The 72,089-nt window shown below is 35.9% G+C and overlaps 1 protein-coding gene and 1 pseudogene across 2 annotated transcripts; both read left to right on the forward strand.

Moving 5' to 3' along the window:
- The first annotated feature begins 26,851 nt into the window (after positions 1-26,851).
- Positions 26,852-28,985, forward strand: LOC149207004 (pathogenesis-related thaumatin-like protein 3.7). Of its 2 annotated transcripts, none has more exons than XM_089395628.1 (3): positions 26,852-27,187; positions 27,299-28,467; positions 28,847-28,985. In XM_089395628.1, the coding sequence occupies exons 1-2, from the start codon at positions 27,109-27,111 to the stop codon at positions 27,691-27,693; spliced, it is 474 nt and encodes a 157-aa protein (XP_089251754.1). In that variant the 5' UTR covers positions 26,852-27,108; the 3' UTR covers positions 27,694-28,467; positions 28,847-28,985. The 2 variants fall into 2 exon arrangements, with proteins under 2 accessions (XP_089251754.1, XP_089251755.1); XM_089395629.1 differs by having other exon boundaries at positions 26,865-27,184.
- A 28,095-nt stretch (positions 28,986-57,080) lies between these two features.
- LOC149207005 (pathogenesis-related thaumatin-like protein 3.8 pseudogene) lies at positions 57,081-58,423 on the forward strand (annotated as a pseudogene).
- The last annotated feature ends 13,666 nt before the right edge of the window (positions 58,424-72,089 follow it).

Below are 72,089 nucleotides of genomic sequence, written 5' to 3' on the forward strand. Positions count from 1 at the left end.
CATCGCCTTCCAGAACTTCCTAAACGACATGAGGCTAGTGGATATGGAGACAATGAATGGCACCTTCACCTGGAACAATAAGAGGGGAGGGGCTTCTCAAGTTGCCTCTAAACTAGACATATTCATAATCTCGAAGGACCCCCGTCTCACTGGCCTTGACTTGACTGCTTTAACCCTTCCTTTCGGAGGCTCGGATCATTGGCCTATCCAGCTTGAATCTTCTTTTATAGGCACTCCGAGGAACAGACCTTTCAGGTTTGAAAATGTTTGGCTCACTCACCCTGACTTCATCACTAATATTGGAAAATGGTGGGTGGAAGACATGCCTGTTCAAGGCACGAAGATGTTCCTACTGCAACAGAGACTGAAATACATCAAACTCAGGCTTAAAGAATGGAACCAAAATGAGTTTGACAATATTTTCAAAGCCAAAAGAGAAGTTGAACAGAAACTACAGGGAATTAACCAAATCCTCATCATAGATGGCTTTACCAAGGAAAGGAAAATGCAAGCTGACTCTCTTCAACAAGAATGGGAAATCAAATGCCAACAAGAGGAGATCTTCTGGAGACAGAAATCGAGAATGCAATGGATTAAAGAAGGGGAAAGAAATACAAAGTTTTTCACAAGTCAACCATGGATCACTGGGCACATAATAGGATTTCAAAACTCAGAGATACTCGAGGGAAAGAGCTAAGTATCCACAAATAAATGCAATCTGCTTTGGTACAACATTTCCAAAGCATAGCAGAGGAGCCTCTCTTAGACAGATCACAATTTATCAAGAGCTTCAAGGCACGAAGATGTTCTTATTACAAGAAATTGATTTTCTTGAATTCAATAAGTTTATCCTTTTTTCCTTCTTTCGTGTGTCTATTAGTAATGTCTGAGCGTATCAATTATCATAGACCAAGGATTTGATAGCTATGAGGAAATCCAATGCAATGCACTATAGCTCTTCATTTCATTTTGGGTTATTCAAATTTTATGGTTCACAGGTTGGGGAATGAGATCCAAACTAATTCTGCCATAGCTCTTCATTGCATTTAAGGTTATTCAAATTCTATGTTGCATAGGTTGGGGAATGGGATCCAAACTAATTCTACCAAGGTATTAACCAGATCTCACTTTGATGTTTTGAGTGCAAACAAAACGAAATAAGGTTAGACATTTATTGGAATGTTATTCTTCAATTTCTCCTTTGTTTCAATTGGTTTGTTAAAGTTGTTTTACCTTCCTTCCTTGAACCAGACACGCAAGGTTGGTCTCAGTTACCATGCAAAAAGGTAATGTGTGAATTTTGTTAAAGGTTATTTATTCTACTCCAACTTTATTCCTAGTTAAAATTTATCTCAGTTACTATGGAAAAAGTTAATGTGTGAATTTTGTTAAAGGTTATTTATTCTACTCCAACTTTATTCCTAGTTTTATTCAAAGTGAATGTGCCGAATTCAACCAATTTAATATTAAGTTAAAAATCATAGAAAAACGTTTAGTATTTGGAAAATATTTAAAAAGGGTTAATGATAAATTTTATTTATTTAAATATTTAATTTTACTAATGATTTATAACTATGATAATTATAATCTAGTTGTTAAATTAATAGTAAAACATCTCTCTCTTTTTTTTATCTATTATAACTTTAAGATAAATGAAGGGAACCATGGGAGGCGAGCGGAACAAGGGTTTTGAACAGGGAGCGACAGGTGCGAGCTGGTAACCATGGAGGGGCAAGGAGGGGGGAGCTCCACTCCCTCCTACAGTCATGTAGTTGTGAACAGAAGTAAGGAGGCTGGTTCAAATTGATTCAAGAAACTAATGGAGGCAGAAACGGAGAAGACAAGCACAAAATAGCCGGAAAGCATCAAACCTCATGAACAGGAAGAGAATCATGAGGAAGTCAAAAGAGAGAAGAGAATAGGAGACAACATTCAGAGAACTAAGCACAAGACTGTGACAAGACTCTGTAAACCCAGGTCAACTAGTAAACCCTGGGTTGTTTTAAATGATCTAGCACTACAAGTGCACAGAGATCACATGGCGGCATACGTGGTTATATGCAAATTTATGGGAATATGGATAGCAAAGAAGGCTTTGCACACATGGATAAGAAACCACTGGAAACCAAAGGGAGATATAAACCTTCATCTTGGGTCCAAGGGATTCTTCATAGTGGTGTTCACAAACCTAGAGGATAAATACAGAGTGTTCGAAGGAGGACCATATTTCTATGCTACTGCAGGCCTCTACATGCGACCATGGGTGATGAATTTTGTCCCAGAATGAGAAACATTCACAATGGTACCGGTATGGATAAGACTCTACTCTCTACCTTTAGATTATTGGCTGCCAGAATCCTTAAAAACCATAGGCAATAAATTAGGTCATTTTTTGAAAAATATCAGATGCGACTCTGCGAGGTAAATATAACTCCTTCGCTCGCATATGTGTAGAAATTGACCTATCGGGAGCACTTCCGGACGAAATTATTCTAGAAGTATATGATGAAGAATGGGTGCAGGCGGTGGACTATGAATATGTCCCGTTTAGATGCCGTAAATGTCATGAACATAGGCACCTCTTCAGAGACTGCCCACTAGACAAACTAGAGAACAATATGAAAACCAACACAGGAAAAGATCCTGAAGGCCTTACCAAGTTGGGAGGCAAAGGGAAAGGAGAAAAAAAGTACCAAAAGAAAACTAACGAGGATAAGCAACCAAGTCATAACAGTTTCAAGATTTTAGAAGAATAAGGTGGGAACAATGGAATGAACCAGGCACCAGAGGATAATCCTGTAGAGAAGGAAAAAGATGCTACCATGGAGGACATAAATGAGAACAACAAACTAAAGGAGGATCTTGCAAGCACTATGGAACTTGGGAAGGACCATGAGATGACACAAGTGAAGTTGGTACAGAGGACCACGAACTACAGGAGATTCTTGAGAGGGAGAATCTCGATCTAGAAAAGTTCCTGGAGCAGGGAACCACCAAAGGTGTTGATTCTCTACCACGAGAGGAGTTTGATAGATTGCAACAACTCTTCCTTTGGAGATCTCAAGCAAAGGGTTCTGGATTCAAAAGGAACCATGATAAAGTGGAAAATAGAGGGGTAAAACCGATGGAGGTAACATCAGGACACTCTTCCAAGAACCCAGGCCAGAAAAGAGAAAGGGAGAGACAGAATGAGCTGCTGATGGAGTGTGGGAAACACATGATTAACTCAGGCAAGATGAAAGATCTTACTAGTTACTCATTTACAAACCTTTCATAATGAAGCTCACAACCTGGAACATTAGGGGTCTAGTAAGTAAAAGAAAACAAAGAAATTGCAGCAATAGAATGAAAGAAGAAAAACTAGATATGGTGTTTATACAGGGAACAAAATGTTCAATAGACAAAATCAGAGAGATACATAGCAAATGGCTCATGAAGTACGAGTATCTATAAGTTAAAGCAAACAACACAGCAGGAGGGATTCTCACTCTCGCAAAAGTGAAAAGACAAAGCTAAATGACCGAATAATCAACTCATATGCCCCCAAAATGTAGGGACAAATCAAAACCTTCAATTCATTTGATCCCTTGACCAAAGATTTGATTTGCTCTTTCTGCTACAATACTATGAACAAGACTCCCCACTTAAAGGAAGAAAGACGAGTAGCAAGAACTATAGAATGGCTAAATTCTACCTGGCTCTATATGCTCAAAATAATGGAAAGCATTGGTTTGTGGATAGTGGGTGCTCCAGACACATGACGGGAGACAAAAGAAAGTTTGTCTCATTGAGAAAAAAGGAATGGAATGTGTCCTTTGGAAGTGGATCTGGCAGAATTGCAAGAAAAGGAACAATTACTCTAATCAATGGAAAAGGAAAAGCTCAAGATGCTGTGCTAGTTGACGGACTCAAACACAACCTCCTGAGTGTCAGCCAAATCTGTGATCAGGGACATAAGGCTGTTTTTAGCACCAAAGGCTGTGAAATAAGGAACTCTGCCTCAGGGGAACTTGTGGGAAAAGGGGTGAGAACATCAGACAACATTTACATTCTGAACAAGATTCAAGAAAATAAATGCTACTTGAGTCAGACAGATGAGAGTTGGATGTGGCACAAGCGACTTGGACATACTTGCTTCGAAAATCTGATCAATATCAGCAAGATCAAAGTTGTACGAGACATCCCAAGGCTGTTCAAACCAAATCAAGGAGTATGTGGTCCATGTCAACATGGAAAGCAGACCAGAACTAGCCAGAAGACAAAGGAGCTCTCTATATTGAAGCCCTTGGAGATCATCCATGCTGATGTGTGTGGGACAACTAGAAATCAGGGACTCCAAGGAGAAAGGTACTTTGAGTTATTTGTTGATGATTAAACTAGAATGACGTGGATATATTTTATAAAGTTTAAATCTGAAAATTTTGAGTGTTTTAAGAATCTAAAAGCCCTTGTAGAAAATGAAAAAGATTAAAAAATTAAGTGCCTCAGAATAGACCGAGGGGGAGAATTCACATCAAATGAATTTAGTGAGTTCCGTAATATTCATGGAATTAAAATGGAATTCTCTGTTGCCAGAACACCTCAACAAAATCAGGTAGTTGAAAGAAGAAATTGAACAGTCCAAGAAATGGCAAGAACAATGATATTAACAGCAGAATTATAGCCTAGATTCTGGAGAGAAGCAGTAGGGACAACTGTCTATACATTGAATCAAACTCAACTAAGACCAAATTGTGAAAACACTCCTTATGAGCTATGGGAAGGAAGACCTGCTTCGGTGATGTACTTCAAGATCTTTGGAAGCAAGTGCTTCATAAAAATAAATGATGGCTCACCCAGAAAGTTTGATTCTTGGGTTGATGAAGGGATATTTCTTGGATACTCTACATAGAGCAAGGCTTACAAGTGCTACAATTATCAACTGAAGAAAATAGTGGAAAGCATTGATGTAAAGGTTGATGAAGATCTTCCAGAAAGGGAAATTGAAGAACATGAAGATGACTTTCTCAATGAAGAAGAAGAACCTAAAGAAGAAGAAATAGATGAGGAAGAAGAAGAAGAAGAAGAGGAAAGAGAACCACCTAATACCCCTTCAAAGATGAAGTATGTCCAAAGACATCATCCAGAAGAGCAGATCATTGGTGATAGAGATGAAGGTGTGCAGACCTGAAGAAGGATAACAATCACACCCAAGAGAAAATTCATTGCCCTCCTATCTATGATAGAACCAGAAACTTTTGCAGAAGCAAGTAAGGATCCTCATTGGGTAAAAGCCATGGAAGAAGAAATGTCCCAAATTGAGAAGAACAAGACATGGGAGCTGGTACCTCCTCCAAAGGACAAAAACATAATAGGAACCAAATGGGTGACAAAAATAAAATGAATTAGGAAGGACAGGTTATCAGAAACAAGGCAAGACTTGTCTGCAAAGGCTATTCACAAATTGAAGGAATTGATTTTGAAGAGACATTTGCACCAGTGGCCATATGGAAGCTATCAGGATGTTCTTGGCATTTTCTTGTTCAAAAGGATTCAAAATCTATCAAATGGATGTGAAATCAACATTTCTAAATGGGGAACTCAAGGAGTAAGTCTACATGGAGCAGCTAGAAGGTTTTGATCTAACAGCAGGAAAGGACTTAGTTTGTAAGTTGAAAAAGGCTTTATATGGGTTGAAACAAGCTCCTAGAGCTTGGTATGAAAGATTGGATCACTACCTACAACAATAAGGCTTCAAAAAGGAAGTGGCTGGAAGTAATCTATACATAAAGACAAATGAAAGTAAGTTACTAGTTGCTCTTGTTTATGTCGATGATCTGATTTTTGCTAGTAATAATGATGAAATGAGCCATAAATTTTCTCAAATCATGTCAAAAGAGTTTGAGATGTCAATGATCGGATAGTTTCCCCACTTCTTTGGACTTCAAGTATCTCAAACCAGAGCAGGATTGTGTATATCTCAAACCAAATATCTAAAAGACATGCTCAAAAAATATGGAATGGAGGAATGTGCACCCGTGAGCACACCTATGACCACAAACTGCAAACTAAGCAAAGATGATGACTCTCCTCTAATAGATGCAACTCATTACAGGTCAATGATTAGAGCCCTTCTATACTTAACAGCTACAAGACCAGACATAATGCAGGAAGTAGGAATGGTGGGAAGATTTCAATCTACTCCCAAACAATCCCACTTATTAGTTGTAAAAAGAATTCTCATATACCTGAAAGGAACTTTTTGTTTCAGTCTTTGTTACCCAAAGAGCTCAACACTCACTGTCACTACATACACTGATGCTGATTGGGCTGGAAGTATAGATGATCGAAAAAGTACTAGTGGAAATACGTTCTTCCTAGGAGATTATTTAGTATCCTGGCTCAGCAAAAAACAATCATCCATATCATTATCCATTGCTGAAGCCGAGTATATTGTTGTAGCAGACTGTTGTACTCAGATACTATGGATGAAGGAAGCTCTAAAAGATGTTGACATATGTACAGATCAACCGATTACCGTCTATTGTGACAACACAAGTGCTATCAGTCTCAAAAAAACTCCAGTGATGCACTCAAGAACCAAACACATACCAATCAAGTATCATTTCCTATGTGAGCAAGTAGCTGAACAAGACATCGTCCTGGAATATATTAGTACTAAGGAGCAGATAGCTGATATTTTCACAAAACCTCTTCCTCGAGAAGCATTCGAACATCTGCGTCAAAAGATGGGGGTTATTTCTTTATCATCACTCAAGTTCATTCATAAAGATGTAGCAGGACAGGGGGAGTAGTTTGACAGGGGCAATCCATATGCATTCCTTTGCCATTGATGTCAAAGGGGGAGAGTAGAAGAATATTGCCATCAATAACAAAGGGGGAGATTGTTGGACAGAGATTGTCATTGATGTCAATATGGCAATATTCGAGGAGCAAAAGGAGCCAAGAGGAGCAAAAAAGAGGACGCAGACAGCCATCGCAACAACAGAGGAACAAGAAGAGCTATAAGGAAGCAAATAGAGCCATCAGAGGAGCAATGGGTGCATTTATATTATCAGGAGCTATTGGGCCACAAAAGAATTATATGCATGAAGATACAGGCGGAGGAGCATATATCATACATATGTGTTTTACACTATCGGAGGCATAGAATCTTATATATATATATATATATATATATATATATATATATATATATATATATATATATATAGACTATCGGGCCCATAAAACCCATGTATGCATGATTTAACACTATCGGCGGACAGAAAGCCCATATACATAGGCTTAACACTATCAGAGGCAAAAGACTTGGCTCTAGGGCAAATACTCTATCGGAGGCAAATTGCGGACTTGAAACTCTATACATGGGAGTGTTGAGTTGTATCGAGTCCGACACATCGCATCGCTATGAGGGGTCTATGTTAACGTCGAGCCTTGAACCTATGTGACTTTTGATCACCGATAGCGAGTATCACATCGGCACTTCGGAAGTGGGAGCTACAATATGTCAAGTGTCCATTGCGATCGCCGATAGTGAGATCGCATCAGACCTCCACCAGGGGCAACTCCCGACTGCGATGCATATCCACGTGGACCTGCCTCACATTACAAAGATGACTTAATCTATGATTGCATCCGTCACATATCGCAAGCCGTAAAGCCTTGCCACATTGGAAGCACCCACTGCAATAGGCTGTGGACCCAACGGGCATATTAACTATGGTCTAATACTATATCGCATCCAGTCCATTGGAGCAGTGGAGGATCGGTTGTCGGCCATTGGCGGAGTCATGGGTCTGATATATAAAGGAGCCCCGGGAGTCTCAAATCACTGATTGTGATTTAAGTGTGGACCCGATACAGGAATAGGTGCGATTGTAATATTTCCTGAAGTCTGCCTTTTAGTCTGTTTGACTATTTTTTTCTCATATTCTCTGTGTAATGGAATGTCTGGCTTGCACAGGGTGTTTTAAGCCGAAAGGCTTATGATGGCTGTTCCGATATTTCAAAAGGCTAAACGTTAGTGAAAAAGGGGTGAATCATGGCAATTATGATTGCGATCGAGACAAAACATCTCCGTTTAATTGAAAGAACTCTGTGTATGCCACAATCATTGCCAAAAGGAGCACTGTTACGGTAAACCGGGAGGATGTGTTCTTCGTGGATCGTTCGGACTAGTCTAAAGAATCAACGTATCCCCCGAAAGTCAGTGAACCTGCACAGTACAGAGGAAGCTGCAGCGACTGAGGAGGAAGCCTAAGATGTGGTGTAAGCGGAAACGAATGGATAGAGGCATGGGAATGTATAAAACAATAAAAATAGAGAACTGTTGGTGCAGTTGTTGTGGTGAAGAACCAGAGTGTGAGATAGCAGAAGCAGTAGAGGTAGAAGAGGTAGCAGAAGCAGCGAAGGCTGTAGAGGCAGCAGAGGCAGGAGAGTAGGAGTGAGAGAACCTCAGCTGAATAGAGTGTAGCAACATACCAGTTTATACTAAGGTTGGGTTGGAGCCCAAGAGGTTGGAGCCTCAGAACTGAACAGGATTGAAGTCATTGGGGATAGGCGCTCCTAAGTGTAGAACCACTGCAGAACAAAGTTGGTGCTTCGGAGGTTGGAGCCTCACTGAAGTCCAAGTTGGAGCTTAGCAACTATTCACAATCAGATATATACTTATATTGTATTTATTTCATTGCACTGTCTTGAGTTTTAATAAAAGCATTAATTCCAGCTATTGATTTCTATGTTTTGTGTATACATATACATATCTATATACGCTTTTGGAAATCACTAGAACAATTAAAAAAAATAATAATAAGAAATAATGATTCATCCCCCCCAGTATTTCCAACATTGGTGAGGGGGTTCTCAAAGGATTTAATGGTTGTTCCTCCAAAACATAAGTGGTTGATTTGAATTAAAAAACTTTGACAACTGGATCTAAACGCCCTCACCCTGGTACCAGTTAGGGATGGTGTAGGTATTCTTGCATGTGCATAATAGATAAGACAATAGTAGCTTGATTATGCCTGAAGTAAGATGCATACCCATGTTATCAGAATTAGATGTAAGGAAATGTTTTATTTATGTTGCATGGAATATTGAATGAAGACATTAAAGTAGTTGTAAGGGTTGCATATCAGGAGGGCATGTGATATTACGCCCAAGGTGTACGATTTGCTACGTTGATATTTCACAGTGGTTATGATCCTCCGTTCATTAAACTTGCAATGACTGTGAAATCTTAACTGTAATCAAGAATTTTTTTTTAAATTTATGGGGCATAGAGGCTATTTTCTTGGGTAGGATAAGGAGTTTCGTTACAAAAAGTGTGTCTTTTAAAGATAGCATGCTAGAGTTAAGTACAAAAACTTGGTTATGTTTAATATTTATTGAGGGTGATTGAAGGTCTACTTTTGAAATGGTAACACATTCCCTAAAGAGAACATGTCAAATGCAGAAACATTGAAGATCATATGAGAGTGATTAAAGGTTTAATGCCTCTAAATTGATTTATTTTTAGATGGAAAAGGGGGGCGTTAGATCTCTAATAGAATTCATTTGTTTTTATAACATGAATGATTAATATAGGCTTTGGCTATGTGATAATACATAGTTGGTAAGTGCATTTTTCTTTTTGAATCCAAGACAATTTTCTTGGACTCCTGTGCTTCTTGATATCGTGCAAGATTAACTTCTAATGCTAATGTAGTTCTAGATTTGAAGTTCAAATGAAACGAAGGTAAAAACTGCTAGTTATAATTTGCATCCAATGATTTCTATGGTTATAAATTTTATCCATCAAACATGTAGCCAAAATATAATGTGCACATCACAAGCCCTGAATCCTCATGAATGTTTCTAATGGAGTTATTCATCATGTTTTTGTTGTTTCACATTTGTGGCAAGGGTCTTGGCTCTTAATATTTGAACTAGATATTCCCACATTTATTTTATGCATATGTAAATAGTTGCTTGATGCTTTGTAGGTGGTCCTGAGACTTAAGAGAAAGCACATTGGTGGTACTCTTATAAAGAAGAAAAAGTGTGGCAAACATCTAAGTTCTTATGCAATTTTGTTGTATTTGTTTTTGGAACTTCTCTTTAAAAGTATTAAGCTTGGTGATATGGCATCCTATGTGTAAGATTCTTACTGAGATTTTCCTTCTTGGCCGGGTAGAGAGCCATTGGATCTATCAAGAATAGAACAAAGATGCTATTTGGGGCTTGAGACTATACGTGGAATAATACAATTAAAATGCATGAACAAGATTGTTCATAGAATCTGCAAATAATGGGTTGCACATTTGCTTTTTTTAGCACAAAGACAAGATATCGAGACTCATGATCCCCTCATATTGACATTAGCTTCTTTCTAAATTGGTTTAATGCATGATTTTTCCTCAGATTTACCTATTTGGCCGGATAGAGAGTGATTGGCTCTATAAGAATAGAACAAAGATGCTATTTGGGGCTTGAGACTCTAGGTGGAGTAATACAATTAAAATGCATGAAGAAGATTGTTCATAGAATATGCACATAATGGGTTGCACATTTGATTTTTTTTAGCACAAAGGCGAGATATCCAAACTCATGATCTCCTCATCTTGACTGTAGCTTCTTTCTAAATTTGTCTAAGGCTAGATGACCCCTAATTAACGCATTATTTTATAGATAAATTTAATGTTCCTGTTCATTTCCTATTCATAACCATGTACATAGTCCAATAAGATTCAAATGCACCACCACATATTAAACTTCATCAAAATTGAGAAAATTTTGTTTGAAGATAATTATTTGACACCAAAAATAGCATAATTTGAATGCATGAACAAGATTGTTCATGATGATGATGATGATGATGATTAACATCCACTGAGACCAAACTTTGCTTTATCAGACCTAAAGAAGCAAATTATTTAGTTTGATTTAATATTTTATTCCTATGCTCAAAAAGCTTGGAGAGAAGCCGCCCGAGCTCGCTATAATTTTGGCAGCATAAAAGGCTAGGAAGGTCAGTATTGCAACAAAGATTATGAAACTGAGATCTAATGTGGTTGTACGCGGGGCACTGTAAGAGGAAGTGATTTTCATCCTCGATGTTCATATTCTCACAGAGATGGCATATCATTTCCATCCATGGTGTTTTAGGAACTGCCCAACGACTCGTTTTACTATGGAGCTCATGAGAGTTTGTTCTAATCTTGGCTATCTTAATTTTCTTCTTTGAGATAGTTAAAACAAAGAGATACTTTTGATCTTCTAGGGTGGGGTTGATGACCTCCTTATAATATCTTAATTTTATTTTAGCTGCTAAATATTTCTCACACCACATTTTTCTTTGAAATTAGAAGTAACAATAGTTTTTATGATAATAATTTTTTGCAATGCAACATTCTCGTCTATATCCCAATGGTTTAACTAGGCTCTGGTGTCTTTATACCAACCTTTTTTGTGTTGAAAATGGCAACAAGAAATGCTAAAAATAGAATTGATAAAAATAGCACTGCTATAAATAGTAGTTCAGGTACCAGTGCTGGACTGAGCAATAAGGAATGAAAAATGGAAGTGCTAAAAATAACATTGCTATTTTTAGCAGTTCAAGATAGATTCCTATTTTAGTTAGTCCCTGAACTAAAATAGTGAAGTAAAATTCGAATTTGATCTTAGCACTTGTTTGTAAAATAATTAATTAATTCATCTTGAGTTAATTAGTTAAGGAAAATCAAACATGAAGTCTATGTGGGGACATGCAACAATTTCTCCATTAATTGAGCAATTTATCCATCAGTTAAAGAGATAAGTATGAGTTGTAATATTGAGTTGTAATTAGTTGGCTCACTTAACTGAGTCAAGTCTAGTTAGATTAATTCAAACAGTTTGTTGAATTAATTGTGAGTTCAGTTAGTTAATGCTTGCATGCATGTAACTGCTGCACTTCAGATAACTGAATATTCTCTCATAAATAACTCATGCATGTTAGTTTAGACAGAGACCCAGTTGAGATCAGAGGAGGGATAATGTACTATCAATTGGATGGATTTTTCCTATAAAGGAAACTTATCTGTGCAGAAGGATTTATCTCCATTAGGATTGCGCAGTTACTACTCGGCCAAGTGAGAAGTGTGAGGTGGGAATTCACATGTGTGGAAGCACTGGACCCCAAGAAAAATTGCGGAAGGAAATAGGAGGCTTGGAGGGCAGACGAGACGGTATGTGAGAAGCCTTTGACTATCTATGAGTAGCAGAGGGATTATACTGAGAGCTGGCTGGCTTCCAAGCTAAGTCTTTGTGTAATTCTGTGACTATTTTCCACTTGTATGATAATATAGAGATTGGCGTTTTAGGCTGAGGCTTTCCTCAGATTATATTTTTGTGTTGTGTGATTGGTTCTCATTCTTAGTTATATGTGTTCTCAGATCTTGCTCAATTCGATTAAGCTTCCACAGAGTTTGTTGTAGAAGTAGGTCTTGTATTTTGCTTTAGTCTATTGCATAATCTGTTGATCTACAGTGGTAATTTCTACATGATATCAGAGCGAGGTTTTGTAGAAAAAGCTCTACATGGTATCAAAGCAAAGGTGATCAAGGAGAAGAACTGTATACAAGAAGGAGGGGTTCGAAGGTTTTGGTTCCTGAATATAGAAATTGAGTTCTTATCACATCTCAATTTCACCAATGGCGTTCAGCGGTTTAAGACTCGAGTATGCCCTTGATGGCAGCTCGAATTATATAGCCCAGAAGGATCGCATGGAGACTGTATTAGAGCATAATAGTCTAAAGGAATTCATTGATCAAGAAGTCCCCAAGCCGACTGATGCTACTCAACTGATGGAATGGAAGAAATGTGTGGCTAGAGCAAGGAGAATCCTCCTAGAGGGAGTTCGAGACCACATTTTCTCGATCCTACATGGGAAGGAGACACCATTTTTGATGTGGAAAACATTGAAAGATCTATATTAGAATAGCAACGATTAGAGGAAGCTGGCGCTGAAAGACAAGCTTCGGAAGATCAAGTGTGAAAAGGGCGACATGATCTCTACATATCTGAACAAGCTCACCACCTGCAGGGATGAGCTTGGAAGTGTAGGGATCATGACCGCTGATGATGACATGGTGAGTCTTGCACTCCTTGGTCTTCCTAAGAGCTGGCATAGCTACCAAGACTCGGTTAATGGAAGAGAAAAATTGCCAGATTGGGAATGACTTTGGTCAAATCTGATGCAGGAGGAGATAAGAAGAAGCACCAGAGATGGATCTTCTTCATCCAAGGAGGATGAAGAAAATTATGCCTTAGAAAGTAAGGCAAAGAAAGGGAAGGAGAAGGATTCTCATCCAAAATCGAGTTCTTCCCATGGTGGAAAGAAGTTTGACAAATCGAAAGTGTGATTCTTTCATTGCCATGAGGTGGGCCATTTTGCTACAAATTGTCCACTGAGGAAATCCAAGAAGGGATCCGTGGAAGGATCAGAAGGTGAGGCACTGGCCTCACAGTTCTTGGATTTCACACTTTTTGCATGTATGGTTTCATCCATGGTGGGAAGTGGTTGGTTTCTTGACAGTGGAGCTTCTTTCCACATGACCAGTGACAAGATTTTATTCAGTACCTTGGAGGAGAAGGATCTCCAGATGCAGATCGCGATGGTAATGATGAAAAGTATAGTATCTCAGGTGTAGGCACAGTTTTTTTTTAGAGGGGGCATGGAGCTTGGATTACCTTGACCGATGTCAAATATGTACCAGGACTGAAGAAAAACTTGGTGTTGATCACGATGCTAGAAGACAGTGGCTATGATGTAGTCTTCAGTAAGGAAAAGGTTTTCCTTCGACACATCACCAAAAGACAGGTGAAGCAAATCGGTTCACGAGTCAAGAACCTATATGCTCTTGAGGTTCAATATGCATGCAAAGCCTTGAGGAGCAAGGAAACTGATGGAGACTTGGTGGTTTAGAGGGAGAGTACATTACCTCTCAACATGCAGCCACAAGAGAAGTCTCAAACGATTGTGGAGGAGCCACAATTTGTGAAGCAAATTCAGGAGGTTGTGGAGCAACCAAAACTGGGGAAGCCGAGAGGAGACCGAGTGGAGGCATCCACTCATGCAAAGACCTCCAGTAGAGGGAAATTCCGAGCCAAGTGGGTAGAGGGATCACATGCATCCATACCTCTAGGTAGGAGGTGGGGCGATGTGGAGTGATCGTCTCAAGAAGGCTGGAATAGGGGCAGAATCCTTGAGGTACCCAACCTCTTTGATTCGACTTTGCTACTGGAGCCTCGACGAGGAGTAGCAGGATTGGATGAGTGGGTAGAGATAGATGCAGATGGAGCAGCAGAGAGAGCTATAGTGCAGGAGTCCCAAGACTATGTAGAGCTAGCAGGTTGCAGCAATGCGAGAGGCACATGAGTGTTGCACCAGTGTACGATGGCACAAAGAGGTGTGCAATGGTGCAAGATGCATGGAGATGTTACAACAGCTCAGAGGTCAGAGAGGGAGCACTTGTCAGCAGTAGATGGAGCTTCAACATCAGAGTATGTTTCTAGCCCAACAGAGAGGTCAGTTGGGAGTTTTTTTGTTTCTAGAGTTGCTGGAGTGTCCACACTTGGAAGAAGTGTTGCATGTAGAACATTCCAAAGGTTCAGGATCGGGTTTGAGTTGAATGCCTTTCTTGTTGAGAGGGAGTGTTGAAAATGGCAACAAGAAATGCTAAAAACAGAAGTGCTAAAAATAACACTGCTATAAATAGCAGTTCAAGTACCAGTGCTAGACTAAACAACAAGGAATGAAAAATTGAAGTGCTAAAAATATCATTGCTATTTTAGCAGTTCAGGATAGATTCCTATTTTAGTTAGTCCCTGAACTAAAATAGTGAAGTAAAATTAGAATTCGATCTTAGAAACTGTTTGTAAAATAATTAATTATTTCATCTTGAGTTAATTAGTTAAGGAAAATCAAACATGAAGTCTATGTGGGGACATGCAACAGTTTCTCCATTGATTGAGGAATTTATCCATCAGTTAAAGAGATAAGGATGAGTTGTAATTAGTTGGCTCAGTTAACTGAGTCAAGTCCAGTTATATTAATTCAAATAGTTTGTGGAATTAATTTTGAGGTCAGTTAGTTAATGCTTGCATGCATGTAACTGCTGCACTTCAGATAAATGAATATTCTCTCATAAATAACTCATGCATGTCAGTTTAGACAGTGACCTAGTTGAGATCAGAGGATGGACAACGTACTATTAGTTGGATGGATTTTTCCTATAAAGGAAACTCATCTATGCAAAAGGATTTATCTCCTTCAGGATTGCGTAGTTACTACTGGGCCAAGTGAGTAGTGTGAGGTGGGAATTCACATGTTTAGAAGCACCAAAGCCCAAGAAAAATTACACAAGGAAATATGAGGCTTGGAGGGCAGAGGAGAAGGTTTGTGAGAGGCCTTTAACTGTCTATGAGCAGCAGAGGGATTATACTGAGAGCTGGTTGGCTTCCAAGCTAAGGATTTGTGTAATTCTGTGACTATTTTCCACTTATATGATAATACAAAGATTGGGGTTTTAGCCTGAGGCTTTCCCTGGATTATATTTCTGCATTATGTGTGATTTCTTCTCATTCTCAGCTATATGTGTTCTCATTGATCTTGTTCAATTCGATTAAGCTTCCACAGAGTTTGTTGTAGAAGTAGATCTTATATTTTGCTTTAGTCTATTGCATAATCTGTTGATCTACAGTGGGAATTTCTACAGTTTGAGCCTTTGTTGGTTTTGGCTGGAATTTAAAGCTAGCTTAGGAAGTCTATGGTCTCCTATGTTATTGAGTTTGTGCTTGCACAACAGAAGCGTAGTCATAGCTAGGCTCTCGATAGGGGAAAGACCCACTTCTATAAGGAGAATAGGATAGGGTGTATTGCTTTTAATTTTGAGGTTATACGTTATAAGATGCTTCTGGATTTGCTCAATCTTTCTCCAGGATTCTCTAGAGATGTTGCAACGCCAAATCTCACATCCATATAAGATAATAGGAGTGACTAAAGTTTCAAAGAGGAACTTCTTTCTATCCCACATTACGAGGCTTGTCGTTTTACCATTATTTTCAAGACCAAAATAAGCTTTCCACCCCCCATTAATCCTTTTCTCAATGCTATAGTTCTAGTTGAGCTTGTGATGAATATCAATTCCTAGGTACTTGTAAGAAGATACTTCCTCCAAGTTACTATTGCCATACATAAAATTAGCGTAAGTGTCCTTCTTGGGTTTGATAATCATAACTTTTGTTTTGTGAGTGTTAACAGTCATACCCATGGTAGAGCTAAAATCCTTCAAAAGTCTAAGTTGCTTCAGGATCATATGGGCACCTTGCGAGACGAAAAATGTCATCAGCATATAGAAGAAGGATGATGACTATCCCAGCTAATATCGTGCCAGTACAGCCTGCTTCCTCTAAACAACCTTCTAGCTTGTTGATGTAAATGCCAAATAGGGTAGGGGAGAGGGGGAAACCTTGTTTAACTCCGATATTACATTTAATATCTTTCGACCACCCCTCATTGCTCTTTAACTTGGTAATTACATTCTCGTATAACCTTATAGTGGCAACTCTCAACTCGAAAGGAACCTTTAGCTCTTCTAATCTATTCCATAGGTTTTTTCTAGGAACCATATCGAAAGCCTTTCTAAAGTCCACAAAGCAACAAAAGAGATTGGATATATCATTACGACATTCCTCAACAATGATCCTAAGCGTAACGAGGTGGTCCGTTGTTGAGTGATGCCTTCTAAAACCCGCTTGGACTTTAGCCCACTTACCTTCACTTTCAAGCCATATGCTCAACTTCTTTTCCAAAATAATACCATATAACTTCGCTAAGAGAGGGCTGATCATAATTGTTCAATAATTAGAGGGGTTATTTGTATCCCCGCTTTCAAAAATAGGGATAATGAGGCTATGAGTCCATGGTTTAGGGAACCCTTGCTTGATCGCTCGATTGAAAAGCTTGTGGATGTGGGGATGAGAACAAGATCTCCAATTTTTAATATTTCTGCCTAGTAACCTTCAATGTCCTTAGCTTTCCCATTTGCCAGGTGTTTAACCCCAAAATCAATGTCTTCTAATGAGAAAACTTCTTTCGTTGTGAGCAGGGTTTCAAAGTTATCCTAGTTATAATCTGCCTCCAGAATCTCTTACACCTTAAAGAGGTGTAAGAGATTCTCTTGTCTTTTATGAATATACTGCCTTTTCTTCCTTTTAGTTAGGGCTTTGTATATTTTTATCTTGCCAATTTTAAGAGGTTCATCAACAACTTCCTTAATTTCTCTCCTCGCACTTTTACAATCTTTGTCATACCATGGGTTGGTTTTTCTATTTCTCTTATTACTTGAATCTTCAATTGATAACTTGTTAATAGAATATGAGAGGGTTGTAGTAAAATTATGATAGAGGTCTTCTATGTTGTCTATACTAGATAAAGGAAGCAAATTAGTTTTTAATTCATTTAGAAAGAGATCATTTTTATTTCTATCAAATATTAAGTTCTTGTGGCTATAAGGATTATCTTCTATGGGATCTCTATGCATGACAAAATTGAGAGTTATAAGTAAAGGCCTATGATCAGAGTCAGGCTCGTGGTTGTTTAAGATGTCAAAATTTATTACTTCATTATATAAAGGGAGATCGGAAATAACATAGTCTACCACGCTGCTACCAAGCCCATGGATGCCGGTCATATGACTGGAATTGGGCCACTTCTTTAGACCATTGCAAATTATGAGATCCTGAGCACTACAGAGCTTGACTAGCTCCAACCCAAATAAATTCTCCCCGAGGTCTTTAGAGCTGCTTTTGTACCGACTAGCCAGAGTAAGGTCTTCGTCTAACCAAAGAGGATTAGGGTTGGAATGATTGGTTAGAAGAATAACTTGTTTGCTTGAAGTTTGAGCATTAAAGTCACCCATTAAAGGGATATTACCTTCATTCCTTAGGCTATAAATATCATTCTCTAAACCATTGTAAGGACTATTTTTATCTAGATTCTTTTTCTTATAGAAGTTAGAATTGATGGGGGGGAATAAAAAATTGCCATGTAGGTCTTTTTATCATTAATGTTAGTAATCTCTATCCAACTATATTGGTTGTAAGGGTCGTTTTTATAAATCCTAGCATGGGGGGGAGATTTTAATATTAATGTAACAAGCTATACCCCCAACGCCTCTACAGGAGGATCGCTTGTTCCACGTAGACCATAGTGAAAATCCATCTATGTTAGGGACCTTAGATTCTTCGTGCTCCCAAGTTTCAACAAGTAATATAATATCAACATCATTCAAGATCCAACTTAGCTTGGGGCCTTTGTTCCATGGAAAGCCCTAGTAGTTGCAAGAAAGAATCCAGAGCATGTTAAATTGCAATTTATTACTATCTTTTTGGTTTCTATCTAGAATAACGGCTTTTCTATTTCTGATTATTGCCCATTTTCCTTCCTTCCTAGCTTCTTTTACCTTTTGAACCTCCTTTCTTAATTCCGCTTGATCTTCGAGAATGAGATCTTCATTTATAAATATTCTTGTTCCTTTTAGACTTGAGGTTTTAATATGTCATACTTATGGTCAGTAGAGCTCACCTTTATTCGGATCAACCTTCCTTTATTCTCAGTTAATTTCCCCAACCTTGTTGCTTCTGTGAAACACGTTGTTTCAATTAGTAATCTATTATGTAATTATGTCTGGGCTATGGCTAAAGTATCCTCGTCTACCTCCTCTTTCAAATCGAAGATTATAAGCTTCAAGGCCCTTTTGTTATGCTTATCATCTAATTCTATCAATTTTTTCATTTCATCTTTAATTGGTTTGATATCTAATTTACATGTCACAATATTTAGGGTGAGGCGACTATTAATTTTTTTTTCTAGGTCTTTAATCATGTCTTTCATTTTAAGACTCTCTAAAGTATCAACATCTCCTTGCTGAGATGTTTGGTTCATATCTTGGTTTTGTTTTTCTATAACCTGCAACCTAGTCTCCATTGCCTCCATTTTATTCTCCAATAGTTCTATTTTATTTTCTATTTGTTTTTGGATCTTGTCTTCAAGAGATGTGAATTTATTTTCCAACATGGCTTCTAACTCTGTTTGTAGCTTGACTTCTCTTTCTTCTCTATGTTTCTCTAAAGACTATATACTCATAAAGGCATAGAGTAACTGTGCTAGGTCTACCTTTGGTAATATTTGGTAGTTGTGGTGAATTATTCATACTTGAAAATATTTAAGTAAAAATGTATTAGAAAAATATAAGGAATGTGTGCACTTGATATCAACAAACCGAACCGCAGACTGCACGTGCCCCAGATTGGATCGAACCTTCACCCGTAGATCAGATTGGATCTAGAAAGATGAATGGCTGAGACCGCAAAGATTGGAAAAGTATTTGGAAAAATCGTACCACAGACCCAATTTGCAAACCTAACACAAGATTTTTATAAAACCAAATTTCGAACCACAGAGATGATTGAACCATAGACCCAAATCGATGACATCGCAGACCCGAATCCTTGTTATTCTTCACAAATATGGCACCGCAGACCGACACTACCGCTTATTCCTCCTTTTTGTATTGTTTTTTTTTCATCTTGTGAATAAACATAATCAGAAATCGTAATACTTGGACCAACGGAAAACTTCTCCTTTATTAAGTCTACAGTTCCGCAAAGGCTAGATTCAAGTACTAAAATCTGCTGCACCATGGACTGTTGATGTCTTTGGCAAGCGTACCACCTGCCAGTGTTGTATTCAGTGTCACAAAACCAATGCGAGGCTCCACCTTAGGGGTTTTGAAGATAACGACTGAGAGGGAAAACCCTAGCCGCAGAAGATGTCTGTGTCGCAAGATGAATATATAAACAAATCATAGATTGGGGTTACATTCATCAAGAACATAGTCGAGATGCCATTTTTGGCTTGACTCTGTAGGTGGAGTAAAACAATTTGAATGCGTGAATAATATTTTTCATAGAATAAATGCACAAAAGGGGTTTCACAGTTGTTTTTTTAAACATAAAGCGAGGGATTCAAACTCATGATCCCCTCATCTTGACATTAGTTACTTTCTAAATTTATTAAAACCTATGTGGCCCCTTATTAATGCAATGTGTTATGTGTTATAGATAAATTAAACGTTATTATACATTTCCTACTCAAAACCACGTACACAATCCAACAAGATTCAAATGCACCAACACATTTTAAATTTCATCAAAACTGAAAAACTTTTGTTTGAAGAAACTTGTGTTTGAAGATAATTGTTTTACAGCAAGAGTTTTACAAGAGTTTTACAATGTGAGTTTTACAATGTATAGACTGCAGTTGCATTCATCTTGAAGAATATGCATAAATCGAGTCTGCTAATAGTTTGAAAGTATAAGTGTGAATGAAAGAGAGGTGATGAACAACAAAACAAGTACAATCATAACACACTTCCTTTACTTTAATGTTTAACTTTAAATACAATATTAACAATCTCAACTAGCTTAATTCTAATAAATGAATAAGTGTATTACAATGTGTTATTTTGTATGTGTTTATAAGGGTCTATAACACTTTTATCTTACAATAAAGTAATCCTACCTTCACCTTATATTTTTTTTTATAATAAATCCTTTCGAATTCTATAATTATAACTATTAAAATTTATTTTACTTTATCAAATTGAAGTCGAAATTAAAATTTGATGCATTATTGATTTCCCTCGCTGGAAATATATGTTTTATTTTTGCTAGAAATTGAAATTTGATGTATTATTGATTTCCCTCGTCGGAAATATATGTTTTATTTTTGCCATTTATTAAAATTAACGCTAACACTCATCATTTTTTTTGCTGGGCTAATTTATTTGAGTTCATATAAATTTACTAAAAAAAATTAATCTTAATTATCAATTCATGTGATCTAATCTATATATTATATTTTTTTAACTTTCTATCCTTCTATATATTATTATAAATCTATCCATTAAATTTTATAGTATTATTATTTTGTATTTTGTATATTTATTTATTTATTTTTAATTGCGAGATCTGGTAGTAACTATTTTCATTGTAGTCCTTCGTCACTGTCTTGGCCATTACTTGTGCGAGTTTTCATTTTGTATCCGTTTACTCCTCTCCTTTTTTTACAACAATGATGTGCCGCTTCATCACCAAATAGTGGAAACAAATGTTGAGGATGTCTTATTTTATAAGCAGTTGTCTATAATGCGACTTTTTGGAAGTTTTTCCGGTCAAAATCCAGTAGCAATTTATTGGAATCGCAAGTTTGATAGCTAGTTTCTGCACAATCAAAGCGTTCCAGGGATTTTTCAAGGTGCTGAATCCAAATATGCAGTTAAAAAACCATTTTAACTGCAACAAATCAAGATTTAACCTCAATTTCTTCCGCCGTCATCGGAATCTCCAAAAAGTCGCATTATACACAACTCCATTTTATAATCCCATTTATTTTACTTTGAAAGTGGAAGCTAATACAAATACAAATGGAGTATATTTCCACAATATTGTGTGGAATTCGACTCCAACACACCTCATGATCATCCAATGTACACTCTCTAACGGACTATAATAACTCATGTCACTTCTAAAATCTTGGGAAACCAAATACTATAGTCACAACTTTTTGAAGGGACAAATCTTTTGAATATAGTCGCAATTTTTTGAGGCGATTTTTTTTTTAAGAAAATCTGTAGTTTTTAGTTGAATTGAAATAATTTTTTTCTTAGTTTCTAGTTTTGAAATAACAATTAAATTTGTAATTTTAACCAATCTCTATCAAATTATGTTAAATTAGATAATAAAATATATAAAACAATCTTTTTGTAATTTTAACCAATCTCTATCAAATTATGTTAAATTAGATAATAAAATATATCAAAAAAATCTTCAAAACATATAGCGAGTAGAGTATCACGCTATAGAACCAAATTCTGTCCAATTAAATAATAAAATGTCCAATAACCCTCCAAGAGCTAACAATAGAGTATGATGCTTTTGAATATAACCCCTTAAACTTCGAGCACGACGGTTAAACTTACAACAATCAGATGGGCACCTAAAAACGCCTAGAAAATGTAGCATCCACGTGGACTCCGTCTAGCATCCCAGTTTTATTAAGCGTTGGGTGGGCAAAATAAGACCGTCGCAGGAAAAGACGAGTAAACTCGAGTTGTAGTGCATTCAATACACACAACTAAACAAATTCTATCGTTCGACGGAAACAAATTACAGATAGGACCTTTGAAAAGCCAAAAGGAATTCAATATACAACCAAATTCCATCCTTGGACGAAAACAAATTACGAAATAACACATGGGCAGCAGCGGCTCTTACGGACAGGGTAATCACGTGGCCATACTTTTAAAGTTACTGATTTTGGTAGAAGTCGGCAATTTATATGGATGTTTGGGATCCAAAAAGGGAAATTTTGAACCCTACTAAAAATTTCTGCCTATTCATGTTACTCCGTGGCTTGGTTTACTGGAGCGCTGGAATTTTCCACACTGCGCGCCAAGAAAAGACAATAATCTTCACTATCTGAACTTCATCCGTGTTTCATACGTTACTACCAAGTTTGTGGATGGCTACTACCTTCTCTATATAAACCCAAGGGAAATAATAACTGATAGTGAGAAGTTTTCTGCGTGCTATGAGATTGACAGAGGTCAAGCTCGGTGCAGAATTGCTAGATGGTGAGACTGCGTGATGACATTCCACCATCTCTATTGAAAGTGAAAAGAAAATCTACACATGTAAAACAAGGAGACTTGAGGGAGTCATTTCAATAAAATAACAAACCACATCGATTTGTATCGCCCATATGTTCATAGGTTCATCTCATCACGAATGTTTTGATGGCATAATTGTCAAATCTCATAGTACTATTTTTATCACATTATTGTCATGTAGTCATGTGACGCGGCAGTACGAAATCGTTGAAAGATACGATGCCATTTTTTTCATCCCTTTCATGCATGGTACGCAGAATGTGAATAATGATAGCGATGGACGATATTTCCACAATCTTTGGTCAAGGTGACTCCTCGTGACACGTGAGCTTGATCAAGTGTACACTCTGCAACTCACAGGACTTCAAAAATTGGATTTTAACGGTTGCGTGTTGAGGTTTCTTTTGAATATAGCGGCACCCTTTTGAATACAGCCATTTAAATTTCTACTGTAGCACAATCAGATGGACACGTCGTAACGCCAAGAGGAGTGACGGACATGAATACAACTCTAGTGGTTAGTATTTACTTAAATTGCATTCAACACAACCAAATTAGAGCTTTGAAAAACCAAAAAGAGGGAGGAAAATCGAGTGGCAGCCGCCGCTAAGACCGTAAATCAGTGGCGTCACTGATTTTGGTATAAGGCAATTTTTTTTAAAGTGTGATAGAGATCGATAAAAAAAATCTTGCTTATACACTAAACTCGAACATCTAAAACTGCAATTATGCTTCAAATTTCTAATAATTCATGTAAAGTTTATGGCCAAAAAGAAGGTTCGCACATAATTTACTGAGAGGATTAGCTTACTCCGTGGCGTGGTTTATGGTATCTCTGAAATTTCCGCACCGCGCGCCAAGAAAAGACGATAATCTCATATATAATTGCTCCAACTGCATTCTATAACATGATTTTCCTTGCTCAATCTCCAGTTGACTGCTTCCTTTTTAAAATAAAATCTCTTTCAAATTGATAACGTGGTTATCATTTAAAAAAAAGCAAAATATTTTCTAAAAGTTTCTTTTAAAATAATAATGTGGTTCATTTAAAAAAACAAAATATTTTCTAAATAAAAATCTGCGCCAATAAAAAACAAAATTTCATTATTATATATATATATATATATATATATATATATTATATAAAATAATTAAAAAAAATTATATGCTAAAATTATTTAAATTTTTTATTATTTTATACTTTATTTTTTTGATATATGTTCTCATCTATTTTGTCTAAAAATTATCAAATATTTTTGGCAGTTACAAGGTGTAATTTATAAAATCTTTGAATTTAAAATTTTAATCTATCCATAACTTCAAAAATGTAATATATATATTATATATATATATATCTCCTTGAAAAAGATCAAATCTAATGATTTTTAAATAATTTTTCAATTTTTACATTCTAAAATAAGTTTGAATCTAGAAAGCTTTGATCTCTCTGGGGCTTTGTAGAACCGTGATTAAAATAGAATTATTTTAAACATTTACAACAATTATGAAATTTTTATATAATTCTTTTAAAATTTTGTAATAGTTATCTATAAATTAAACAAATTTATATTTTTAAATATAAACTATTTTTTCCAATGATAAATAAAAACATTAATTTTTTATTTTTTTTTTTTTTTCCTATAAAAACTCAAATATCTTCATGATTAAATTCAACATAAAATTAAAAAGTATTTTAATTACTTATCCAAGACACTCTATCAAGGGCATGGATTAACTACTGAACTCGTGGATAAATAAAATTTAATATATAAATACCATATTTCTATTTAATTGAGGAAAAATGATATTTAACATGTAACGCCATTTTTTTTTAGTCTTTACCAGACGTAGTATACCCACTTCGAGTTGGTAGAGATTTCAATCTTTTGAAATCCCTCCACCCAGATGAGGTTTCGATTGTCGACGAAGATTTCCCTGGAAGAGAAGAAGGGGTGGGCAGGGGAATCAAAAGAATCGATCCTAACGTTCAAGTGGATAATCTAAATACTATCAATAGTGTGTATACTTAGGAATAACTGGAGGGTAGGGAGACATACTTAGGAATAACTGGAGGGGAAGGAGACATCAGGTATCTAGTGGCTGGATTGATTTGTAATATCTGAAGAATTACGTAATATCAGGTATTCTGCCGAGCATTGGCTCAGACCACTAGCGAATCCGCTTGGAGTTAGCTTGAAAATGGCTTTGAAGGCTTTGGCTACAACATCTCGATTTACGGTCCAAAGCCAAAAGCTGGTGGAAAGAATTGTAGGTCTAAGGATGAAATTCATGGATACGTTCTACTTAAACTCAAAGAAATTTAAAGTCAAACTTAAAATGAAATAGAAAGGAATTTGGTCATATTTCGAAAGAAAACATGCCCTGGAGACCCGCATGCAGCAAGTGAAACAACATATCATTATGGATGACGCACTAGTGCCTTCATAATGGAAGAAGGAAAACTGATTAACAAAATAAATAAAATATGCAAATCCATTGCTCCCTTTATAGAGATTTTCTATGGAGAGGAGCTAAGAAAATTAAAATGGTCAATCGTTGTTTGGGAAAATCTTTGTCCCCAAACCAGTTTGGGGTTTGGGATTGAGAGCTGGGAGCTAAACTATAGTCGAGGTGGTTTAAGAGAGGAAATGAAATTTGCGACAGGAAATATTATCACACTATTTTTTAGTTTGAATATTTAAGAATTATAGAGTATCTCTGAAGCTTTTTAATATGGAATTTAGCTTGGAAAAACTAGATTCTTATCCAAAGCCATGCCTTATGTGAGATTAGGAATGTCTACACCACTCTTTGCTAGGAGAAAAACTTGGAAATAGATGCCATGGCTGAGACGATGGGGAACTCCGAGGGCTAAATGAACTTAACTTAGAGAAACATTTATGTTAACCATAACCTATGATTTGGAGAGGTAGAAAGTGATAGAGGATTGGCTGACGCACCCAAGCTTGACTGCCCAGCCCTCTCCTGCTCAAGGGTTACAAAGTCATAAAATTAACATTGCTCATTTCTCAAGACCGAGATATGCTCAAAGATTACAAATTCATACAATTAACATTGCTCAAGACCAAGATACACTTAAGTGGGGTTATGAAATTGTTGTAGTTTCTACAACCTCATTTAAAATTTTCCTTTATCTTTAAATTTTTGGAGCCTCTTAAGATCATGTCATCTTTCGTTTCAAGCCATTAATGTCATGCTCGATCATGTTATCTAAATGTTCAAGTCTTCTTAAAAAAAACGTAAGTGTCCATCTACTTGCTTTCACATGCCCAGTTCTTAACGTCTTCACAGGTGCACATGCAAAGATAAACTAAGTGAACTTCATAATGACCGTGCTGCACACTCTTTGTTAGCAGTCAATGTACAGTCCATGCCAATAATGATTGTGCAGTCTTGCCAATAGTTATTGCCTAATCAGTGATTGCGCAGTCCCCGCCAACAACGATTGTACAGTTCACTATCAGTGATTGCATAGTTCCCAATGATAGCAATCCTCTGCATATAGTGATTGAGCATTCCTGCTTGACAGTGAGATTATACTTCTTCAGGTAAAAACTGTCACACTGAGATTATAGGTCTTTTACGCAAGCGTTGGGTCGGCAAAAAAAGACAAGTAAACTCGAGTTGTTGGTCATCACTAAAATTGCATTCAATATACACAACCAAATTATATCCTTCGACGAAAACAAATTACAGATAACACCTTTGAAAATCCAAAAGGAATTCAATATACAACCAAATTCCATCCTTGGACGAAAACAAATTACGAATTAACAGCTTTGAAAAACCAAAAAAGAAGGCGAAAATAACACATGGGCAGCGGCGCCTATTACGGACCGGGTAATCACGTGGCCATACTTTCTAAGTTACTGATTTTGGTAGAAGTCTTAGTTATTGATTTTGGTAGAAGTCGGGAGTTTATAGGGATGTTTGGGATTTAAAAAAAAGGGATAAATTTGAACCCTACTAATGCTGCTATTATATTTCAAATCTCTGCCTATTCATGTAAATTTTATGGCCAAAAGGGGGTACGCAAGTAATTTTCTAAGAGAATTAGCTTACTCCGTGTCGTGGTTCACTGTAGCTCCGGAATTTTCGACACTGCGCGCCAAAAAAAGACAATAATCTTATCTGAACTTCATCCGTGTTTTATACGCTACCCCTCGGTTCATGTGTGTGGATCGCTACTACCTTGTCTATATATATAGCGTGTGACTGGCCTGTGGTATCCGTGCATAAAAACAAAGCAAGCTCATTTGCAATTTATTGCGCTGTGTTTGAGTAGTGTTTGTTCATTGTATTGTGTTTAACTTGCTTCCTGGTCTTAGCAATGGGGGGAAGAACAATAGATATTTCAGTTTCAGTTGCAGCAACTCTAGCTTTAGGATTACTGGTCTATCTTCAAGGTGGTACTCCCCAAATTCAAATCTACTCTATTTTATGAGAATTACATTAACGAGCGATGTGTATATCTTACTTATATGTCATCAATAAATATGTGTTTGCTTTCCCAACCGCAGGAGTTGAAGCTGCAACATTTGTGATCCAGAATAAGTGTTCGTTCACTGTGTGGGCCGCGGGAATTGCCGTAGGTGGCGGTCAAGCGCTCACACAAGGCCAGTCATGGAGTGTGGACGTGCCCGCAGGGACAAGTGCCGGGAGATTTTGGGGACGTACGGGCTGCTCTTTCGACGCATCTGGTAAAGGCAGCTGCAACACTGGTGACTGCGGCGGCTTGCTCAGCTGTCAAGCCGCTGGACGGTCTCCTGCAACGCTGGCTGAATATACTCTGAATGGGGCCAACGGTCGAGACACATATGACATCTCTCTCGTTGATGGATTTAATCTGCCTCTCTCCATAACTCAAGCCAAGCCGCTGGACGGTCTCCTGCAACGCTGGCTGAATATACTCTGAATGGGGCCAACGGTCGAGACACATATGACATCTCTCTCGTTGATGGATTTAATCTGCCTCTCTCCATAACTCCCTCGGACTCTAGCTGCCCAACCGTTGACTGCAGCAGCAACATAACTGCCAGCTGCCCTACAGAATTGAAAGTGGTCGATGGATGCGATAGTGCTTGTGCTGCTCTGAATACTCCCATCCATCGACCACCTCCGAGCTGGCACCCGCTGTGCTGGCGCATTTTCAAACCAACGCCTCATTTTCAAACCAACGCTCGCTAATTTTCAAACGATCCCTCGGGCCAAACATTCATTTGCTCCATTCGCCCTCCCAGAACACGTCCTCTGCACCCCTCTCGAGCATTCGTTTCTCCTGCTCACGGTGCTGATGAGATTAGAGCCCACATCGACCGGCTATTCCTTGTTATATAAGACACTCCTCTCCCTGGCCTGCTCTAATCTCATCTTCATTTACATATTCTGAATCACTAGAAATTTTTGTATCCATTCCACTGTGATTGAATTCCATTACTGCGTGTTTGAACGAGAAAATGTCTCATCACCACCGCCACAAACATCATGAGCAAGGGCACCACCATAGCAGACACCATCAGAACGAAGAGGAAATCAGAAGGCCGGGAATTGTTTACTATGGTGAACCGGCAGCCCAGGGGCAGATCTGTACGCTGTAGACTACGAGAGGGCTACGAAGGAGCAGAAACATCATAAACAAATGGAGCATGTAGCGGAAGTGGGAGCAGTCGCTGCAGGAGCGTTTGCAATGGTGAGATATCTTTTCGAGTCCTTAATCTCAATTTTCAACCCATATACAGACCTGAATTATTTTAATATACCATAGCTAATTCTGACAGAGATCTATTAAAAACAAAGCAATACATATAGGGGATATAACAGAGATCATGATGGTTGATAATGCCAATAAATTCGATCGATGGGATTTAAAGTTTAAACTTTGTGATTTTTTTGGTAAACCACTGTTAAATTTAACTTGATTATTGATTTCTGCATTATTTTGTAATAGGATGAACTGAAATATTTCCATAATTTGCAATTAAGGGAAGGATTAGCTTAAATTATCAATAGGATAATGATAACCGTTATAAAATGAATGTGAATATTGATATAATATTTTGTGTATGCAGTATGAGATGCACGAAGCAAAGAAGGATCCAGAGCACGCTCATAGGCACAAGATTGAGGCAGAGATTGCAGCAGCTGCTGCAGTTGGAGCAACCGGATACGCCTTGTACGAGCATCACCAGAAGAAGGAAGGTCATGGCAAAAAACACCACCACCATCATCACTGTTGAAATCTAATTTCAACGCCGATGTACCAAGCCAGAAACCGTTCACCGGAATTTTCTCGGAGCAATTTGCCGACGAAGGAATAATCCGGCAAGGAGCTCCGATATAATATGAAGCTGACACGTGGTTCACCACTGACGTAATGCAACGTAGTTTTCTCGGGCGATAAAGTTCGGTGACAAACGACCTTCCGATATTGTTGTCCACCGTCCGATTCGCCCGAATGCTTTCCGCCGTCGATCTCCTTAAGGTGCACGGGCCTGCAGCAAATCAATGCATTGCGTGGAGTAAAAGACTTATGGTTTGACCGCCGAATGAAAAATTTAATGAATTTATGTGTTGTTCGTAGTTTTTAGGTAGATTCTTTTAATACTGTTATGGGCATATGTTTTATAGTTTTTATATATGTTTTTTTTGGTGTATTGTAATATAAGCCTGCGCGCAGTTTTTTTTTTTATATAGAGCTTGCATTTTGTATGGAACGCACAGCAGTGCGGAAAAACCAAACAGAGGAGAATTGTAAAAGTCATTGGCCATCCCAAAAACAAAGAAATGTTTTGAAATCGTTTTTGTAATTTTCCACAGCAGTGGAAAAACCAGTGAGCGAGACAGAGTCGCTTTGTGAATCCCTCTCCACGCAGAGGAAGAAATTGTAACAGGTTTTGTTTTAAATCAATAGAAGTGCTTTATGGTATTGCATTAGACTGTTCTGAGTTAATTTATTCAAAAGAGGTTATCTGTGCAAAAGGTCCTGGACAGAGGAAACATAGGATTGCCTCTGTGGTATTTGATTCACTTGTTTTTGGTATTTTTTTCATTAAAAATACCCAACAGTGGTATCAGAGCAGGCTCAGGCTCTTTAAAGAAGTTAAAGAAGCTGAAGGGAGAAGGTTGTTGCTGCAGCAAAACCTCTCAGGCAGACAGAAGACTCAGACAACAAAGGATTCAGGTATTTTACAAAGTTTTTTTTGTGTTGCTGAAGAAACAGTCAGTTGTTTTAAACACACAGTCAAGGATTTAGAGGCATAGATCAGAATGCAAGGAATGGCTAGCACAAGCACTGGTATGGGTATGTTTAACACCCAGCTCCCACAGTTTAATGGGAAGAACTATGACTACTGGTCAATAACTATGAGAGCCCTGTCTGCCTCTCAAGATTTATGGGAAATAGTTGAAGATGGTTTTGAAGAACCAGCAGATGAAACTGAGTTCAATGCATTAACTCAGGGAGAGAGAGATCTCCTAAAGAGCAATAGGAAGAAGGATGCAAAGGCCATTTTATTGTTGCATCTAGCAGTAGACCAGAGTATATTTCCAAGGATAGCAGCAGCTAAAACATCAAATGAAGCATGGCAAACCCTCAAGACAGCCTATCAAGGCATGGAGAGAGTGAAGACAACAAAATTGCAAATGCTGAGAAAGGATTTTGAGAATCTGTGCATGAAGGAGTCAGATAACATTGACTCATTCTTCACTCATGTGATTGGTGTAATCACACAAATGAGAACTCATGGAGAAACAATTGAAGATAGAAGAATAGTGGAGAAAATATTGAGGGTCTTACCCTCAAGGTTTGATGCCATAGTCACCACCATTGAAGAGACAAAGGATCTCTCAAACTATTCAGTTGATGAGCTACATGCATCACTGATAACACATGAGCAGAGGTTGAGTAGGAATGAAAACTCATTTCTTGAGCAAGCCTTCAAGACCCAGATGTCCTTTGGAAGAGGAAGAGGTCAAGGAAGAGGAAACAAAAGAGGAAGAGGCAGAAGCCAGAACAGAGGTGGAAGGAACAGCCCATCAAATGCACAAGGAAGAGGCAGCAATCCAAATCAGAATCAAGGTCAAGGCAGCAGCCAACAAAGAGATCAGTATCAGGCTCAAGGACAAAGGTATGATAAATCTAATGTTCAATGCTATTATTGCAAAAAGTATGGACATTATGCTAGTGATTGTAGAAAGAAACAACATGATAAGAACAGCAGACAAAATGCAAATGTTACAAGAGAAAACAGCAGTCAAGACAATGTCCTGTTAGCTTGTAACATGGCTGAAACACATAGTGAGGACATTTGGTTTTTAGTCTCAGGTTGCAGCAACCATATGACAGGGAATATAGCCCTCTTTTCAGCCTTAAATCAGAATTTGAAATCAGAGGTCACACTAGGAACTGATTGTAAAGTGTCTGTTATGGGAAAAGGGGAGATAAAAATATTTACAAAACAAGGAGAAAGGAAAACCATAGCAAATGTCTACTATGTCCCCGGAATGAGATGTAACCTCTTGAGTGTTGGACAGCTTGTCCAAAAGGGTTACAATGTTTACTTTGTAAATGATGTGTGCACCATCATGGACATACCACCCAGCAAAAGATGCATTGCTGAAGTGAAGATGACAAGGAACAGGATGTTCCCTCTCAGGATCAGGGCAGACTTGAAGAACAAGAAGGAAATGGCAGCAATTACCCAAGAGGCCTTCCAAAGCGTGCCAAAGGATGAGAACTGGTTATGGCACTTGAGATTCGGGCATCTAAATTTTGGAGGTCTAAACTTATTGAGCAGAAAAGGAATGGTAAAGGGATTACCATTGATAGAGAAACCAGACAGCCTATGTGAAGGCTGCATTCTGGGAAAACAACATAGAGAAAGTTTTCCATCAGGGAAGAGCATAAGGGCAAAGGCACCCTTAGAGATTATCCACTCAGATTTGTGTGGACCAATGCAAGCTCCATCATTAGCTGGCAGCCTATATTTCTTGACATTCATTGATGATTTTACAAGAAAGACTTGGATATATTTCCTCAAGAACAAAAGTGAAGTCTTTGAGAAATTCCAAAATTTCAAAGCACTTGTGGAAAACCAAAGCGGGCTGCACATTAAAGTTTTGAGAACTGATAGAGGAGGTGAGTATATCTCCAAGGAATTCCTAAGATTTTGTAGAGAAAATGGAATTCATAAACAATTTACAGCAAGGTACACTCCGCAGCAAAATGGAGTTGCTGAAAGGAAAAACAGAACCATCATGGATATGGCGAGGAGCATGTTGAAGGCAAAGCATTTGCCAAATGAGTATTGGGCTGAAGCTGTACATTGTGCAGTTTATATATTGAACAGGTGTCCTACAAAAGCAGTGATGAACAAAGTGCCGGAAGAGGCATGGAGTGGGAGAAAGCAAGTAGGCACCCACATGAGAGTTTTTGGGTGTGTGGCCTATGCACACATTCCAGATCAGCTAAGGAGGAAGTTGGACAACAAAGGGGAGAAATGCATCTTCATTGGATACAGTGATGAATCCAAAGCCTACAGGCTGTACATTCCATCTACCAAGAAGTTCTTTGTCAGCAGAGATGTTCAATTCATTGAAGAGGAAGCTTGGGATGGAAGCATAGAGAAAACAGTGAATGTTAAAAACTGTTTGTCTCATGATGAAGATGAAGAGGAAGTGGCTGAAATGAATCCCCAAACAGCAGCGCCAACACAAGGACAACAAGGGACACCATTGAGGATTAATGAGAGTGCTTCTCCAAGCACACCACAAGGAGGAAATTCAAGTGCATCTTCAAGCACTTGCACACCAAGTGAAAGAGGTAAGAAATTTAGAAATCTAAGTGAAATTTATGAAGAAGGAATGAATTCCTTATTTGCCTTGTATTGTCATGTTGATAATCCCATTCATTTCGAAGATGCAATTAAAGATAGGAAATGGATAGAAGCTATGGATGAGGAGATGAATGCCATAGAGAGAAACAAAACATGGGATTTGGTTGAGCTACCGAAAGGCAAAGAAGTCATTGGTGTGAAATGGGTCTACAAGACCAAGAGCAATGCTGAAGGCAAGATTGAAAGGCACAAGGCAAGGCTGGTTGTCAAAGGCTACAAGCAGCAGTATGGGAGAGATTATGAGGAGACTTTCGCACCGGTTGCAAGAATGGAAACAGTGAGAGCAATGCTGTCCATAGCAGCACAAAACAAATGGAAAGTCTACCAAATGGATGTGAAATCAGCATTCCTAAATGGAGTATTAATGGAAGAGGTCTATGTGGAACAGCCTCTCGGATATGAGAAGAAAGGTGAAGAGCACAAAGTGTGCAAGTTGAAGAAAGCTCTTTATGGGCTGAAGCAAGCGCCAAGAGCATGGTACAGCAGGATAGATTCATATCTATTGGATAATGAATTTGACAAATGTGAAGGAGAACCCACAGTCTACATCAAGGAAAAGGATGGTAAAATTTTAATTGTTGTCTTGTATGTAGATGATGTTATTTTCACTGGAAATGATATTTATCTTATTGAGAATTTTAAATCAGTCATGAAGGATGAATTTGAAATGACTGACATGGGTTTCTTGAGATACTTCTTAGGCATAGAAGTAGAGCAAAATGAAAAAGGAATTTTTATATCACAAGCAAGATATGTAAATCAAGTATTGGACAGATTTAACATGCAAGAATGCAAGGCAGCCATCACTCCCACAGTAATGGGATTAAAACTCAGCAGAGAGGACAGCAGCAAGGATTTTGATCCTAGTTTGTACAAAAGTATTGTGGGCAGCCTTATGTATTTAACAGCAACTAGGCCTGATTTAATGTATGCTGTTAGTTTAATTTCCAGGTTCATGGAGAGGCCGAAGGAGGCACATTGGCAGGCAGCAAAAAGAATCTTGAGGTATGTGAAAGGTACCAAAATGTTTGGAATTCTATATCATGCCTCAGAACATTCAGATTTGGTTGGATACACTGACAGTGATTGGGCTGGAAGTGTAGATGATCGGAAGAGCACTTCCGGTTATGTGTTTCATATGGGTTCAGGAGCCATTTCATGGGCTTCTAAGAAGCAGTCCATTGTAGCATTGTCTACAGCAGAGGCTGAATATGTGGCAGCTACAGCAGCAGCATGTCAAGCAGTGTGGATGAGAAGAATGTTGAGAAGCTTAGGCCAAGAGCAGGCAAAAGCGACAGTGATTTTTTGTGACAATAGCTCAGCTATTGCATTGTCAAAGAATTCAGTGTTTCATAAGAGAACGAAACACATTGATACCAGGTTTCACTACATCAGAGAATTGGTGAACAATGGAGAAATTGTCCTAGAACATTGCAGGACTCAAGAACAGGTAGCAGACATCTTGACAAAGCCACTGGATCAGAAGAGCTTTGAATTTTTGAGGAAGTGTCTCGGTATGACTGAATGCCCAGCTGTTGAAATTAAAGGGGAGTGTTGAAATCTAATTTCAACGCCGATGTACCAAGCCAGAAACCGTTCACCGGAATTTTCTCGGAGCAATTTGCCGACGAAGGAATAATCCGGCAAGGAGCTCCGATATAATATGAAGCTGACACGTGGTTCACCACTGACGTAATGCAACGTAGTTTTCTTGGGCGATAAAGTTCGGTGACAAACGACCTTCCGATATTGTTGTCCACCGTCTGATTCGCCCGAATGCTTTCCGCCGTCGATCTCCTAAAGGTGCACGGGCCTGCAGCAAATCAATGCATTGCGTGGAGTAAAAGACTTATGGTTTGACCGCCGAATGAAAAATTTAATGAATTTATGTGTTGTTCGTAGTTTTTAGGTAGATGCTTTTAATAATGTTATGGGCATATGTTTTATAGTTTTTATATATGTTTTTTTTGTGTATTGTAATATAAGCCTGCGCGCAGTTTTTTTTTTTATATAGAGCTTAAATTTTGTATGGAACGCACAGCAGTGCGGAAAAACCAAACAGAGGAGAATTGTAAAAGTCATTGCCCATCCCAAAAACCAAAGAAATGTTTTGAAATCGTTTTTGTAATTTTCCACAGCAGTGGAAAAACCAGTGAGCGAGACAGAGTTGCTTTGTGAATCCCTCTCTGCGCAGAGGAAGAAATTGTAACAGGTTTTGTTTTAAATCAATAGAAGTGCTTTATGGTATTGCATTAGACTGTTCTGAGTTAATTTATTCAAAAGAGGTTATCTGTGCAAAAGGTCCTGGACAGAGGAAACATAGGATTGCCTCTGTGGTATTTGATTCACTTGTTTTTGGTATTTTTTTCATTAAAAATACCCAACAATCACCACCACTAGCTGCCCACAACAAAGCATTTAATTTAATTTCCTTCTTTAGCTAAAGAAGTTAGTCATTATTTGATCACTGGTTTCAGCTTCTTTTGTTGTTTGAACTTTATATTCAGTGTGGCGTTATGGGGTTCAGATGAAAATTGAAATTGAAGTCAACTGATTCATCTGTCCTCTTCCATATGTTCATATCAGTGTGCTTTCCTGTATGTACCTTTCAGATCCATGAGATCGAATCCGTTTGAATCGGTTTGTTTTGTGAAGCCAGTAAAGATTTTATTTTGAATAATCCATCACATTGTGAAACAGTTATCATATTATTGTTTATATGGAGTTTGTGATTCTTCAACACTGTTCCAATATTTTATTTAAGGTAGAACTTGTAGAATTTCAAAAAAAAATGGAGACTGATCAGAGTCAGGTTAAACAATTCACTTGATTTTTATTAATCAAATTACTAAATATTTCCAAATTTTACAATCATGTTAAATTCAACTCCACCATGAAGACTTTAACATGAACACAATTCACTTTCAGAAAAGCCATTGACAATGTTTGCATTGCATGAACCCAAAAGCCTTTTAAATTGTGAAAGGCCACCATGGACAATGTTTGTATTGCATGAACCCAAAAGCCCCTTAAATTTTGAAATGTTATATCATGAAGGCAATGTCTTTAATCGTAACTCTGTAAAATTTATCCCTAACAGTTTTTGCTATATAAACATCGAATCGATGATACTCACGCTTTATAAAATGGATTGAATCTTGATCAGTCGAGGACAGCTTTTGGGGTTTGAAAAAGGCATGTCGGACGAGAGAAGAAGAATTTGATACCAGGGTCGAAGGGATATTAGGGTTCGAAGAAATGGTATTGTTATGGGAATCCATTTGAATAAATAGGACCTATTTTGGTAGTACAAATTAAGATAGAATCTCAGCGCCTATGTGAGTCAGGATGTGGGCTCAAGCAACATAATATAATCAAACAACTTTATTCATCATACTGCAAACAAATTGGCAGTAGTATGGAGTAATTATGAAATGTGGCCCTTTGTTAATAATATTTCTGTCATGCTAGAGGCTTCCTCCCAGTGTTGTCTCATAATAAAAAATTATAATGTATCCCTGAATATTCTAGTCTTTTCTAATGCTAATGGCTTAATTTTCCCTTGTACTGGGGGCTTGGATGTTATTGCTACTTAATAGCATAAATTAGGAATTCATTCAAAAGATTAGAAACTACAATTTCATCATGGGTTCTTCAAGTTGTTGCTTCTCAATTAGACCATCTGATCAGTGTCTCCGGCATAAGTTCAGTATTTAGCCTATATATTTTGAAAGGTTTTTGAATTTTCTGTTCCTTCTCATATACTTTTTAAATTCACCTATTTTGAGCTTGCTCCTCAGGGATCAAATGGTGCATCACTTGAGTTCCTGAGGGCTGATACGGATTAGTACCTTTTTTATTTAGAGTTGTATTTCCTTTTTTTCCACATAAATCTTCATCTCCTCCACTAAAAACAGCTGCAAATTAGAAGATAAATGGGTCTGTAGACCGACTGCAAAGGACTGCCCGTGATAGAGAAACGAACTAGAGTTTTGCTGGCTCGTATGGTATATGAGAGGGGTTTCATATTTGAGGGTAGAATCTGTTTATGATAAGGACATATTGTTAACTAATGTAGATTCTAAAACAGAGGATGGCTTGGAACAAATAGTATTGGAGGAAAGAATTTCCTAGTTCTCATTCTCCAGGTTTAGATATGAATATGGCAGCATTTTTCTTGTCCTTGGGAGACCTAGTGTATGTTTAGGTGTTGAAGCAATCTTAGTGTATGTTCAGGGGTGGTGATTTTCAACGCCATCACAGCAGAATTTTTTCACAATCAGTGAATAAAAAACAATGAGAAAGCCACCGGCCATGGGAAAATGGGAATAAAGTCATAAATAAAAGCAAAGGGAATCAAAGGGCAGAAGAAAAAGGAAAAATGCAACAGCTTGGACTTGTGGACAAAACTGCAAATAAAATAAAAATTCCAGGCCACTTCAGCAGGAATGGATTGGATAGTTTTGAATCGAGTGGACCTCTATTTATCTCGCAATTTCCTTAGAGTCTTCACGGATTTCCATGGACTTGTTGTGCAATGGTTAGTGATCAATTTGGATAATGGTTTCCTTGCCCATCAGATAGTGCTTCCACTCCTTAACAACTTGAACCAAGGCATAGAGTTCCTTATCATATGTAAGGTAGTTCAGGACAACCACCCCCCCCCCGCCAACCCCTATGATACATATTAGAATGATAACATACCGACTTACCCCTTGCCATCAAGACCACTCCAATAGCATATCCACTTGCATCTTTCTCCAAATCAGGACATGCCACTAAAATGGGTCTTGGAAGCCAATTCCTCCATTTTTTCCACCCAGAAACTACCAAGATAGATGTCAAATTATATAATAATCCAATCCAAATGACCTTGCTTCATTGACAATTAAGATCATATTGATTTCATTTCATTGCCCCTTCTCATCAGTCACAACAGATGGCTATCAACACGTTACATTCAACAAATATTTTCTAAGTTATCCTTACTGTGAACCTTTTCAACAAATTCTTCAAGGAAAGGAACAGACTTAGGGCATGATAATTAGGGAAAATGTTGTTCAAGAGTAGGTACTCAAAGAATATTATTATAACTCCTTGCATAAGTTCTATTTATGTTAGTTTGGTTGGGGGTTCTAACATCTTCTTGGACACTAAAGCAGTTTATTTATTTTCTAGGTAAATCAACCTGTTTCTCTTTTGGAGAACATGGTAACACATGCAATTTCCCATTTCTAAAATTTTGAAAGTGGCACTTCAAAACCCACCCCATTTCAAACATCCCAATTACACTACAACAAAACCAGCGATTAGCGTCCCTTTTTACTTCTTTTTTTGCATCTAGAGCCCATTTTTGGTGCTATTTGCATCCATTTATCAAATATGGTGCAAAACTTGACACAAAATTTGCATCAAGTTTTGCACCAAATCTTACACCAAGTTTAGCACCAGGTATTGCAATAGGTTTTGCACCACGTTTTGCACCAGATTTTATGCCAAGTTTTGTGTCATCCTTTGCACCAGGTTTTGTTCCAGGTTTTGCATCAATTTTGGCATCTATTTTTGTTTGACATACTTTTGCATCCTCATTTGCATCCACTTTTTGCACCTACACTTGCATCAACTTTTGCATCCTTTTTTGCATCCTTTTTTAAATCATTTTTTGCATCCATTTTTTCATCCATTTGTGCATCACTTTTGCGCACGTTTTACATCGAGTTTTGTGTCTAGTTTTGCATATAATTTTGCATCTACTTTTGTTGCATCCACTTTTCCATCTTGTTTGTCATCCATATTTACATCCTCTTTTGCATCTATTATTGTACCCACTATTGCATCTAATATTTTTGTGCCACAATTGGCGCCTAGTTTGGCACCTCCTTTTGCACCCACTTTTGATTATAATTTTGCATCCACGTTTGCATCCTCATTTGCATCTAGGTTTTCATCAACTACTACATCTATTTTTGCATCCCTTTTTGTATCCAATTTTGGACCAGGATTTGCATCGGGTTTTGTGTCTCGTTTTGCATCGACTTCTATTGCATCCACTTTTGCATACAATTTTGCATCCACTGTTACACCCATTTTAAATTTCACTTTTTGCATCCCTTTTTACATCTTCATTTGCATCATACTTTGATTCTTTTTTTTCATCTATCATTACATCCACTTTTGTTATGCCATAATTTGCACCATGTTTTGCACTCACTATTGTATCCACGTTTGCTTCCAATTTTGCATCCATGTTCACATCCTCTTTTGCATCAAATATTGCATCTATTTTTGCATCCACTTTTGTGTCAGGTTTATGCATTGGGTTTTGCATCTCGTTTTGTATCTACTTTTGCATCTACTTCCATTGTATCCATTTTTTTCATCCAATTTTGTTTTGCCTGTTGCATCAATGTTTGCTTCCACTTTTACATCCATTTTTGCATCTTATTTTGCATATTTTTTGTCTATTGTTACATCCACTTTTGTTGCACCATATCTTGCGCCTACCATTGCAACCACATTTGCTTCCATGTTTGCATCCACATTTGCATCCTCTTTTGTGTTCAAGTTTGCATCAGATATTGTGTATGTTTTTGCATCCCCTATTGTATCCACTTTTGTTTCATCCATTTTTGCATCTACTTTTGTGTTCATTGTTGCATCCACATTTGTTTCACCACAGTTTGTGCCAAGTTTTACACCTACCATTGGACCCATGTTTGCTTCCACTTTTTCCTTCATGTTTGCATCCAAGTTTGCATTGACAACTGAATCTACTTTTGCATCCACTTTTGTGTTAGGTTTTTCATGTTGTTGTGCATCTACTTATGTTGTATCTACTTTTCATCCAATTTTACTTCTATTGTTGCCCCCATTTCTATGTTCGCTTTTGCATCCCTTTTCCAACACTCATCATATTTTCTGCATTGATGATATTCCTTATGGCATTGAAAATTATGAACAATTGATGACAATGTCAATAATATTGACAATGATGAAAATGAAGATGATGGCGATGACATGAATTGTGATTATGATGATAAAGACGATAGTGGTTACAATGACATTAATGATGATGATGGCAATGATTATGATGATGACGACGCTAATGACCTTGGCGAATCTTCCCAATTTTAGATGTTGTCATTGTCATAATCATAAGCATTATCTTTGGTGTCATCATCATCATTTTCATCTAGGTCATCATCAAAAACAATAATGGCATGAATGATGATGATGATTACAACAATGTTGATAGAAATTACATTAATGATGATGATGGGGATGATAAAAATGACAATGACGATGATAATGGTGGTGATGATGATGATCATCGATCATCTCTCAAAAATAGAGTTGTTATTTCTCTTACGTATATCAATGTGTCCTAAACAACCCTTTTCTAGCACTGATCACATTTTTTGGGTTGATGATATTTCTTACAACGTCTATAATTATAAACAATTGCAAACAATGTCCATAATGATGATGATGATGGAGCTGATGATGATGGCATGAATGGTGATTATGATGATAATGTAATGATGGCAATAACGATGACAAGGATGATGGTGATGATGATGACAATGATTATGATAATGAGAATGAACAATTACTAGTTTCACTACCATCTTCTGGATACATATTACTATCATACTTCTTAAATTTTCTGTCTCTCTTGAGGTATCTTACTATAATGGTGTTGTCAACACTAGAAAGATATCTTGTTGTAATGGTGGTTCTAATGTTAGCACTAGCAAAGTTTTTGTTAAATTTTGGTTAAAAAAAATCGATTTATGCAATTATTTTGACAATCTATGTAAAAAAGTAAATAACATCCAATTATTTTGACTGTAGTCCCATTGATTATCATGAATTCACCAGTCTGAAGACCATCTTCTACATACATATTATTATTAAACCTTTTGCATTATATCCCTCTTATATCTTGTTGTAATGGCAGTATTAGCACTAAAAAAATATCTTGTTGTAATGGCAATGTTAGTATTAGCACTAAAAAAATCACTAAATTTTGGTAAAAAAAAGTTTATCATTTATTTATTTTTAATTTGGGAAATTTTTTTTTTTATTTTTTTGTTTTTAATTCTATTTTTATGCAGTAATATTTTTTTTGGTTGAATTTTGGTAGTAACTAGTTTTTGGTCGAATCATATGTATTAACCATGTTCTTTATGCTACAAGTCTAATTGTTGGGACAAAATTGCTCTTTCAAATAAGTTGCAAAAGCTATTTTACATCCATTGTTGCACCCATGTTTACACCCACTTTTACATCCCTTTTTGCATCCTATTTTTCATCTTCATTTGCTTCTTTTTTTGCATCTATCATTACATCTACTTTTGTTGTGACAAAATTTGTTCCATGTTTTGCACATACTGTTGTACCCACGTTTGCTTCCAATTTTGCATCCATCTTCACATCCTCTTTTGCATAAAATATTTCATCTATTTTTGCATCCACTTTTGTGTTGGGTTTTGCATCTCATTTTGTATCTTCTTTTGCATGTACTTCCATTTCATCCATATTTTGCATCCAATTTTGTTTCTCATGTTGCACCCGTGTTTGCATCCACTTTTACATCCCTTATAGCATCTTGTCTTGCATCTAAGTTTGCATATTTTTTTGTGTCTATTATTACATCCACCTTTTTTGTGCTATTATTTGTGCCATATCTTATGCCTATCATTGCAACCCACATTTTCTTCCACTATTGCATCCTCTTTTGTGTCCAAGTTTGCATCAAATATTGTTTATGTTTTTTGCATCCCATTTCGAATTTACTTTTACATCCACTTTTGATTTGTCTAGTTTTGCAACTAATTTTATGTTCACTATTGCACCCATGTTTGGCCCATGTTTACATCCCTTTTTTCATCCAAGTTTTCCTCCTTTTTGCATTCAAGTTTGTGTCCCTTTTTTTTTACATTCATTGGAGTATCCACATTTGTTTCACCACAATTCATGCTAAGTTTTATGCCTACTATTGTGCCCATGTTTTCTTCCACTTTTTCATCCATGTTTGAGTCCTATTTTGTGTTCAAGTTTGTATGAACTATTGCATCTACTTTTTCATCCACTTTTGTTCAATTTTTCTGTCTTGTTCTGCATCTACTTATGTTGTGTCCACTCTTCATCCAAATTTACGTCTATTTTTACCCCCATTTTTTTGTTTACTTTTGCATCCATTTTCCAACACACATCATATCTTTTGCATTGATTATATTTCTTATGACATTGAAAATTATGAACAACTGATGAAAATGTCAATAATTATAACGATGATGATAATGAAGATGATGACGATGACATGAATTGTGATTGTTATGATAATGACAATGATGATAAAGACGATGGGAGTTACAATGACAATGATGATGATGCTAATGACCTTGGCCATTCCTCCCAATTTTTAAATGTTATCATGGTAAAAATCATAATAATTATCTTTGGCGTCATCTTCCAAGTCATCATCATCTGATCATCATTATCATTATTTTCATCTTGGTCATAATTAAGAACAATAATGGCATGAATGATGATTATGATGTTCATGATGAAGATGACAAAAATTATGATAAAACTTATACTAGTTATGATGATGGGGATGATGACAATTATAATGACGATGATAATGGTAGTGATGTTGATGATCATCAATCATTTCTAAAAAATAAAGTGGTTATTTTTCTTTCATATATCATGTGTCCTAAGGTTGGTGATATTTCTTATGATACCTATAATTATGAACAATTGACAACAATATACAAAATCATGATGATGATGATGATCATGAAGAAGACATGAATGGTGATTATGATGATAATGAAATGATGACAATAATGATCACATTGATGGTGGTGATGATGGCAATAATGAAGATGATGACCCTCCCTCTAAACTAGCGAGGTACTCATAATGAGACAAAAAAGTACTCTCAAGTTGAAATATTCATATAAGAAGGGATCTAGATTGATAAGCATCAATGATGATTTACATCATCATAGCCAAAATTTTCAAAATAGTAAGGCCTTGACTAACAAGTTTATCTCTCCATTAGATCAGAGCACAATGTTGGGAGGCATAAATTTGGACACCACTGCATTTCAAGGCACTTACCCCACCAAGATGTTTACCAGGTATGTCCTCACATGATCATTTCCTAATCCACTATCATAATATTTGACACCAGAAAATGTCAATCCTCATGACTATTCTTATCTTGGATTAATGTACTTGACTTATGGCGATTAGTCCTAGTCAATGTCCAAATTCTCAAAGAATTTTGGTCCCAGATGTTTATCCAATCCACCATTATCCCTACTAGTGCCTTTACTAGGCTTACGATTGTTAATCCTAGCCATAGTACATGACACATGGATAACATGGTGTCTACCCTCACTCCCTCTCAACCAGGGAGGAAACATCCACAAGCATAAGATTTTCTCAAGAATACCCATCATTTTCGTAGAGAATAACATCATTAATTTGTTTTCATCACATGACGACTTTATGATTAAGCATTCATAGATTTGTGGCAAACTATTTCCCCTTTTGTATTTGTGATGAAATACAATAAAAAAGTGAAAGCCAAAATCATTAAACATACACTATATTGATTTATCTAAGTCTAAACTCTAAGGTTGAAGTGAAAATTCATGTAAATCTTATATCTATGAGTTGTGCCAAACTTATGAAAACCTTATTCCCTAAGTCCTATATATAAGAAAATGAAAAAGAAAGAAAAATAAGGGCCAATAAATGGTAACTCATGTATTCACTCCCTCTTTGGAAAATATATGAATATATACACTCCTAGTCACACTTGATCACATGTATGTGATGGTTAAATCATGAATTCTTCTTTTCTCCTTGCATTTTCACTTCATCATTTAAGCACCTAATTGAGGATCTAAGGAATGTTTGTTTCCTAAGGCTTTCATGTCTACTCTTGGTTTACTTATGTCACACTATTGTCAATTTATGTGACAGAGTGAAATACATAAGTTTGTGGAGTTATTATAGAGGTGTATTGAGTTCGTAACCACACACACATGTATTACATCTCATTGATCCACATGTGTGGGTTGGAGACTCATTTCTTGACAACTTTAATGGAGACTACTTTGTGGCTTTAATGGTATAGCTTACAAAATATCTTGTTAAACATTTCGATTCATTCTTTCTTTTCCTCGAGACACTTATAATATTGAAGTCACTCCCAACAATCCATGGAGATGGGGAGTATAAATTACTTGTGCTAGAAATAGAATTGAGAAATAGAGGTTTTCCATTTGCGATATTGGAGTCATAGACATTGGATACATCGTAGTAGTCCTCAATGTCAATTAACTAAAATTGTATTGTCATAATGCGAAAAGAGGTAAACATATTGGTAACCTTGATGTCTTAATCATTTCAAATAATAACCATTCCACCCAAGTATCTCTAAGCATCAATCACTACTACTTGGAAATTCCTCCCCCATTTTCTAATTATATGAGGTTGAACCTCACTTAATATTTTTGCTTCTTATATCAACATTATTTATGGGTGCTTTGCATACCATTTTTCTTTTAGGAGTTTGTTTTCGCTTACTATTGACGCCCCTCATGTTCCAAGACTATTTTCATCAAAAATTTACATAGAAAGAAAGTATAAAGTGACTAAAAAGAAACATGTCTCAAGATTTAAGTGCTTGGAAAATTCCACTTCATGACTCCTATATTTCCTTAACCTGGGACCAAATGGTGAACTTGATGGCCTTAAGGGAAATTGATCAATGAAAATCTAAAAAAGAGGTGATTTTTGACTTTATCACATACAATTTAATATACTAAAAAAAATATCCATAACAATTTCATCAACCAATGAATCATTAAAAAAAATATCCAAAACAATTTCATCAAGCAAAGAATCATTTCATTATAAAATACAATCTATAAACATTTTGGGAAAGTTTTGCTAAAACATGCTTAAAAATCAGCATATTTAATATTAATATTTAACAATAATATGGACAATAACACATTTTAATAAATTAAATAACATATTATCAAGCCTAAAAAATGTCACTAACTGAAAACTACAAAGAATGCAACTAATGGAAGTGACCACTCAAGGCCACCACAAGACAATTAATCTATTAAGACCAATATTAATGGGGACAAAGATCTATAAAGGACAAAGGAAAACCTATTTTAACTTTATTGTTTTATTAGCCTGGTTCAAGATGAACATTTCAAGATATCATGAAGAACATAATTAGTTTTATTGCATTAAGAAAACCCAAGCACATTCTATAACTTAGCAAGAAAGAGATGTATAACACCCATCTCAGCAACACGACACATGACATTAAGCTACTTTACTATATATAATTTAAACTCCTATCATAAAATCACAAATTTAGCATGAATGGAATGTTTAAAATCCATTTTTATAAAAACAAAATATAATTTTTCTTATAGAAAAATATACCAAAAACTAAATATATTTTTCTAGAAAAAAAAATACTAAAACTAAATATATATTTAAAAAAAAAACTAAAACATAAGCAAACTAGAATTTGAATTTGACATTCTTGGTCACTTTCGGAAACATATGGTGGAATGTAATCTCTTTATCCTCATCTTTAGCTTTTTCCTAAAAAATTAAAGCATACAAAAGTGGGAAAGAGCCATAAAGCATGGGGAAGCTTTTTCCTAACCACAAAAGCATCTAAAAAGTGGAAAATTCCTTTTTTATATGAGGAAACATTATTCACCCAAAAGATTTTTCCCAAATTGAACTAATGAGGAATTTTGGAAATCTTCATAGCCTCCACTTTCCTATATATTAGAGGCTTGGCCATTGAAAAAATGATGGGAATTTTGTATTCTCATGCTCTTGAGATCTGTCTTGATAGGGAGAGTTTTGGAGCTATGAGTTGGGGGAGGTGATGTTGCAACTATATCTGATTGTTGTAACTTTCCTCCAACTCCTTTATTCATATAGATCAGTTGTTCTTCCTTCCATATGTTTCTATTCATTCTTTACTTCTTCTATTTAACTAATGTATGCATGGGTTTTTGTTTTATATTTATTTATTCAATAATATTTATATGTTTTTTATAGTTTTGATTATTAAGATATTATGTTGTGAAAGTTGCTTTATTCTCTCTCTTATGTGTAGGACCAAGCTTTGGAGCTAGCTAGGAGCGCTTCTTGGCTATACGAAAAACTCCAAGAAGACCTGCATGCGAGGACTCACAAGAATTCATTCTCTTTTTCTTAATCTATACTCTACATCTTGATCTACTAAGAATCCTAAGCCTTAGAACAACCTTTCTCTTAATTGGTTTGTCCTATGTTTCTGAGATAAACTGAGAGGGTTTTGTTTTCATCTAACCATGCATTAAATCCTACAACAAAATGATATTTAGAAAATTTAATATATTTCACTATGTAAATGAACTTAGTAAAATGAACCCATAGAGGTGGTCATAAATGGAAATAAAAGTAAAACTCTAAACAAGAAGCCAAAAGTGGATTTAACCATGGATGAAAAATTGGGAGTAGAATTGGATGTTAAACTAGCCATCAAAACAATATGCCAACAATGACACAAAAAGGTTTTTAAAGTAAAATTAAAAAAGGGTGCAACACTAGACACAAAGAAGGGAACAAAATAGGGCATATGAAAGGATACCGAATTGGGTGCAAACAAGGATGCAAAAATGGACACCAAAATGAGGATGCAAAGAATGGTGTAAAATTAGGATGCAAAAAGGATGTAAGAAAAGACACAAAACAAGATGCAAAATGGGACTAAAAAATGGTGAAACCAAGGATGTCAAAGATGATGCATAACTAGATGAAAATTCCAACTAAAATCTAGGTGCAAAATGAGATGCAAATGTGGACACAAAATGTGGCAAAAAAAATGATGCAAATTTGGAAGCCAAAAAGGATGAAAAACTAGATACCAAAAAGGATGCAAATTTGGACATAAAAAATGGTGCAAAATTGGACACAAAAGAAGAAAAAATGGGCATAAAAATGGCTCAATTTTGGATGCAAATTGAGATGCAACATTGGATGTAAAATGATGCAACAAATCATTCAAAACTTGGTGCAAAAACAAATGCAAAAGTAGACGAAAAAATGGCTCAAAAGTGAACGTAACAATAGACATAAAATGGGATGCAAAGGTGGATGCAATATATGGTTCAACATAGGATGCAAATTTAGATGCTCAAAAGGATGAAAAATTGGATGCAAGAAATGGTGTTAAAAATGATGCTAAATTGGATGCAACAAATGATGCAAAATATGGTGCAAAATAGGATGCAAAAAAGGGAGATAAATAAAATGCAAAAGTGGATGCAAAAAATGGTGCAAAAATGCATGAAAAATTTGGCACTAAATCAGATTCAACATATGGTGCAAAATTGGATGGAAAAGATGGTGTAAAAAAAGGCAGAAAAATTGGCACAAAAATAGATGTAAAAATAAGTACAAAATTAGAAGCAAAAGATGGCATAAGACCAGATGCAAAAATTGGCACAAATTGGATGTAAAAAAAGGCGCTAAATAAGATGTCAAAGATGGTGTAAAAATCGATGCAAATTATGACACAAAAATAGAAGCAAAGAATTCCACAAAAGAGGAAGCAAAAAATGATGCAAAAATAGATGCAAAAAAAGGCACAAAACTAGAAGCAAAACCTGTTGTAAAACCAAATGAAAATCTTGGTGCAAAATATGATGCAGAAAATGATGGAAAATTTGGCGTAAAAAAGATGCAAAATTTGGTGCAAAAAATGACGCTTTAAAAATTGTACAATAGAGCCAGATTTAGCGCCAGGTTGCTCATCCCAATTGAGAAAAAAATGCACTAGAATCTGGTGCTAAATCTGGCGCAAATTGCCTGTTTTGTTGTAGTGTTACCTGCCTATTTCCCCATTCTAGGTATAATAGGGATAATTCCAAAATAGATCGAAACAAGCAAAGTATTAAATCCATCATTAATCTTTGCCTAACCAATGTGATAGAAGTGACTAGTCGGTATTTAACCATAATTAGAAATAATGAAGGGCTTTGTTTGCAGAAATAATCCCAGAGTTGCTTTTGCAAACTGGCGTACAACTTGTAGGCTTGAAAACAAATGCCTACGAAATGTTGCCTGCTCCAATGTCTTATCAATTAAGTTTTGGTCCTTCTATGCTTGTTCTACATTCTTATATCTCTTTTGCCAATCCTCTATTGCACTACGGTCTGTTTCTTAGACAGTAGTTGAGTTCAAAGTCAGGAACTCATAACTTTGCAAAAACTGCAATTTTATTGCCCACTAATTTTCTCACTCTTGACTTGTTCTTGTAAGATTCGTATAAGTCCACATATCATCAGAGTCTCCATGAATTTGCATGGACGATTTCTGGGCACATTCTCTTAAATCATTTCCAATGAGAATAGTAGTACCCGCTTATGCATATGCAGCAGCAAAACTCAATGTTGCAGTAACCTGCAATAGTGAATTTTTAGATGAGTTTTTTATGAGAGAATTAGTAAATCATGCAGACATAATGGATCCACTACCTGGTTCAGTAAATTTCTCCTTACCCCATCAGCTACAACAAAAATATTGACAACAAGAGAATTTCGTACGCTGGGCTTTACAAGAAATGCATATCCATCAATTATTGCCAGTGATAAGCTCCACAAGAAGGGGCATTGGCTTGTAGGTTATATGGTTAATTTTTGTGTTGTTTACAGACATTTGCGAGGGCACACATTTGGGAGAGTGTTTGTTGTTGCAGCAACATTAAGAACTTAAACCTTAAACTATGTATAGACAAAAATATGATTGGGTATAAGTATGGTGCATCTAAATCAATGATATGGATGTTTTTGTTGTTCCTGAAGGGGCTGCCCTTAATATTGCATATTAACATATGTCCAAGATCCCTAAAAATAACATGCTAATATAGAAATGGACTTTAGACAATCTAGGTAACCTTTAGCTTAGCTCTAATATGTCTTCCATATCAAAACTTCCAGTGGACATTATTACCCCAAAAAGGTAATTGGCTTGATGCAGAAAGCTTTATTCTCATGGAAAAATCAAGCTACATACACTTCTTGTGTTAAGTGTGAATGGACTTCTTCAACAAGGCACACCAAATATTACCTCTTTGCCAACATCCAAAATGTAAAAAAAAATGATGTTGAAACCATGAACCAACTCAAGAATTCCATAGCTATAGCAGTTTCATATTTTGCACAGTGGTTCTAGGCACATTCTCTTAAATCATTTCCAATGAGAATAGTAGTACCCACTTATGCACAGGCAATAGCAAAAGTCAATGTTGCAGTAACCTGCAATAGTGAATTTTCAGATGAGTTTTTAATAAGAGAATTAGTAAATCATGCAGGCATAATGGATCCACTGCCTGGTTCAGTAAATTTCTCCTTACCCCATCAGCTACAACAAAAAGACTGACAACAAGAGAATTTCATAGACTAGGCTTTAGAAGCAATGCATATCCATCAATTATTGCCAGTGATAAGCTCCACAAGAAGGGCCATTGGATTGTAGGTTATATGGTTAATTTTTGTGTTGTTTACAGACATCTGGGGGGGCACACATTTGGGAGAGTGTTTGTTGTTGCAGCAACATTAAGAACTTAAACCTTAAACTATGTATAGACAAAAATATGATTGAGTATTTCTAATGCCTAACTCTTCTTCTCTCCACTCTATTTTTATTGAAAAGTGGAATGCCCAGCTCTTCTCCTCTTCACTCCAATCTTATGAAAGCTTAGTTATTGCAGAATCCAATAACCATATTAGATTAGTGAAAAGTGGAATGCCTAATTCTGCTCCTCTCCACTCTGCTCTTATGAAAGGTTGGCTGATGCAGATGCCTGATGGCTTTCACCAACCACGTCTTAACCTACTGTGCTAGCTCATTTACGTATTTACAATGTACTAAACTACTCTTCATCATTAGTGACATCCACCATTCCAAAGGTGGGAATGCTCAGATAAGTGATATGTTGTTTATACAGATAATCTAAAAGTTGTTATGGGATTGGCATGAAATACAAACTAGCCCAATAGTGCTAATTGACAGCCTAACTACACCATGGGAAGAAGAAATAATCTGTTAGGATAATCAATAATTGGGCCTTGTACTGAGAAGGGTTAGTCTACTGTTCTAGCATGAGAATATCTAACATTAATTTCATTGAATCATAAGCTTCAAACTTCATAAAAGCATGTAAGACTTTTTTTCATACCCATAGAAATATTTTCTATATTTTTTTAAAAGAAAACCATGGTTGATAAAAACTAACAACCTAGAGATATATGCAACAACAATCACATATATCATAAACTCATCCAAGATGTCTAGACATTTATAGTCCAGTCTAGTACATAGTTTGGTAGAACAATCTAGGCTGCTCTTTTATGCCTATTCTGAAGAGCAGTTTTCTCTTCCTCTTTTTTGATCACTGAACAATCACATCATGTTATACATTGTCTGAATTCATATGAATGGTAATAATTTGGTGTCAGGGCCTTCTCATGTTATAATACAATCTAAATTGGGCCCTCTCATCTCATGTACAAAGGCAATGGAAGTTGAATGACTATCAAAACAATGGAAGCATAATTAGAAAAAAATTGTTTTGTTTCATTGGACTTTAAACAATTGGATAGCTCTGATAAGTAAGTTCAACATCCATCATAGATATAAGTGGTGTCCAATCTCTCCTTCTTGGACTTGTCTTGCCTACATGATTTGACTTCCCTGGATATTGCCTCTTGTTGATGGAGATCTGGATAAGCATAGGAGTGTTCTCTCTATTTGGAACCCTCCACCTAATGCAATCCCTCTTTCAAGATGTGAGCAGTAGCTCTAGAAAACACTAACAAGCAATTGCAATCAAAATCGCTGGATATAGCAATGTTTTTGAAAATGTAACAGAAAAAACCATTTTCCAAGATTTCTTTAGTCAATCTTACTAAAAGATGATATTTTGAAATCCTTAGAATCCTAGATAGCATGACAAGGTTTGTCTTAAATGGTTCATCTCTTCTTGTCATGTTACATACTCATTTTCATGACCATGCATGCATTACTAACATGAGCATGCATTATTAACTCTTTATGCTAATAGAAAAATAAATATGCTCTCTTTATGCCCAAAGTCTTATCACTGATATTTGATTTTGTGTTATTTTTCAAGGATGTGCATTCAAACTTGAGGTAGAATAAAAATAATCAATTTCAATAAGGATATTTTATCATATTTCATATTCTAACATGAATCTATTTTGTTGTTGTCACTATGCATGCTTCTAAGCTCACGGAATAGTGGAAAAGTGGACATTGTGCATTGAAGTATCATGCTGCCCAAATCCGGGTCGAGCAACTTTAAAATTTGTCCTTCACAATGGGGCAAAAAATCATGTGGTTTATAGAATATGGGAAGTGCAGGGAAAGACAACCAATAACGAAGCATACTACATTACACTTGTTGCAAGATTAAAAGAGGCAAAACACAATGGGGTCAATTACATAACAGTCTTGACAAACTCAGATTTAATCTGTAATCACATGGAAGGCATCTACAATGTTTGCACAAACAATTTGAAGCCCCTCTACAGAGAGGCAAAAATATGGAGTGCTCGATTTAATTCTTTTACGATAAAGCACCTTGCGGAGATCCATAAAATGTCTGCTGATCTAATGGTTGGAGCAATCTCAAGTGTAGATGTAGGTGCTAGAGATGATTTAGCATCACCATTCATTCCATTGGCAAACATGCATCAACATCAGTATAGGTCTCGACTATGTGTATACACTATGGTTGTCATTTTTCTTGGGACTTTCATACCATGGTTCTTTCACTAAAGAACCCATTAATGTACTTTTTTTCCCTGTTTTGTAATATCATTCACCTTAAATTTCTACTCATGTTATAACATGCTTCATGTGTTCAGTTATATACATTATATTTGAGGTGAACTAATTATTCTTAACCTACTAGTGGTTCAACAAAGATTATTGGAGCTCCGCTTGAATTTCATTTTAATTTCAAGTTTCAAATGCTGCCTCTTTAATACCATCTTGAATTCCACCTGGATGGATGCCATGGGAATAATTGAAAGTAACAAAATAGGGTTATTTACATCTGGCTTGTTGGTTTTCACAAAATTTAAGAAGTATAAGTCATTTCTGATGCAAACCCTAGCTATATCCATATCTATGTTATGACAAGCCGGAAATAGTTGATGTATGATGTAATGTGAGATGAAGAAGCTCATACCACGAAACTCTCCTAGGAACATTGATGCATAATAATGACAAACTCTAACATAGTATGAAGTGAATTTTCTTAGGTACATGGTTTGCCCTAGAATGATGCAATGTACGCATATATCAATGAAGCCCTAGATGCCCATGATGCCTTTGAAGATGCTCTGATCCTAATAAATAAAGAAAACAAGTGAAGAAACACTCATCTTTGGATATTGCCAAAAAGATTAAAAATATGGAAGCCCTAAACATTGTCGAAAACATAATGATAAAATCCTAAAGTCTCCCACAAACAAAATAATGATTATAGTTCATAAAATATAATTTTACTGATGGAATACTAATATTAGTTAAGGTTGAAAATGACACCATCTTGTAGAGGACACTTTCCGCTTTCGAATGAGCTATTACTCGCTTTCTAACTCCTCTTAGATTGAGAGAAATTGAATTTATAAATTAGAAAAATTAGTATTGGTAAAATGAATTATGTAGGTTCATGTTCATTGGCCAAGTGACGTGTAATTTCATTAAAGGTAAAAAACTAGTATAAATATAAGTTGGAACTGGTCATTCCTCCCATCAACCTCAGTGAAGAACATCACAAGAAGACAAATAAGAGGGATACAAGCATGACATAAGCCGAGGAGATAAAAGCGAATACTTTTTTGGGAAAATGCCTTTTTAAGAACTAATCATAATCTTATTTATAAAGAAAAATAAAAAATATATATTGACTAAGTAATATTATTTCCATGCATAGTATTTGTATTGAGGGAATTAGAATATAAAAATCTTTTAATAAGAAAGTTTGATTTACTGTTTGAAAAAGGCATGGAGAATTTATTTTTGTGTATTTACATGGGTCTGGAATGTGCATGGCAATAACATGAGTGTGCGTTATTAACTCTTTATGCTAATAGAAAAATAAATATGCTCTTTTTATGCCCAAAGTCTTATCACTGATATTTGATTTTGTGTTATTTTTCAAGGATGTGCATTCAAACTTGAGGTAGAATAAAAATAATCAATTTCAATCAGGATATTTTATCATATTTCATATTCTAACATGAATCTATTTTGTTGTTGTCACTATGCATGCTTCTAAGCTCACGGAATAGTGGAAAAGTGGACACTGTGCATTGAAGTATCATGCTGCCCAAATCCGGGTCGAGCAACTTTAAAATTTGTCAGTCACAATGGGGCAAAAAATCATGTGGTTTATAGAATATGGGAAGTGCAGGGAAAGACAACCAATAACAAAGCATACTACATTACACTTGTTGCAGGATTAAAAGAGGCAAAACACAATGGGGTCAATTACATAACAGTATTGACAAACTCAGATTTAATCTGTAATCACATGGAAGGCATCTACAATGTTTGTGCAAGAAATTTGAAGCCCCTCTACAAAGAGGCAAAAATAGGAGTGCTCGATTTAATTCTTTTACGATAAGGCACCTTGCGAAGATCCATAAACTGTCTGCTGATCTAATGGTTCGAGCAATCTCAAGTGTAGATGTAGGTGCTAGAGATGATTTAGCATCACCACTCATTCCATTAGAAAACATGCATCAGCATCAGTATAGGTCTCGACTATGTGTATACACTATGGTTGTCATTTTTCTTGGGACTCTCATACCATGGTTCTTTCACTAAAGAACCCGTTAATGTGTTATTGGTAAAATGAATTATGTAGGCTCATATTCCTTGGACAAGTGACATGTCATTTCATTAAAGGTAAAAAAACTAGTATAAATATAAGCTGGAACTGGTCATTCCTCCCATCAACCTCAGTGAAGAACATCACAAGAAGACAAATAAGAGGGATACAAGCATGACATAAGCCGAGGAGATAAAATCGAATACTTTTTTGGGAATATACCTTTTTAGGAACTAATCATAATCTTATTTATAAAGAAAAATAAAAAAATATATATTGACTAACTAATATTATTTCCATGCATAGTATTTGTATTGAGGGAATTAGAATATAAAAATCTTTTAATAAGAAAGTTTGATTTACTGTTTGAAGAAGGCATGGAGAATTTGTTTTTATGTATTTACATGGGTCTGGAATGTGCATGGCAATAATCTTGGATATTTGATGAAGAGCTCTACTGATCTGTGGGTGTTGTAGTTCTACACATTGTAAGGGGTGTTATTTTGTGGCCTCATGGGATTCTTGAATGTTAGTTTAATGGTCATATCATGTTTTTATTTTTTTCTAGAAAATTGTTGGGCATTGGGGTCTGCCTGATAAATATAATTTGTCCATTCGCTACCCTGTAAGCAAGAATGGGAATGCTTAAATACCTTGCCACTGCCACACAAACAACAGCTTGGCCACATGTACATATTTTACCCCTGTTTGGAATTGAACATATGACCTTTGTGGAGAGAATCACATGTTCTTAACTGTTAGGACGACTCAGGTTGTATGTATCATGTTTTTATTACATGGCAGTATTAAATAATAAAGTAACTTTAGGCATAACGTAATAATGTAAAATGTTATATGAATCTGCAAGGTTAAGAGATGTTAATTAGCTGCTAGTTTTGTTTTAACATTAAGCTGCATAGTGCATAGTATGAAGCTCACAAATTGTAACAACAATCAGGGTTACAGCCCCCTTGATATGGCCATAGAATTGGACTTTTCATACTAAATTATGCTAGATTAAAAATCTGGTGTGAAAGATGAAATTTCTCAAAACTGGAAACAACAGGCTCACCCTATAGGTAGTATATCTCAAAAAACTAGTTTCTGGAATGAAAACCAAGAAAAAATAAATTTGCAGAAATAGGTTGTGGATTCCAACTCTGTACCAATCCATAATCTCTAACATCAAAACTTTGAAAGAATGGATGAGAACACAACAGGCATTGTTTAAAGAGAAAGCACAAAGATAGCAACACATCCTTGCTTATTGGGTTCAACTGATCTGGAAAATCTGAATTGCTTCCCCTGCTTGCCGAGGTTTAAGGAATGTTACAAGCCAAGTTAAATGAGAAACATCTTCATTGGTACAAGGAATTTAGCCTTAGAGTATAGGGATCAAATAATGACTAACCTCTTCAAGAGATTCTATCTTAATTTATACTACCAAAATAGGTCCTATTTATTCAAATAGATTCCCATAACAAGACCATTTCTCCAAACCCTAATATCCCTTCGACTTGGTATCAAATTATTCTTCTCTCGTCCGACATGCCTTTTTCAAACCCCAAAAGCTGTCCTCGACTGATCAAGATTCAATCCATTTTATAAAGCGTGAGTATCATCAATTCGATGTTTATATAGCTGTCCTCGACTGATCAAGATTCAATCCATTTTATAAAGCGTGAGTATCATCAATTCGATGCTTATATAGCAAAAATTGTTAGGGATAAATTTTAGAGAGTTACGATTGAAGACATTGCCTTCATGATATCAACATTTCCAAATTTAAAGGGCTTTTGGGTTCATGCAATGCAAACATTTTCCATGGTGGCCTTTCACAATTTAAAAGGCTTTTGGGTTCATGCAATGCAAATATTGTCAATGGCTTTTCTCAGAGTGAATTGTGTTCATGTTAAAGTCTTCATGGTGGAGTTGAATTTAACTGGATTGTAAAATTTGGAAATATTTCGTAATTTGATTAATAAAAATAAAGTAAATTGTTTAACCCGACTCTGATTAGTCTCCAATTTTTTTTGAAATTCTACAAGTTCTACCTTAAATAAAATATTGGAACAGTGTTGAAGAATCAGAAACTTCATATTCACAATAATATGATAACTGTTTCACATTGTGATGGATTATTCACAATAAAATTTTTACTGGCTTCACAAAACAAAATCGATTCAAACGGATTCGATCTCATGGATTTGAAAGGCACATACAGGAAAGCACACTGATATGAAAATACGGAAGAGGACAGATGAATCAGTTGATTTCAATTTCAATTTTCATCTGAACCCCATAACGCCACACTGAATATAAAGTTCAAACAACAAAAGACGCTGAAACCAGTGATCAAATAATGACTAACTTCTTTGCTAAAGAAGGAAATTATTTTAAATGCTTTGTTGTGGGCAGCTAGTGGTGGTGATGATGGTGGTGTTGTTTTTGGCCATGACCTTCCTTCGTATGGTGATGCTCGTACAAGGTGTACCCGGTTGCAGATTGCAGCAGCTGCTGCAATCTCTGCCTCAATCTTGTGCCTATGAGCGTGCCTGGATCATTTTTGCTTCGTGCATCTCGTATTGCATACACAAAATATTATATCAATATTCACATTCATTTTATAACGGTTATCATTATCCTATTGATAATTTAAGCTAATCCTTCCCTTAATTGCAAATTATGGAAATATTTCAGTTCATCCTATTATGAAATATTACAGAAATCAATAATCAAGTTAAATTTAACAGTGGTTTACCAAAAAAATCACAAGTTTAAACTTTAAATCCCATCGATCGAATTTATTGGCATTATCAACCATCATGATCTCTTTGATATCCCCTATATGTATTGCTTTGTTTTTAATAGATCTCTGTCAGAATTAGCTATGGTATATTAAAATAAATTCAGGTCTGTATATGGGTTGAAAATTGAGATTAAGGATTCGAAAAGATATCTCACCATTGCAAACGCTCCTGCAGCGACTGCTCCCACTTCCGCTACATGCTCCATCTGTTTATCATGCTTCTGCTCCTTCATAGCCCTTTCGTAGTCTACAGCGTACAGATTTGCTCCCTGGGCTGCCGGTTCACCATAGTAAACAATTCCCGGCCTTCTGATTTTCTCTTCATTCTAATGGTGTCTGCTATGGTGGTGCCCGTGCTCATAATGTTTGTGGTGGTGGTGATGAGACATTTTATCATTCAAACACACAATAATGGAATTCATTCACAGTGGAATGGATACAAAGATTTCTAGTGATTTAGAATATGTAAATGAAGATGAGAATAGAGCAGGCCAGGGAGAGGAGTGTCTTATATAACAAAGAATAGCCCGTCGATGTGGGCTCTAATCTCATCAGCATCGTAAGCAGGAGAAACGAATGCTTGAGAGGGTTGCAGAGGACTTGTTCCGGGAGGGTGAATGGAGCAAATGAATGTTTGGCACGAGGGATCGTTTTTGAAAACTAGTGAGCTTTGGTGTGAAAATGCGCCAGCAGAGCGAGTGCCAACTCGGAGGTGGTGGGTCACCCGTGAGCGTGCGAGCAGAGCGAGTGCCAACTCGGAGGTGGTGGGTCACCCGTTGCCGTCGAGCTCTCGGAGAAACGAGGAATGGCATGGGTATGTATGTATGGTGAGCCTGTTATCGGGTGCATTAGAGACCCGATAGCAGGCTGGTTAGCTCTGGCCCTTCCCAATACTTCTGACTACGCCAGCAACTGCCCGGAAACTCCTATTTCCACCACTATAGCCTCATTAATGCGCGGTTACATGCGCCGGAGATAGCCAGAGATGACTAGATAATAAAAAAAAAAACGGCGTGTTACCCCGCGCGTGTTATAAACTCTTATCTCCGGCGCATGTAGCAGCGCATTAATGAGGCTATAGTGGTGAAATAAGAGTTTCCCAACTGCCCTCCCATCAACTATTCCAAGTTCTTCAAGGGGGTGTGTCCACAGGCCTATTCTGGTGCTAATTATAACATCGCCTTTTGCGGTTAATAAGAGATGATAATATGCTTCCCACTAAAGATAGATATATTTATTTTCGGTAGTATCATAATCATAATGGGGAAGAACAATAGATATTTCGGTTTCAGTTGCAGCAACTCTAGCTTTAGGATTACTGGTTTAACTTCAAGGTGGTACTCCCCCAATTCAAATCTACTCTATTTTATGAGAATTACATTAACGAGCGATGTGTATATCTTACTTATATGTCATCAATAAATATGTGTTTGCTTTCCCAACCGCAGGAGTTGAAGCTGCAACATTTGTGATCCAGAGTAAGTGTTCGTTCACTGTGTGGGCCGTGGGAATTTCAGTAGGTGGCGGTCAAGCACTCACACAAGGCCAATCATGGAGTGTGGACATGCCCGCAGGGAAAAGTGCAGGCTGATTTTGGGGACGTACGGGCTGCTCCTTCGACGCCTCTGGTAAAGGCAGCTGCAACACTGGTGACTGCGGTGGCTTGCTCAGCTGTCAAGCCGCTGGACGGTCTCCTGCAACGCTGGTTGAATATACTCTGAATGGGGCCAACGGTCGAGACACATATGACATCTCTCTCGTTGATGGATTTAATCTGCCTCGCTCCATAACTCCCTCGGACTCTAGCTTCCCAACAGTTGACTGCAGCAGCAACATAACTGCGAGCTGTCCTACGGAATTGAAAGTGGTCGATGGATGTGATAGTGCTTGTGCTGCTCTGAATACTCCCCAATACTGCTGGACGGGAGACTACGCCAGCAACTCCCCTCCCACCCACTAGCAACTCCCCTCCCACCCACTATTCCAAGTTTCTGGTAATCACCATATAAAATGTCCTTTGAATTTATAATTTTATAAGCAATCACCATATAAAATTTGTTTATTTTTAAGTTTCTGGTAATTATAACTATCTAACCTAACTAATTTTCACTTAATTGAATTTTTAAATTATACCTTTCCACTAACTTTTTTTATTTTTATTTATGTATATATATATTTATCTATTTAATTTTAATCTGAATGTTTTAAGTTTGGGATTTTATAAATTTTCGGTTAATTTATTAATTTGTTAAAGTTATGAAATAGGTTTTTTTTTTTTTTTTTAACATGAAATTTTATATATTAAGTTTTAAATATTGTTTTGGGAAATTTAAAATTTTTTATGAATTTTTTTTTTAAAAACTATTATCCTATGAGATTGTTAATTTTTGAGATTGAACTTTTTCGTGGCTCTCCTCCCTTTTATTTTTTTAAATGAATATGTGGTATAATTTTTTTAATGATTATTAGTTTATCATTCACTGAATTGTTAAGAATAATTTTATGTATCATGTATTTTTAGTTGAATAAATGTAATTTTGTTTGTATTTATTTTAATTTGAATAGACATGATTTTTTTTTCTTTTTTGTTTAATTAAAATTATTTTACATATTTGTAATTATTATAAAAGAATAATTTTAAGATTTAATAATGTTTATATGTCAATGGAACAAGTTTATTTTTTATATAAACTAATTTTTCTTAACATTAACTAATGATAAATAAAAACAATAACAATTTTTTCTATTTAGATTGGAATTCAAATATCAAGAAAGTAAAATTCAAGAGAAAATCAAGGAATATTTCAATTTGCTATACAAGGAATAAGGGTTTCTTTTTTTCATTGGAAGTTAAATATCTTCAAAATTAGAGTCAAATCAAGAAGTATTTCTCTTTCCTATCCAATATACTATATGAGGTGCATAGATGATCTCGTGCATAATGACAACCTATCTTCATTTAGAAATTACAGTGAATAATTAATATTTAATAAGTAACTCATATTTCTATCCTATTTAAAAAATGATCTAGAAGAAATGCTATTTAACTCAATGTATAGTTTTCTAGAGATAGAATATTTGTTACCATGATGACTTAGGTTCATTTCATGGTGGCCTTGCTTCAACCTTTCTTAATGCTTTTGGACTCTATCACTTTATATTTTGGGTTTTACTTATTAAAAGAGATGATAGGTTGGTAACTTATTCTCTTGTTTGTTTATGTGAGACAACTCTAAAATCATTTGGGAAATCCTCGAAATCCAAAAGCACCCCAACAATTTTAATAGAGAAGTTGGTTATAAATTAAGTCATTCCTAGAAACCTATTATCCATTGGCATCCTCATTAGTCTTCTCTTCTCTCCTCTCTGTCCCTCTCCCCCTTTTCTTTCCTTTTCCTCCTTCCCAGCCTCCCTTTCTCATTTTTTAGTCGCTTGGTTCCAATTTTGATGGTTCTGTTTTTTACCCTCTTACCACTTTAATCCTCCACTTTTTTCTTCACTTATATATATATCTTATTCATTTATTTGATTATATTTCTCATTTCCTTCCTCCATCCTTATAAGGATTTTCACATTTCTTCATTCATATTTATATTCTAATAAATCGATTTGATTCTTTAAAATTATTTCTTTACTTATTCTAATCATCATCTTTATTTATTTATTTCCCTACTCTTTTATTTTATTTTTATTTTTAATTTTTTAATTAATTCTTTGACCTGATCCTATGCTTATTAATTTATAATTAACCATTAATGGATAATTGGTTTCTTCCCTCTATTAAAGGTCTTTAAAACCATATTTGTGACCATTCAATTTTTTGGTCCTTACTAATGGGTGGAGTGTCCACTCAGAACATTGGATAGGATTAAAAAACCCTCTACACAATTTCATCCATAAAAATATTCTCAATATGTAATACATGTTAGGCATAGTTGATACATCAATCTACTACATATTTACATCATTTTCTGTGGGTGTCTACTATGGTTGTGGGGGATTACTACTAGTAAAGTTTCCATCCTCTCCTCCTAGACCCATTTGATTTGCTACATGTTTTCCTTTCATGGAATAATATGAGCTAGCAAGATACCAATAATCTCATTTTTACTTAAGTGACTTAGGGTATGACAAGTTGTCTTCAAACATTTTCTTATTCATTGGTTTGGACTCGATGACTAAGAGGAGGAATTTTTACCCTCCTACCCATGTTCAAATATCACTTGTGACAAGCTCCTTGTACATCAACTGGGGATAACAAAGTAATAATAATTTAACTGTCACATAAATAAATGTATGAGGTTGAGGAACCAAAATTTTCCACTCTCAAGATAATACCAACTTGACAATGACCTTATAGATTTTAAGAAGTGGTGCCATACATTTTAAATACAATACAAAAGCGATATGTACAATTAGATGACATTAAAATAAGACAAATTTTACATATTTAACAAAAACTATAAACTTAAAAGTTACTTTTGAGAAAAAAATAAAAAAAAACAACAATAATTATATATTTTTTACAACTTTTGAATCAATGTTGAATTAATTCAAAAATAAGTTTCATATACAACTAATACAAGCCTTAAAAGTTTCGCATGAGGTGATAATAAAGCATCCTGAAAACAATCTTGGGTGTACACTACCGAGCACCATGTGCTCTTTTAGCAACCCCTTTAGCAATGATCTCATGTAATTGGGGTATAATGAAGGAAGTGGGTTGAGAGTTCCATGTTACATGAATCTTGGGAGAATGGGGAAATAATGTTTCAAGAAAGGAAACTCTCACCCAACATGTGGAAGCTTGTTCATTACATGTAACCCCCTATGTAGAGTAAATCAACTAATTTATTCAATGCCTTCTACATGACAAGATTTCTCTCTAGTAATTTTTTATTCTTGTTTTTATAATTTGGTCTTTGTTTTAAGGTCCTCTTATTTTGAAGTCGTCTTCATTCTAGCACATCAAGGAAGATGTTGTTGTTGATTGGGCTTATTGGGAGGATGTCGAGGTGGATCATATTATTTTTGCAATGTCCTCAGCCTCCCACTAGGCGACACTACTTGAACCACCACACTTAAAAAGCCCAAAACTACACTACTAGCACCACCACAATTAAAAAACACACAACTGCTGCATGGGAGTGAAAACCCTAAACTCTGATAAAGGCCAAATTTACACATTTAATTCATAATTTTAATTTGTATAGCGGAAATGCCACTTAATGATAAATTAATCATGACATTAACTAGTAACACAAATGTTTGCAACACAAGATATAAATAAATTACAATTATTTGCACAAAATACTTAATTTTAGGGTTTTAACCCTGAATTCATAATTACAAGAAATAGTAATAGAAACAGATGCCACAAAATAACCATGACACTTGTTCATAGATTTCAAGCATGATTCACCCTCGAGCTCGGGTTATAACTCCACAGGAAATGGTAAATCAAAAAAGATATATTTTCACGTCAAAGTGCCAACCCAACAACCATGTTGCTCCAAAAACCCTCCAAGCCACATTAACTGCCAAGATGCAAAATCAACCATTATAATTCCCTGAAACTATTTTTTTCTTAAATTGCTGTGAATTATTATTTGAATTAGGGACAGTAAAAAGAGTGCCATACATTGTAATGAATATTGCAGACAATTTGATTTCAGTTTCTGCATGCTATGAGATTAAGAAAGATCAAGGTGAGTGCAGAATTACCCAAGGAAAAAGGAAAAGAATCTCAGTCATGACATTCTAATAAAAAGGAAAAGAATCTCAGTCATGACATTCTAATATTGAAAGTGAAAAGAAAATCTAGACATATAGGACAGGAAGGCATGAGGGAGAAATTTTTATAAAATTACAAACCACATCAAATTGTATTGCCCATATGTTCATAGGATCATCTCATCGTCATGAATGTTTTGATCGGATAATTGTCCAATCTCATAGTACTAATTTTTACCATTATTGTCATGTAGTCTTGCGCATTAAGCATGCGAGAATTTTCATTCCTATCCATTGACTCCTTTTTTCGCTATTAAACACTCATATATTTTCATTGTGACACCGCAGTATGAAATCGTTGAAAGATACGATGCCATTTTTTTCATTCCTTTCATGTATAGTTCGTGGAATGTAAATAATAAAGATGACTCCTCGTGACACATGAGCTTGATGAAGTGTAGAATATAGGACTCGCAGGACTTCAAAAAAATTGGATTCTAACGGTTGCGTGTAGAGATTTCTTTTGGCACGTCGTAACGCCAAGAGGAGTGACGAACATGAATACAATTCTAGTTGTTATTCCTTACACAAATTGCATTCAACATACAACCAAATTAGAGCTTTGAAAAACCAAAAAGAGGGAGGAATATCGAGTGGGACCGACCTCTATGATCGTCAATCAGTGGCGTCACTTTCTGCATCACAAATTTTGGTAGAGGCAATTTTTTAAAGTGTGATAGGGATCAAGAAAACATCTTGCTTATACACTAAAATTGAACACCTAAAACTGCAATTATGCTTCAAATTTCTATCCATTCATGTAAATTTTATGGCCAAAAGAGGGTTCACAGGTATTTACTGAGAAGCCAATTTTTTTAAAGTGTGATAGCGATCTTATACACTAAAATTAAACATGTAAAACTGCAATTATGCTTCAAATTTTTGTCCATTCATGTAAATTTGATGGCCAAAGGAGGGTTCGCAGGTAAATTACTGAGAGGATTAGTTTACTTTGTGGTGTGGTTTATTGTATCTCTGGAATCTTCCTCATGACGCCCCAAGAAAAGATGATAATCTCATATATAATTATATAATTGCTAAGTGCATTCTATAACTCTGTATGATTCTTTCTTTTTAATATCTTTCAAATATAAAAATAAAACCTTGTGGACCCATAAAAAGAAAAATATCATTATCTATATATATTCCAAAATAAATCTATTATCTAAACCAAATATATTTGTATATTATATAAAAAAATTAACAAAAAAATTATATGCTCAAAACATTTAAATAGTATTCTTATGCTAAAAACATTTAAATGGTATTATTATTTTACATTTCTGCTTTTTTTAAATATATGTTTTAATCTATTTTATGTAAAAATTATTAGAGATTTGGTGTAATTGCAAGGTGTAATCTCTTTTCAAGGCATTGAATCATTGAATTTAATATTTTAATCTATCTATAGGTTCAGAGATGCAATATATATATATATATATAAGGAATCAAATCTCTTGAGGTGAAAACTATTTTTCAATTTTTACACTCTAAAATAAATTTGCATCTTAAAGACTTTGATCCCTCTTGCACTTTGTAAATTTGTTTTTAAAATGGAATTATTTTACACATTAACAATACTTATGAAAATTTATATATTCATTTTAATATTTTATAATGTTTATCTATAAATTAAATAAGTTTATATTTTTTTATATAAACTATTTTTTTCCTATGCATTAGTTAATGGTACAAATGATGCTTTTAATGGCACATAAAAGCAATAAGATTTTTTGTTTTTGTGTAGTTTTATTCCTCATGGGAGCTTAAATATCATCATGATTAAATTCAACATAAAATTAAACAGTATTTCAATTGTTTATCCAAGACACTCTAGCAAGTGCATAGATTAACTAATGAACTCATGGATAATGAAAATCTACTTCCAATTACATATCATATTGGATAATTAAAATCTAATAGGTAAATACCATATTTCTATTTATAATTAAAAGCAATGGAGCAGAAATGATATTTAACATGTAACTCCATTTTATAGCCTTTTCCACACATAGTATATTGACCACTTTGAGTTGTTGGTGGGGATTTAAACCTTATTAAATCCCTCCACCAAGATGAGGTTTGTGTTGTCGATGAAGATTTCAACCTTATTAAATCCTTGGAAGAGAAGAAGGGGTGGAAAGGGAATCAAAAGAATCGATCCTAAGGCACAACAATTTTCTAACCTTGTTCATCAACTTCAAGGGGACAATCTAAATACTATTAATAGTGTGTATGATTGGAATAACTGTGGGGGAGGGAGACATCAGGTATCTAGCAGACTGGATTGATTTGTACTATCTGAATACTTACGTGAACGCGATCATTTTGCTTAAGTCGTTATTCTGCCAAGGATTAGCTCAAACCACTAGCCAATTAACTTGAAGCTAGCTTGAAAATGGCTCCTCATAATCGACCCTTTAAACTTGAAGGATTTGGCTACAATATCTCGATTTATGGTCCAAATCCAAAAGTTGGTGGGAAGAATTGTAGGTCCAAGGATGAAATTCTATGCACATATTCTACTTAATCTCAATGAATTTAAAGTCAAACATAGAATGGAATAGAAAGGAATTTGGTCATATACCCAAAGAAAACATGCCTTGGAGACCTCGATGTAGCAAGTGAAACAACATATCATTATGAATGATGCATTGATGCCTTGATAATGGAAGAAGGAAAACTCATTAACAAATGAATAAAATATTCAAATCCATTGCTACCCTCTATAGATATTTTCTATGGAGAGGAGCTAAGAAAGAAAAAAATGGTCAATTGTTGTTTGGGAAAATATTTATGTTCCCAAACTGGCTTGGGGGTTTGGGGTTGAGAGACCCAAAGATCTTGAACATGTCATTGGGAGCTAAACTATGGTTGAGATGGCTTTAGGGAGGAAATGGAATTTGGAAATAATTTGGGACATGAAATATTATCACACCCCTTCTTAGTTGGAAAATTTAAGAGTTACAGAGCATCCCTTAGGCTCCTCAATATGGAATTTAGCGTGTGAAAACTATATTCTTATCCAAATCCATGCCTTATGTGAGATCAGGAATAGGTAGACCACTCTCTTCTAGAAAACACTTGGAAATAGATGTCATGGCTCGGGGACCATGGGAAACTCTGAGGGCTAGATGAATTTACTTTAGAGCAACAGTACACTAGAATAGAATATTTATGGAAAGAATAACCTAATTATATGATTTGGAGAGGGTGGAAAATGATAGAGGATTGGATGACACACCCAACCTTGAATTGTTGGCCCATTCTTGCTCAAGGGTTACAAAGTCATCAAATTAACGTTGCTCAAGACCAAGATACAATTAAGTGGGGTTAGGAAATTGTTGGAGTTTCTACAACCCCCTCCAAAATTTTCCTATCTTCAAATTATTGAGACTCCTTATGATCATGTCATCCTTCATTTCAAACCATTAATGTCGTGATCGGTCATGTTGTCTAAGTATTCAAGTATTATTAAGAAAACCTAAGTGTCGATATTCTTTCTTTCACATGCCCAACTCTTAATGTCTTCACAAGTGTGCATCCAAAGTTAGGCTAAGTTCACTTCATAATGACTTTGTTGCGCACTCTTTGTTAGCAGTCAATGTGTCATCCTTGCCAACAGTGAATGTGCAGTCCTGCCAATAGTGATTTCTCAATCCTTACCATTAGTGATTATGTAGTCCCCGCCAACAACGATTGTATAATTCTCACTGTCAATGATTGCATAGTTCCCAATGACAGCGCAATGACATCCTGTGTAGATAGTGATTGATCACTCTTTGTTGAAAGTGATATTATACTTCTTCAAGTCAATACCGTCACACCTCTTAGTTGGATTCAATTCACTCTTGACTCCTAGTTTCTCAACATGCACAAATTTCACTCACAAATCCTAATTGCATGTTTGCTCTCCCTATATAAAAAGTCTAGCTGAGAGATTATCTCACATTCATCTTTTTCTTTTGATCTCTAAACACATTTTGAGCACAAGGAGCATTCTCTCATTCGTGGATGAAGTGTGCTATCATCTGGGTTAGTTTCTCAATTGTCGCTTTTTCTTTAGCATCTTTTATCTTCACTTTATCTTCCTTTTTTCAAGTGTCACTTTTTCCTGCTTTAATTCTTGTATGTGTCACTTGTGTTTTCTTTTGTTTTTGCATGTGTTGCTTTCACTCTTGCATATGTTGGTGTTGCTTTATTTTGCATATCTTAAGAGCACCTTGGAACACCTTTTATAGGCAGCTCCAACACACTCTCTTGCACTAGTTGATGTTATCTATCATAAGAACATGTGATGGAAACTCTCATAGCATAACAAGTTTTGATTACAATTGACACTTGTGTCACAAAGGCTTAATTCCTAATTATCACACTTGGAGGAAAGTGTAATTTTATTGCCACTTTAATGTATGCATGTTGGTTTTGGTACTGTGCATATCCTTGAAATGTGTTTGATTGTAAATGTGTATGTGTGATCATGCTTGGGACCTATTTTCATTCTCTTAGCTTCTCCTTCTTGTCTCACTAATCTAAAACTTAGTTAATTTTGGGCTTCTTCCTTGTCCTCACATTGTGTGCAAGTTATGAACACCTTTAACATTTAGTCAAGTGATAAGCACATTGTGCACTTTAAATTCGCATTTATGATCCTCTTGTTGCTTATAATTTCCCTTTGCACCCATCTTGAGGAAATCTCCCTTCACATTGCGCATTGTGCATTGTTAGAGCATAATCAATCAACCCTTGTTGCTTACACTTTCCCTCCGCGTAATTCCTTAATTATTCTTGCCTTCAGTTCATATTGTGCAGTCCTAGAGGAAAATAGGGTCATTCCTTGGCCCTTGAATTGGTGATGTACGAATTCCCCACAACCTCCTCCTCAATCAATTTTTCATTGCACAATCACAATTCCCAAGCATGTCACCCTTGTCTCCTAGACTTGCCCGTTATGCAGGGCATTGCCTCTTTCCATTACCATTGTGTAATGGACACTTCTACTGCCAATACCTCCATCTCTTATCTCCTGACTCTGCGCTCTACATCCAAGAAGGCCGCTCTCTCAGTATTTCTGCACTATCTCATCATAGTAAGCACCTTACATGAGAAAATAAGATAGAACAAGTGATTTTAGGGACTGATGTTGTCATTTCATGAGTGAAATTCATTTGTAGGTTCTATCATCTTATCATGGCAAGATGATGCTCAAGGAGGTTTTAAAGAGGAGACTTGTGGAGATAAGACACAAAGATGCTATGATGTAGGAGTAAATGAATCTTGGACCATGACAAAGAGATGACAACTCATGTTGAATTAGAAGGTTCTAATAATTATCCAAAACCTTTAGATGGTGAGATTTTTGTGAGTTAGGGGAAGTACTCTTATGAAATACTTCAGATATTTCATATGCAGGACTATTATCCTATGGACACTCCTCTAGCTACAAACTAGAGGAAGGAGGGTACTTCTTCAGGAGAGGAAGTTAATGCTACCATCTACAAACAACTTGTGGGGAGCTTGATGTATCTGGTGAACACAAGGCCCGACATGTGCTTTAGAGTTAATCAATTGAGTCAATTTATGGTGAATTCTACCAAGCTTCACTAGAAAGCAACAAAGAATGTGCTCATATACCTCATAAGCATAACAAATTATGGTTTGTGGTACAAGATGATAGATGGTGTGAAGCTCCAAGCCTTCAATGATACAGATTGGGTAGGTTGTCCATCAGACAGGAATAGTACTTTAGGAGCTATCTTGAGTATTGGGTCTACAGCTATTTCCTAGTATAGTAGGAAACAAAGATGTGTGGAATGGAACTCAGCATAAGTCGAGTAAAAGATTTCTAATCAAGCAACATGTAAGGCCATATGGATTAGGAAAACTCTTGTTGGTCTTTTCAATTAGGGGACGAACCCAATAGTGATTTATTGTGATAATCCGAGTTGTATCAAACTCTCTATGAATCCAGTGTTTCATGATAGGTCCAAGCAGGCTTATATAAGGGACTATCACTTGAGAGATTATGTGCAGAGGAGAATTATGATGTTGCAGTGCATTCCCACTAAGAAGAAGGATGCAAATATTTTGACAAAGGCATTGCCAAGAGGCAAGTTCGAGTTCCAAAGGTGCAAGATAGGGGTGGTGCAGAAACATTTTCTTGCTAAGAGGGAGTGTTATATGTGTAGCAAGAAAATCCTCCATTTGACTTGTGTCTTAGTCCAATAGAGAAGTTTGATTTTCTACATAAGCCTGATGACTTAGATTGTAGTTAGCTTGAGTGACATGGCCTTGTCACCTAGTTAGACCGAAAAATTTGAGTTTATAGACTTGGAGTAGAGTTATGCATGTAGTGATTGCTAAAATTTAGCAACCTAGTTCAGTTATTTTGAGTTAAAATTAGTTAACTGAGCTCTAGTCATTAATAGAGTCAGTTGAAGGTCAGTGGATTAATTAAGACTCTTTACAACTCACTGATCTCTCAGTTAACTAGTTAATCAACCAAAAATATCCTAGTCATGTATGGAATTCAAATTGCCTAGCTAGAGTGGAGGAAAATGCACATTGTAATCATACTAGTTGAATGTACAGGCTTTGAAATTAAGAAAGCAATCAATTCACTTATATTTGCACAAGGGAATAGGGAATTCCCCTATTCTTTAGGAGATCAATTTCTCCAGGATAGCACAAGGAAATATGAGGAAGATAGGGGGCTTGAATAGGCTAAGTGTTGGCCAAAGATAGTCATTCAACAAGAGAACAATTTTATAATGTAGGGTGTGCTTTAGATCTTGATGTTGACATTGTAATAATTTCTCACTCTCATCTGATTAATGACAAGCAAAAGAGGGGTTTTTCCGGTTGGGTTCCCTTGTAGATCATTGTGTTCCTTGGGTTTTGATGGTTGCATGTCATTGCATGTGGTTCTATATTGTGATTTTGTATTGCGCAAATTGTAGAAGAAATTTGTTTCTCTTTGTTTCAGTTCAAATTCATCAGTGGTAACAAATTTATTTCCATTTCTAAAAAACAATATATTATATAAATACTAGTACATTATATGTCCAAATTTTTTATGAATTCATTCATTCATGTGATTCCATCAGCATGAATGCATAATAATGACTATGAGATATCTTGTGAGTATTAAAGCATAATACTTATACCATAGCAATTTCAACTTTATTAATATTTATCAACTACAAAATGGTTTCATTCACAAATAAGCATCAATTGAAAAGTCCAAGTAACTCATATAATTTCCTTCAAAGTAAGTATATATTTATTTAAGTTTTGAGTATTTTTGAAAAATAGAAATTTATTTTTTTTTCCAATTAATATCATCACTTTTTATAATACAATTTACTTTAAAAAATAATCTTTACTATTGTATTTGTTTTTTTGTGTGTAGGGTTTTAAATTTTTCTATTATGATTGATTAAGGTTTTAGGCAATAGAAAATGCCATTTGATGGTTATTTCAAGTGCTAATGCCAAGAATGAAGTTTTTTTTGTGCAAGGGACTTTCAATTCAATTATATTGTGGTTATTTTCTCCTTGATTATCCATTTATAGTGGCCATCCATCATTTTTATCTTGCATGGAAGGGAAGGATCTAGATTGTCGAGGTATTCAATGTTTGGAAAAGCATTTCTAGGCTACATTTTGACTTTTATTTTGATCATTTCGATACATTCCATGAAATAGGTTCTTGGTGTTAGATTGATTAGATGGCTTCTTGCAGGAGGTGGGAGATACTCCTAGGACTTTTTTTATTTTTGGGTCAATGGCTAGAAATGAGGATAGAGAGGATCCCCATTTGGATGAACTTTCTTATCAAAATTTTAAATTAATTTTCATCTATTCCCTCCCATATTTGATCATCTTTCTCATAGATACCCTTTGAGAGGCTTTGATATAGAAAAATGGTAGATTCATTTTTCAGTAAGAGGGAAAAATTTAGGTCAAGTTCTACAAGGAAAAAGAAGTTCTGGATTTAAGACATCTGTGGTATATATCTTTAGATATAGTTACTGGAGAATCCACAGTAAAAACAATTTTCCATCAACGTTTCAAATCCCAACTGGGATCCATAATCAAGACTATCTTGATGGATCCCAGTTGGGATATGAAACATTGACAAAAAATGTTTTTTACTGTGGATTCTCCAGTAACTATGTCTAAAAAGAAGTTCATTTGAGCTATGGAGAGAACATATTAATGGTTGTTAGGAAATACGTGAGGTAACTTTGAAGACATTACAAGTTTTCTACGAAAAGCTATGGTTTTCTAATTATTTGGAAATCAGTTAGGGAAGATTCCCTAAATCATTGGTTGGAAATTAATTCGTCATCAATCTTACTATAGTTTATGGTCTTTCATATTCTAATTTTGAGGTTGAATCTATTTTATGCTTGATTCAAAAGTTGATGTTAATAGAACTATGGGTCGACAATGGAGATGTGGTCCTTCAAGGTGAGTCCTTCAAAAGTGGTTGGTTGATTCTAGCCAAGTTAGGCCTCCAGTTAGAATTCAGTAGGAGTGGGGCATCCTTCCTACTCTTTCAATGGTTTTCTAGAATGAGATTTTTAGGGTTACAATTGGTAACAAACTTGAAAGGTTTGTTGGGATAGATTCAAACTAGGTTTCACAGGCCAATCATCATCAGGCATGGGTCCAAGTTGAAGTAGAAATTAAGTATGTTTCATTTAGAGAAACAAATGTAGTCTTTAGTGGTCTTTTTTGGATCCAAGAATTTTATTATTGGAGGATACCATTTTGGTGCTTCATGTATCATGAAGTCAACAATATGAAGAGCCAGTGTAGGAAGATATTTCGTTTGGTGAGTAATGAAAGAAAGGTTCAGGTGGAAAGACATAATGGATTTTAGGAGGGAGGTTTTCAAGCTCTAGTTTCATAGATGATGGTCATAGGAGGGTTTCCTTCCTCATTTATAGGTGATGCTCCAAGGACCATCTTAATGGAAGGAGATGGATCTTCAAATTCTGTTTGTGGTAATTCTCTTCCCATATCCCCTCTTCTTGAGTTTCTTGTTTCTCCTGTTGGCCCAAATTTTGTTGTTTCTTGGGTAGGGGTTCACACATTTCTATGGCCACTCCCCTAGCTTCTCCTTCTCAACAATTCTACCGAGTTTTAAACTTGTCCTTGCCTTTGTCTTCAACACATCCCATCACCTCTGAAGTTTTATAGTTTAGATGTTGTAGTGGTAATGGTGTCTAGTGCCTCTACTTTTTTCATGGATTATGGCCCTTCAATAAGGAAGGGTTATGCCTTTAGACCTTGTGTTAAGCTTAAGGATGATTCATATTCGTAAGGGGGTTTTTCCTCAATCCCATCCATTCCAACCCAGCGGGAAGGAAATACAATGAATTGAAGAGTCAATAGAAGGTAGTTCAAGATATATAGAAAGGAAGGTTGTCCATTATTGCTAGGAACCTTGGAGGAGGGAAATCCCTTAAAAGGGTTACCCCATGAAAGTTCTATCCTTAGTTCCAAAGGGGATGAAAGTGATCGTAAGTAATTAGCCCTAAAGAATGTCATTTTAAGAAATAAGCTAGACATTATTTTAATTAGGAAACAATGATGGAAAAAATTAGAACCAAAGATATTTTGCAGCCATGGCTAAAAACTTGATATTTTTGTAATTTTGATGCATATGCTTAGTTGGATAGATTTATTTTGGGTTGGAATACAACATATAAGGCTAAATTTCTATGTGCACTCAACTCAACCATTTTGATTTAGTTGGAAATTAAAGAGTTATGACCAAGGATTTTTGTTTTGAATACTTATGGCTCGTATTCATATCAGGTT

This window comes from Pinus tabuliformis, chromosome 1_2 (assembly GCF_031772625.1).
Source record: "Pinus tabuliformis cultivar Carrire ecotype Pingquan chromosome 1_2, CPIR1, whole genome shotgun sequence".
Lineage (NCBI taxonomy): Eukaryota > Viridiplantae > Streptophyta > Pinopsida > Pinales > Pinaceae > Pinus > Pinus tabuliformis.

What these genes read in the sequence shown, in the direction of transcription:
- LOC149207004 (XM_089395628.1), top strand. Translation starts at nt 27,109, where the DNA reads ATGGGGGGAAGAACAATAGATATTTCAGTTTCAGTTGCAGCAACTCTA. An exon ending in ACTGGTCTATCTTCAAGGTG is followed by an intron (nt 27,188 to 27,298) that starts GTACTCCCCAAA and finishes TCCCAACCGCAG; the next exon opens with GAGTTGAAGCTGCAACATTT.